General features: G+C 52.9%; 1 protein-coding gene across 2 annotated transcripts; it reads right to left on the bottom strand.

Annotated features, from left to right (window-relative positions):
• Nucleotides 1–15,382: 15,382 nt before the first annotated feature.
• Tmem132e (transmembrane protein 132E) lies at nucleotides 15,383–67,889 on the bottom strand. Of its 2 annotated transcripts, XM_048366233.1 has the most exons (10): nucleotides 67,705–67,889; nucleotides 27,047–27,504; nucleotides 26,574–26,776; nucleotides 24,213–24,359; nucleotides 23,772–23,964; nucleotides 23,231–23,374; nucleotides 20,758–20,963; nucleotides 18,304–18,592; nucleotides 17,168–17,359; nucleotides 15,383–16,485 (listed from the first exon to the last, which is right to left on the bottom strand). In XM_048366233.1, exons 1-10 carry the CDS (start codon nucleotides 67,769–67,771, stop codon nucleotides 15,430–15,432), a joined length of 2,955 nt encoding a protein of 984 aa, XP_048222190.1. In that variant the 5' UTR covers nucleotides 67,772–67,889; the 3' UTR covers nucleotides 15,383–15,429. The 2 variants fall into 2 exon arrangements, with proteins under 2 accessions (XP_048222190.1, XP_048222189.1); XM_048366232.1 differs by having other exon boundaries at nucleotides 26,574–27,504; nucleotides 67,705–67,836.
• Nucleotides 67,890–70,146: the final 2,257 nt, after the last annotated feature.

The raw sequence follows: 70,146 nt of genomic DNA, 5'->3' as shown, positions 1-70,146 counted from the left end.
ATATATACATATATTTATATTTGACTTGCTAAGGTTGCAGGTGAGTGTTCCTTCCTGTCCTGTGAAGGGGGTGTAAATGCTACAAATAATAATTTGGTAACTTGTGAGTATTTCTACAACCATTCATTGGAACAGGAAGACAGCCAGAAAATGGACACTTGGCATTACTTAGAAATGACACTTTGTTTTAAGAATCTATCACATTCAAGCTATCAGCCAGGGAGAATTTGAAAAACTAATTAATTCTTCTTCTTACCTCAGGCCTTTTGCTGCTCCACATTCTGAAGTGAGAGGCACCAGCAGCAAATCTAACAATGTGGAGTATATCGCACATGCACGTGTGTGTGTGTGTGTGTGTGTGTGCATGTGTGCATGTGTGCATGTGTCTGTGTGTAGAGTTCGAGCTTAAAAGTCTGGGGATCATGATTAATATTTTGCTCACAGTTGTTGCTCTGCTACTTAAGCCACACCTCCAGGCTGGCATTTTGCTGGTTAATCAGTCTTATCAGATTGTTCTCGGGCTGGTTTTAAACTGCTATCTCTAGGTCTCAACTTTCTGAGTAGCTAGGGTTACAGATGTGAGCCTCTGGCACTCAGATTCTGTTGTCTTTAGTTTTAAGAACATTACAGCCAGATATGTGAGGACGCCTTTCCCATGCCCTGAGCAATGTCGATCAGGGCGGCAGATACTGGATGCCAGACTATGCATGGCAATACTGAGTCTGGTAAGCTTGAGTGACAAGAGGTGTTCCTGTATTCTTTAAGGGGTGTGAGTGTGTGTGTGTATGTGTGTGTGTGTGTGTGTGTGTGTGTGTGTGTGTGTGTGTGTTTAGCAACAAGTCCTTTAAGCATTTGCTTGTTCTGGCCAGCGGCCTCTTTTTATCTGAGTGATGCTTGTCCTTTAGGCCTCCTTGAAACTGTGACCTCGCCTGCAATGAAGATTTGCTTGAACAACTATTTCTGCTACAGTCGTTCGCCTTCCAAAACATGTCCTCCAAATTCCACGCTGGGGGCTTCAGCTGTATTAGGTAATGAGATTGCTGACTCCAGAGCATGTGGGACAACGTTCTTTCACCCACGAAGCACAAGTAAGCAGGCAGTCAGGGCCAGATCAAGAGAAGGATTCTCTTCACATTTCCTTTACTCCTTACTCTTCCAAAGAAGGGCCAGACGGGAATTTCCCACAATCCTTTACTCCTGGAGGGCTACACTTGCCCTGAGCGCTCTCTCTCCTTTGGCCCCAGTGTCCTGAATGGTAGTGGTTCTAGGAGAGTCTTCCCTGGGTATTCTGATCCAGCTCAGTGAGGGTGGCCAAGGTCAGGACCATCTTGTTGGGGTGTGTTGCTGACAATGGTCAGGGTGGTGTTTTGCATGTTTCTGTATCTGTCTCCTCCCTGGAATGCATCTTCTTGCTCAGCATCTTGTGTGTATGTGTGTGTGTGTGTGTGTGTGTGTGATATATATATATATATCAGATCCACTGTTTATAGCTGCGGTCAGCTATCTTTGGCATAGGCTATGTGCCAGGCCCAGGAGAGGGGTTACAAAAACATGAATCCAAATGGACTGTACCCTCGAATAGCTAATGGCCCAGGAGACACAGGAAGGCCAGCAGCAGATCCTTTTGACGGCTGGAGCCTCAAGAACGTGTTCAGTCTAAGACTTGGAAGCAAAGGCTCCTATAATTCAGCCTGGCGAGATCCTGAAGCTTCCACAGAGAGGAGACAAATGGAGCTACTTGTGGAACGCAAGTGTGGACAAATGAGCCTGAGGCGGTGGCTGTGAACTTTAAAAATGTGGGGAGGGATTGCCTGGGAAGTTTTCATTGCAATCCGTGCCAGATAGTCCTGAGCTGAAAGCTGTGGCAGGGTTTGAGAGGGAGGAGCTCCTAGAGCAAGAGGACCAAGGTGAGAGAGAATCCAGGCTTAGCCTCGGAGTTTCTGCCTGGGTCTCCCCAGTCAGAAACAGGAGTCAGGGCCTAGGAAAAAAGCTACGGCTCCTCCTGTGAGAGGGATGAGCTGTTGCTGCATGAGACAAATTTCTTTTAATTTTGTTCTCTGGAGGGGGTGGGGGTTGGACTGCAGCAAGAGAATGGCTCTGTGAATAATGGTCTGGCTGGTTCCACTGGGCCTATCCTGGGGCAGGCTGGTTGTTAGGGGACAGGCTTGGCTTCTTCTCAGATTCAGGACTTGGAAAGGTTCTCTGAGCCCTCCCTGAAGTGGGAAGGGAAACCTGTGGGTAGGGGTTCCTCAGTGGGTCAGCTACCCCTGAACCGTGGAAATTGTTGCACAAGTCAGGACTTTTAAAGAAAGGTAAAGTGTGTGTGTGTGTGTGTGTGTGTGTGTGTGTGTGTGTGAGTTCCTTCTGGCTTTCATTAAAAGGAGCTACCATGGGGAAGAATGATAGAAAGGGATGACACTGACCAAGATGCATTGCATTCACAATCTGACCCATTGAACTTAAACCCCATTTGCACAACTACTTAGAAGCAGTAATAATAGAAATAAATAGTAACTAGACATATGATAACGAGAGGGGCAACAACCCACCTGAGTGAGACCTCCCGCGCTCTTCCACTTTGTTTGACAGAGAAGTCTCATCATGGAGGTTGAGGAGGGTGTGTGAGGGCTGGGTTGGTGACAGTCATCTTTATCTGTATCCCCTCTTGGTCTCTAAAGCCTCTGATTAAAGAGGAGCATTGATTGAGGGGAACTGGAACCCAGGATTCCTGAATGTGCCCTACATGCTCCGCCTTCCTATGAACTGTGGGGGTAGCAAAGCTGGAGTATGACATGGAAATAAAGCCAGGCACTAGGCAAGGTCCAGTGTAGGCCGCCATGTGGATGAATTCTTGTTCCCATTTCCCAAGGCTCTTAGGAGCTGAGAGGAGCCCCATATTGGTGGAGGCAGACAGATACCCCCCCTCCCCGCCGGCCCAGTGTGGACCCTTCCCTTAGGATTACACAGGCCTAATCTCCACTCCTTCTCCACCAAAGGACATCCAGAAAGGATATGGGGTGACAGGATCAGAGGAAGACCAGGAAGATGGTTGTGAAGCCTAGGGGGTAGTGGGAGAGCGAGGGAGGAAGAGAGGCAAGAGGGTGTCCAGTGGCATTCCCATGAGAACGGGATCAGGGTAGAGTGAAAGAGTGTTGGGGGGGGGCAGTCTTACCTTTGCTGGTGATGGAGCAGTCACCAGAGGGTTCACCCTGGTGCCACGAACTTTAAGCACAGAAAGAAAGATTGATTCTAAAGTTTTTCAATAAAGCCATCCTCAATCCTTGCTTTGACTTATAGTTACTCTGGGCAAGGCTAGTCTCTGCATTGTACTCGGTGTTCCTATCTGGTCAATGGGGGAGATCAGCACAGTGCAGCTCTTCTTAAGCAAATGAAATGTGAAGGTGCCTGTGGTTCATACCAGATGCCCGTGGCTCAGGCTTATAATCCTAGCTTACTCAGGAGGCTGAGTTCTGAGGAGCACAGCTCAAAGCAAGCCCAGGCAGCAAAGTCTACAAGACTCGTATCTCCAATTAACTATGACAAAGCTAGAAGTGGAGCTATAGAACATGTGGTAGAGTCCCAGTATTGAGTAGAGAAAGCTAAGCAATAGTACCCACACCCTGAATTCAAGTCCCAGTACTGGCACAACACACACACACACGTACACACACAGACACACTAAGTATAAAAGTGTACAATGATCATTGAGGACACATGGACGATAACTAGGACTTGAGAAAGATCTAAATGGGTAGAAATGGTTGTGGGAGGGGAATCTGTGGCCAGGGGAAGGATTCAGGAAACACAATCTGTAGAAGGCCATTGATTGGCACTAGGCTCTTGTATACTGGGTCCAACAGACCAAACCAATATGGACTCACTCATGCTAAATGAAGCTAAGGAACTTAGGAGCAGACTCTGGCAACAAATGGCTGCGGTTTTGGTCAATTACAGCAGCTGCGCACTAGTCAATGGTGGGTGACCGACTGTGTTACACAAGGCAAATGCCAAACTAAGTGAGCCCTGTAGCCCATTCCTGTCTTAATAGGCCCTTCTGAGTTCCATCCATGAATCCTGCCTGGCCAGGTTGCAGCCCTTGAGTGCTTTGATCCCATTCTGGTTCTGACAGCTGCTTAATTCTAGAATCATGCCTAACAGACAAGCACGATCTTCAAGCTACATCTACTGTAATGTTGATTTCTTTTTACTTTTCTTCATGGTACTGAGGCTTTTGCACTCAAAGTGCTTACGAAGCAGTGACTCTGATGCTGAACCATGCATGCCTCCAGCCCTTTCTTGCCCTCGCTATTTTTTGAGGTAGGATCTCATTTTCTGCCCAGGTGCATGCCTTGATATAACCCCACTATTTTTTTTTTCTGCTTCCTGCTCTAACTGGGATGGCAGGTGTGTGCCACCACACCCAGATTTTCCCGTTGAGGTGGAATCTCTTGGACTTTCCTGCCTCTGGCTGACCTGGAACTTTGATCCTCTTGATCTCTCAACCTACTGTGTATCTGGGATAACGAGTGTGTATCACTTCACCCAGCTATTGGTTGAGAAGGAGTCTTGGGCTGGCCTTGAACTTCCATTCTCCCAGGTAGCTAGGATTATAGGTGCAAGTCTTTGGCACCTGGGTGCCATTGTGACCTTTCACAGGCCAAAACCAACTTGGAAAGGTTTATAAATCATCTACTTACCTCTGCTGGTTTGCCCTATGATTTTTTTTAAAAAATGATGTGATGATGGGAGGAAAATCAACAATACACATTCATCAGAAATTATCCTCCAAATTCAGGATGCTGATCTTTTCCTAGGCCAGCCATCTGCAGTCTGAGAACACCATGCAGATGTGGCTCCCATCCAGCCAGCCAGGTTATGAGGGGGAACAGAAGCGCCGACAGTGTGCCCTGGTGCTGAGCCTTGATGCTTGATAGAGGAGGTGGGTTAAATGCACTTCCAATTTATAATCCTTTCCATTCATGATGGGTTTGCGAGGATGTAACCCCATAGTTCTTAGCAAAACATTTGTAACTTTCTTACCTGGAAGCGTGTGACAGAGCTGTTTGGGAGCTGGCCTCCCAGCTTGGGGCGGGGGGGTGTGGGGGATAAGAATGTTGGTGTTTCACAGCTTCCAGCTCAGTCCTGAATGCACAGGATGCAGAAACATCCTTGCAGGCAGTGTTAAGAGGAAGAAGGTTCAGTGGGGCAGAGTTGGGATGAACTATTGAACTAAAGGAAGCTGCTTTTGAGGATAAGAAAGCTCCTGAGAATGTTGGGAAGGGAGGAGGGGAAGTGACTTGTATGCTGGCATGGGTAGGATTACAGGAGTGACAGAGAGAGAGAGAGAGAGAGAGAGAGAGAGAGAGAGAGAGAGAGAGAGAGAGAGAGGAGGAGGAGGAAGAGGAGGAGGAGGAGGAGGAGGAGAAGGAGGAGGAAGAGGAGGAGGAGGAGGAGGAGGAGGAGGAGGAGGAGGAGGAGGAGGAGGAGGAAGAGGAGGAGGAGGAGGAGAGAAAGGATAGCCCAGAAAGGAGGGCATCAGAGGCAAAGATTAGGCCTTGAGAGTGTTTTGCAAACCCAACCATTTTCCTCTTGGACAACCTCACCAGAGATAAGAACAATTATGATCTGGAATTATGACTACCTGCCTTTCTAAGTTTTATTATTATTTTTTGGAGCTGGTAGTAGGGTTTGAACTCAGGACCTTATATTCTCTATTGGTTTTTTCACTCCAGGCTGGTGCTCTATCACTTTGAACCACATCTCCACTTCCAACTTTTAGGTGGCTAATTGGAATCTTGTGCATTTTCCTTCCCTGGCTGTCTTGGAACCATGATCCTCAGATCTCAGCCTTCTGAGTAGCTAGGATTGCAGGTGTGAGCCACCTGTGCCCAGTTCACATTTAGCTCTTGAGTGAAAGTCCTGTGGGTTGCAGGCAGCCAAGAAAATAAGTCTTTTGTTGCTGCTTCCTGTCTCCTACCCTATGTAGATGCACTTCGGAGCTGGGCTGGCTTGGGGCTGCTCTCTGCAAGGCTGGCCTGTTTGCTACTTCACTGCAGAGCAGATGGATGACATGGAGGCTCCATTTTTCTCCCCATAGCAGTGGGAAAATGAATCTCGCCAAGTGTTGCCGACACCATCCTACCAAGTTCCACATTCATCGCCGACTAGGGCTGCTGACAGAGCACAGGCCATCCTTCAGCCCTGTGCTGGAGCCCAGGGACACAGTGGCACACATTTAGCATCTCTCCCTTCTTCACGCCGGCCCTCTTTCATCTACTTTGGCTGCTGCTGCAAACTGGGCCTTGGAAAAAGATACTCCAGGACAAGGAGAAAAAAGTGAGCCTGTAGCCTGGGAGGAACAAAGAGAAGGCATTGCATCCAGACCCCAGATCTGCTCAGTCCACACAACCAGAAGGCAAGACAAAGGGCATGTCTCAATGGCGGGCCTTGAAGGCTCAGTGTGCTTGGGAAGGAAGCAGTAGAAAGATGGAAGAGGCAATGGTAGTCAGGAGCCCCGAGTTTGAATCCCAGCTCCGTTACCAATGACACTGTAGGATGTTGGACAAATCACTTCACTGCTTGGGTTCTTGGTTTCTTCCAGAATTTGAATAGGTTTCTTTTAGTGTTAGAGAATTGGTGATTTTAGATTAATAATGTGGGCCTGGTGCTCCCCACTTCCCTGTGGGTTATCCTCTGAGTCAGGGGTGGGTTAGGGAGCTGAGTAAAACGAGGTCCTCATGGAGACATACAGAACTTGAGCCACATAGAAGGCCAGGTGGTGGCAGATGTTGCGAAATACCTGAGGCCAGGAGGGACAGGGTGCAGAATTGTGTGTGTGGGGTGTGTGTGTGTGTGTGTATGTGTATGTGTGTTTGTGAAAGAGAGAAAGAGAGGGAGAGACAGAGATAGAGAGAAACAGAGAGGTATGTGTGTGTAAGAGAGAGACAAAGTGACAGAGAAATAGGTGTGTATGTAAGAGAGAGATAAAGAGAGAGACAGAAACAGAGAGGTGTGTGTGTATGTGTGTGTGAGAGACTGAGAGAAACAGAGGTGTGTGTGTGTGAGAGAGAGACAGAGAGAGAGAGAGACAGAGAGACAGAGAGACAGACAGACAGATGGCCATTTAGAAAGGTTAGGCCAGCAGGGAAAAGATCAGGACTTCAGGAATTGGGTTTTCTTTTTCTTTTCTTTTCTTTTTTTTTTGTCAGTCCTGGGGCTTGAAGTCTCCACCTGGGTGCTGTCCCTGAGCTCTTCAGCTCAAGGCTAGTGCTCTTCCACTTGAGTCACAGCACTACTTCCAGTTTTCTGGTGGTTAATTGTAGGTAAGAGTCTCATGAACTTTCCTGCCCAGGCTGGCTTTGAACAACAATCCTCAGATCTCAGCCCGCTGAGTAGCTAGGGTTACAGGCGTGAGCTTGTACACCGACACCTGGCAGGAACTGGATTTTCATGGATCTGACTTTAGGGGCTCAGTGCCTCTGGGAGGGGACAAGCAGAAGACGGCCCCCAGGGCCTACTGTGGAGATTTGGGGGCCTGGGACACATAGTCTGTGCATCTTCTTGGACATATAAATATACCAAGGGCCACAGCCTATCAGGAGGCTCAGCCCAAGGTGAGCGCATTAGTCCATGAAGCCCACCCATTGCTTCCTGGCCATGTCCTGCCTTGAAAAAAAATAGCCCCACTAGCAGACAGTTACTTGGCTGCCATTCTCTGCTCCTTTTTTTTTTCTCTCCCCATGGCTGCCCTGATGCAGAAACTCCTCCCTTTGGTATGTACCTGTCTGTGAATACAGCCCAGAGAAAGGCCAGAGTGGGCTCAACTCTCTGTCTCTAGGCCTGAGTCATATCTGCTCTCTGCAAATAGACATCTCTGCCTGGCTGGGTGCTGTGACCCTCAGTGTTCTTTGGGGCTGTGTGTCAAGCTGAGGAGCTAGAGGGGAGGGGGACTGTGTGCAGTGTGGCCTGGTAAACAGTTCCGAGGTCGGTCTTAGGGGAGGGTCGTCTCTAAGCATTGCTATCCCGCTACAATACCTTGAACAAGCAGACTGATTGGCTACCACCAAGATTCAGTCATGACTCCTCAGATTAGGGTAACTCCAGGGACTAGAACCCTAGGAAAGAGCTGGTCTTGATGAATACTTTAAAGGTAGGCATTCCCAATACCAGCTTAGCCTCACTCTCCTTGGTTGTTCTCATCTCTTCCTACTCCAACTTACCAAAGCATCCATCTCTTTCTTGGGAGGGGACTTCCAATATCACAGCCCCTGATAGATGACTCCATTTAAAAACGAGGTCTTAGTTCAAGTGCCAGGCCAGAAAGAAAAATGCCACTGGCATCAGATGGGGATTGAGCCCAGATATCCTCTGAAATCTCGTCTTGGGAAGTTCATCTTTCTTTGGAAGAACGAGAAAATAAGAGTTTGAATTTGCTGTGTAGGCTGGGCATTTTCTGCTAGGTGTGTGCAGTCATTCCTTTTATCCTCATAAGAACTTTATGAGATAGATAAGTGGTGCTCCCCCCCGCCAAACCCCCGCCCTGCCATTTCATGCCTGGAAAGAAGAGGCTCAGAGAAGGCCAATTCTTCCCCTGGCTAGGCTTATTGGGCCAATGTCACCCAAGTACCCTTTCCTTCCCTCTGCCCCACCCTCTTGCAGGGTTCTCTCGGTCCAAAGGATCCCTCCCCTCTCTTCTCAGAAGCCCTATTGGATACCATGCAAAGAACACCTGTTCAGAGGACCATGGGGGCCCTCTTGAAGGAGGGCTTCTGTCCCTAGACTCACCTTACCAGGCAACAGCCCCTGAAGGAATAATTTCATTAGTGTTAATAACATAGTCCCTTTAACTGCTGTTTCCACATACAGGGTTCTCCAGTCTGCTTTCAGGAACAGATAAGCATCTTTGTAATTAACTCAATGACGGCTGGCATGTAAATGGCATCTCTCTGGATGCTGGGAGACCAATTTATTTACTGTTTTAAGTATGGGGTAGGTGTGGTCTTGGCCAACTCTCTCTCGGACAAGCTCTTAGACTGGCAGGAACTCACAGGAAGGTTACTGAAAGCATGTGGGCAGCATTCCCCCACTGCAGAGACCCTCTGTGTGCATCAGCACTGGGAGAGCGGCCTGATTTAGCTACCTCCTGTACCGGGTGCAGGAGAAAAGTGAATCAAGGAATCATAGCTCTGTCTGAGTCTGCCGTCACTTCTAGGACTTGGGTCTTCCCATCCCCAATGCTGCTTGATGCTATGGGCTAGCACCTATTGCCTCTGGCTAGTGCTCCACTGGGACTGAGGCTCCAGCTGCCCATCATGTGGGGGTGTATGCATGGGTGCAGGCTTGGAGTGTATTCATACGTGTATGTGTGAGGTGTGTGCACGTGTGCCTGTGTGCAGTCTGTGGGCATGTAGGAGTGCACCAGGGGACATGGGCCTGTTTGTGCCCTTGGAGTTTGGCTGGTGGCGATAGGGGAGTGTGCACTGCCAGCAGCCGGCCTGTTTCCTGGTTCTCTGACAAAGGCTGCACTTTAATCACTTGATGAGACAGGTGCTTTCTTATGTCTTCTGGAGTGGAGTTTTCTGAGAGCGGGGTTGTCACTGGAGATTTCCTAGTGGAGCTATTCTGCCAGAATGTTCTCTCCTCCTTTTATCTCCTTTTACCTCTCACTCCTGAAATGTATAGTCACTTCCCAGCGGGCTAGCCAAAGTCTAGCCCCCACTGCCTGGATAGAGGTCCAACAGGAGATGAATCTGGACACTGAGCCTAGAGAGGATGGGGGTGTGGGAAGAGAGGGGGTAGCATATCAGAAGGGGATATCCCACAGAGAGGACCCAAGTCCTTAGGACCAGGAGTGCTTGAAAAGAAGAAAGACAGTCATTCTAGAATTTCAGTTGGTCAGGAGCAAAAGGGCCCTTCCCATACCACAGTGTGGCCTTGAGGGGCAGTATGGCCTTGCCCGAGGGGGCACCGGAGAGAGGGAAGGGGTTGAGCTGGGTGGGCAAGGAGTCCTGCGGCTGCCAGTTCCCCTTCCCCAGGCTGGGCCCACTCCTCCTCCATGCCCAGGCGGGAGCTGTGAAGGTCTCCTAGCTGTGAGGTTGGGGCCTGATCTGCAGATGGGGTGAGGACTGGGTCACTGGGACTCTGCTTGGGGCATAGAGTGGCAGGACCTCAGAGGATGTGGAGTGCAGATCCTCTCTCAGAGTGCAGGTACTGAGACCCAGCACTGGATAGTGGGATGCTTGGGAGACCGAGGCCACACCTCTGACCCCATCTAGGCTCGTCCCTGCAGGACCACCCTGCTTCCTAATCCCTAGTCTTCATTCTGATATGCAGGATACCTGGTGTGCTTTTTCTAATGCCCCCCCCCCCACGCCATCCACAGCTCTCCTCCAAGCTGCCCATTGCGTAAACTAACTGCCTGCCTCCCACATTTGCTTACTCCCTGTGTTCCGGTTGCCAAACATGGAACCCAGAACACCGGGAGTAAAACATGTATATAGATCCCTGTATGCTGGCAAGGCTTTTTCTCTGAGTATATGAGGAGGTCATTTCTTTGGGAGTGTCGTTCAGTTCCTCTGTCAGAGCGAAGGAGGCCGGGTGTGAACTGAAAGGCCTGAGTAGAACCCTGGATTCACACCAAAGGCACTTGAGGGCTCATCTAGACTCTGGATTCTAGTGGAGGATCCTGTGGGCAACACCTAGCTCATGGCCATGGGACCAGAGGGAGAGAGCCTCTGAGCCCCTGCTGCCTCCAAGTCCTTATGGAGAGGGCAGGGTGGGGCCTGGGAAGAAGGTGGAGCCCAGAACCTATGCAATGGGGCTTTGGCGTTGCTACGGATTTGGCATGTCGCATGGAGCAGATCACAGAACTTCTCTGAGCTTTTGTTTTTAACCATTTATACAACGGGAATGATGGTAGTGCCTACCTTTCTTGGGGGATGTGAAAGGTCAAAGAATGGCTATCATGTGGCCAGAGGGTAGTGGCCTCTCGGTAAATGCTCGTGGTTGTTAGATGTGCCTCCTTCCTCTGTGCTTGGCACTGGGTTGGAGCATTAATATGGCAGGGATGGGAGGTGTAGGGGTTGTCCTCAGCTTCCCAGTTTCTCTTGCTTAGTCTTAGGGGTTGAAGGATAGCCAGGGTCCTCAGTGAAAGGGCCAGGGTGGGCTCCCACCTAGCTTCCTATACCCGCATTTCAGCTGTGCAACCAGCACCCCAGCCCTGCTGGGAGGGGCTGAATGGTTGCTATATGGAACTAGAGGTCCCAGAGGGAAAGGAACATGTCCCTCCAGAAATGGTTGAGAGGCCAAGAGTCCACTATTTGTCCCAAACTCCATCCACAACCTGTGCCACAAAGGCCCTGTTCCATGCCCCCCCCCCCCCAGTCCCACCCATGTAGCCCTGGTGTCACCTATGAGCACATGGATTCCTGAGCCCGTTCCTAGTCCCCTTCCACTCCCACTTTCTGCCCCCAGTCACTGGTCAATCTCATGCATATGCAGCAGATAGACAGGGTGTGGCTTTTGCGTTCTAGCCAGGGGGTGTCTAAACTGGAGACTTTGAGCAAGTTCTTTGCCCTCTCTGTGTTTGTATTTTCATCTATAAACTAGGAATAGGGACTCCTGCCTCCTGAAAATATTTTTTTTTCTTTTCCAGGCCTGGGGCTTAAACTCAGGGCCTGGGCACTATCCCTGAGCCTCTCTGTGCTCAAGGCTCTACCACTTGAACCACAGTGCCACTTCTGGTTTTTTCTGTGTATGTGGTACTGAGGAATCGAACCCAGGGCTTCATGCATGCGAGGCAAGCACTCTATCACTAAGCCACATTCCCAGCCCATCTCCTGAGAATCTTGGTAGAACACAAGTATTGAACTCATAGTCAAGGAAGCCGGTGGATATTGCCCTGTTAGGGTGATTTCCATTTTTTCACCCCACAAGTAGGGAAATTGGGGCTTAGAACTTGTGACAGGTTGACTGAAGGTCACACAGCAAACACACTATCAGACCCCTCAGGAGCCCCTTGCCAACTTATCTAGGGAAGTTTGGTCCCTTCAGGTAAGCGTTTCCTTCTTTGGCCGATTTGTTGTATTTGTGACTTTTCTGTTTGTCCCTAGAAACAATCTCCTTATCGCCCTCCCTGTCCCCCCTCCCCCGTGCCCCTCTGCCTCTCCTCACCATCCCAGCATTCACTTAAGGGGAGCACGGTGCCTAGTGTGTGGTAGGTGCTCGGTTAATATCGGTTGGAGACAGAGATGGCAGGGCAGTAAAGGCTGGTGTGGGAAAGGGATCTGAAGTGGGGTTGGGCAGGGAATGAGTCCTGGGGTGGGGACCAGCTAAACCTTTCCTCCAGCAGCTTTTCCCACTCTCTACCCTGCCCTCCCTGCTCTGGCTAGCTGAGAAATCTCATTTTTTAGTGAGGTGATTCATGGGCTTGGCTCCCTGGTGCTCCCCGAGCAGCTCTGTCAATAACTATTCTTTACAAGGTCCCTCGATTCGTTTTTGGGGTTGAAGACAAATTTTTTTAAAAGAGGAGTTCAGTGCCATAGCCATTCCAGAGGGGCTATTAAGTTAACGTCCCGCCTTGCTCCTGCCAGGCCTGCTCGCATCGCTCGAATCCCACCAGGGTCAGGCATTGCCATTTCTTGCAATTAACTTTCTAGTTCCTTGCAGCTGGACAAAGGGTGAGAAATGGAGAGAACGGAACACAGATTATAGGACCGGGGACACAGGGCTGGCTCTATTTCAATGTTTGCTGAGTGACTTTGGGCTCACAGTGCGTCTGCTCTCTGGGCCCTGATCTCTGGTCATTGAAGCATAGATGAGCAAAAACCATTACCACAGCAGTACCTACGTCCATCCTGCAGTGGTCTGGGGCCTCAAGCCCACACAGGAAAAAAGCTCTCTCACCATCCTAGATGCCGGTGGGTATGATGAGTCCATCTTCCCTTTGGGGCTGGGAGTTCCTTGAGGACAGGCACATATGGTCTCCAGGATTCCTGGCAGAGTCCCACACCGAGTAGGAGCTTAATTTGTGGAATGAACAGCTCCACATGGCAAGTTCAACCCGTTCTGGATATTTTTTTCTCCACCCACCTCTCTGTCCTCCTCCCTGAGAAATCCCAAGGGGATACTTTGCTTATGTGTGATTTTCTATACTAATTAAGGGAATACCAAGTCCAAACACTTGGACTTCAGTTAGCAAGCATTGGTTGGTGAGTACTTGCCAATCCCTGGCATAGTGTTAGACACAAAGAGCTCACTACAGTGACCAGGGACCCTCATGTGAGCCATGTGGTTCTGCCTTGTGCAAAAACTGCTGAGTCCACCTGATCTCTAGCCAAATACATCTTGGGTGGAGGTGGCCAGTCCCTAGTCTTCCTTTGAGACCCAAGCCTTATCCAATTGTGGCCAAGTCCACTCACTGAGACCTTCCACGTAGGGAAGGCAGTCTATGCAAGGTATATGCTGACAACTGCCAGGCAACCTTCATACACAGGCTCATTTAACTCTCTGGAAGTCTGGGGATGGCATGATGGGTGGAGCTGGTGGCTTCAGAAGCCTGGCACCTTTCTGTGGTGGCCTGTAGTGATGTGCCAAGTCAGTCCACTGAAAGATGTCTGCCGGCAGCCATGTTGGCCAAGATCCTTCCTCCTCAGGCCTGCAGCCTCTGTGTTCCCCACCCTGGGTTGCTACCTTTGCTGGGGGAATGGTATCCAGGCAAGGGGAGGTTTGTGCATGTTCCCAGGCCAGCCACAGACCACGGCCATAGAGGGAATGCATCCACCATACTTGTTTGTCTAACAAGGAATGTTTGGATCTTTGCCCATTGGTCTAACAGCATAGAAAGAACTGAAGACAGCAAAGGAAACGGAAGATGCCCCAGGTGCGCATGCTTAACCCTCTGCCCTCTCCGTTTTCTCTGCCTTCTCTTTCTCTACAGGTCCCAAGGCCCTCTTTGAGCCAACCACAGCCAAGTCATGGTGGGTGGGTGGGGGAACAATTCTATGAAGGACACATTTCTGCTTCAGTGTTTCTTTTGTCCCTTGATGTGGTTATTCCCATGGCACCAAGGATGTTGAAGGGTTCTGCATGGTAGGGGGAGAAAAAGCAGGACTCCAATCTGGGCTAGCCAGCATGACCTCATGTCATGTGGGGTATGTGTGGTGTGTATGTGTGTGTGTGTGTGTGTGTGTGTGTGTGTATGTGTATGTATGTGTTTATGCCAGCCCATCCAAGGAAGAGACTGCCAGTCACCATGTAACTGTCTGATCACGGGAGCTACAGCCCCTGCCCCCAGGCTGATGGCCTCCATTTATTTATGAAAAATCTGACACAGTGGTGGGTAAAACCCAAGAAAAAAGTGACCGTGTAGCGGGGAGGGGGAAGGAGGGCGCCAGCTCCCTTCTGCCTTTGCTCACTTCACGGGGGGCCTTTGCAAGCCCTCCCTGTCCCCGAGGCTGTATTTGGGGAGGGGGGTGACAGTGGCCCCCTGCCCTGCCGTGCGGAGGGGAGGGAAGCAGTGGTGAGCAGAGCAGAGCTGGGCGGGTGGCTAAGGCGCAGTAGTGTTGACTTTGCTGGAGGCGGTAGCAGGTGGCACCCAGTCCTCCTTGGGCCTGCAGACCACAGTGCTTAGATGTTTGGCCAGAGAGGTAGGAGGACCCCCCTCCCCTTTCCCCCTGCTTGGACCCTGGCCTATGGCCAGGAGGGAGTCCCAGGGAGACCCCAGTTCACACCAGATTGGCTCCAGGCGGGTCTTGGGAGGAGTTGTGGGGGGGGGGTCACCCAGAAGCCAGCAGATAACAATGACATTCCCCTTCTTCCCCACCTCTCCGGCCCCCAAATGTTTTTGTCCGCAGCAAGATCCTTGGCAAGGCAGGAAGCTGCCACCTCCCACCCTGCAGGACAGAAATCCCTGAATAGTAGTTTGAGAAAAGTCTTTGTGCAGCCTGTGACACAAGCTCCCCCCACCACACTCAGTTCCCCTCGCATGGAGGGGTGTGCAGGGAGACAGGGGCATAGAAGGCAGGGCCCGGCACAGTGTGGACCCACCTTGCCCACTCCCAGTTTGGCCTCAGTGCCTCACTCTTGGGGCAAGGGGAGCAGGAAGCCACCTTACATGGGAGGAGGTTTGGGCAGGGAGAGCAAGGTCAGGCTGCTTTCCTCCAAGTCCTTCTCCATCTAGAATGGGCAAAGAGCAGTAACCTCCTGCCTGGGACTGGACGGGCCGGCCAGGGAGGCAGCAGCTGGCTAGGAGCAAAGCGGTGGGGGTAGGGGAAGGGGCACAAAGTAGAAAACCAGTTCAGCCACCCTGGTTAGTGTGAGCTGGGAGTGGGGAGGGGGGGCCCCAGCTAAATCCCATCCAGAGCGGGACATGTGTGTGCGTGTGTGTGTGTGTGTGTGTTGGGGGCGTCCATGCCACCCCGGTGGTCATGTCTATGCAATCTCTTTGATTCTGCGCATGTAATTGTGCAGGTCCGGAGGAGGCGTGGGCCGCGCGGTGCCCGTCACATCGGGGCAGCCCCAACTGAGGTCTTCCTCCTCCTCCTCTTCCTCCTCCCCAGCAGGTACCGAGTCATAGGCTAGATCCTCGGAGGGCAGCGTGGTAAACGTGGTGAACTTGACCCTCTTGCGCTTGGAGGTGGGTGAGCTGGCGGGGTCCTCAGCCTGGTCCCGGGCAGAGCCCCCCGAAGAGCCGTCGCCGCGCCCGTGCACCTGGCTCTGCACGCTGGTCTGCGAGCTGCCGCTGCTGTGGTGGTCGCCGTGGCAGCAGGCGGGCACCGTTTCCAACGGGTTGCCCGTGGGGGGCGAGAGCTCACCCTGGACCCGGAGGGGCTGCCCATTCCCCAGGAACACCCAGTGATGAGAGTGGTCCATGCTGGTCTGGCCCTCAGGGGGGATGCGCTTGTGCCGGTAACGCAGCACGAAGACGATGCAGTTGATGAGGAAGACCAGGATGGCCAGGCAGAAGACGCCCAGCAGCGCGTACATGCCGATCTCCAGGTCTGTCAGGCCCCGAGGCATCTGCAGGAACCCCGTGGGCAGTGGCAAGAAGTCTTCTGTGGGCGATGCCCCGGGGCTGGAGGTGCCCAGGCCAGGGGCTTCCAGGGCGGGCACCACGGTGCCTGGAGGACCAGCTCCCCGGGCCTCGTCCTCACCCCCACCAGGCCCTGGCTGGCTGGGGCCCGGGTAGTCATACGTAGGGTCCTCTTCCTCCCGCCCGAAGTGCACACGCAGCCCCACAGGGGTGGTGGCCAGCACGCTCTTGCGTTTGGTTTTCTGGCAGCTCTCGGCGATGGTGAGTTCTGCCCGGAGCAGCTCCCCTGTCCCCTCGGCCTGGGCCACCACTAACGGGAAAGCCCGGTCCTGAATCACCGTGGCCACTCGCTCATCCAGACTGCTCACTAGCAGCCCATAGTCTCGGGGGCTGTAAAGAGAGAGTGGAGCCGTGGTACCATCGCTGTAGGATATCCAGAGACTCAGGAGAGCTTCCTAGAGGAGGAGGAAGATATTCAGAGAGCAGGTATTGGAGAAGTTGAAGAGTGTTGTTATTAGTGTTATTAGGGCAGCTAGGCCTTGCACTATCCTTGAAGAATGTTGCTCTGATGAACCAACTGATGGACTGAAGGTATGTTCTGCTGCAGGTTCAACTCAAGGCTCTTCTGCTGCAGAGGCAGCTCCCTCCACCCCCATTGTCACACCTGATCTGGGGATCCCCTTGTCAGACCCTTGTTAAGGAGAATGTAAAACCCTCCCAGCTACATACAAGGAAGCAGCCCAGCAAGGAGCCCGCGGTCCTGGGAAACTGAGAATCAGGGGCAGAGGACACATGAGTTTTGATGCCTAGCCTGGCACTGAGCCCACCTCCTCACTACCCCATGCCGCCCCTAGTCACTTCTCTACATTCACCCTGCAGCCAGTGCCTGAGCTGTGTAGAGAAGGGTTTAAGAGCTTGCTGGGGTGGGCTGAGGTGATCTGCCCATTCTGAGAATCTGGGAGGGGAAGTTCAGCACCGGCACTGGGACCCTGTGCACGGCAGGGCAGGGCGATGGGGTGGCAGGTGTGCATCTTTCATGATCTCAGATCCTAACTTGGGGGCTCAGAGCACATGGCAGGGTAGAGCTCCCCGGTCCTCTGTCCATACCCCAGACTTCCTGGCTGAGCAGCTGCTTACCTGCTTGAGGAAGCTGAGGGTCTGCTGGGCTGCTGTGGTGGCCAGGATGGTGTGGCTGCTCCCAGGGCTGGGCCGTAGGGAGAGGGCCAGGCTGGCCACCACCTGGGCCTGCAGCTGTGTGATGCTCACCTTGTCCTCCGTCACCGTCAGCATCGTCTCCCCCAGCACGGCCTCCGTCAGCGGGGACACCACCTGAGGCACAGCAGGCTGGGGTAGGAGACCACCAGGAAAGCAACAGACCCTGTCTGTGGTCCCCACCAAGCCTAGAGTCCTCAGGGCCCCAGGAGGATGGGACAGCAGAGGTGTGTGTGTGTGTGTGTGTGTGTGTGTGTGTGTGTGTGTGTGTTCTTGCGAAGAATAGTTGGGGGGCTCTGCCTTAGTTCGCATGTGTGAAAATTAGGGTACAGGGGTCACAAGAGGATGAGGGGCTCATAGAACCCAGGCAGCAGTGCAGTGCAGTGCTGACCTTCAGGGAAACAATCGCCCTCATACAATGCCTCAGTGTCAGGGAGACAGAAGGGAGTGGTGGCGACTATGGCAGATGGGAGACCTGATGCCAATGTAAAAGGGGGGGCTCCCCCCATATCAGACCCAACTGATCATTGCCAGGTGGGAATTGTGGCCCAGTGTTGCTAGATTTTTCTTCCTCTTCTTGTAAAATTCAGAAATCTAGCTTATTTTTTTAAAGGAGAATTTTCAAATGTGAAATGTTGGATTGATTATTTCTTAAGTAAAAAAAAAATGTTTTCTGCAGGCAGATACAGCTTTCAGGTCACTTGCATACAATCCCTACCTAGACACCCAGTAGTCAGGAAGAAAGGTCAAAGTGGGGCTCCTAGCCCTGCCTCCCCAAAGTTGCTTGCCTGCAGACCCTCTCTACACCTGCTCTTGGAGAGGGGTCTGCTTGAGTGTCCTCACCGAGTAGGGAAGGGTTGGTAAAGGTGGAGAAGGCTTGGAGTGACAGCCTTTTCATGAGGAAGCCACAAAAATCTTGACCTTAAAAGCTGCAGGAAGTGTGCATGCAGAAGGGCCAGTGGGGGACATCTCCCAGGACAGCCTGAGGCCCGGGACACACCTGGCTTCTCCACCCACAGGTGACCCCGCCTCCTGTGTATTTGGATGGAGCCCTTTCCTACCTTAAAGGGGGTGGTGCCTGGCTCCAGGCCGGCCAGGGTGCTGCTGTCCACCAGGTGTGCCACTCGTGGGTCACCCACCCGCATGAAATCACTGACCAGGTCTGTGACCTCCACCAGCCAGTCTGGGCCCAGCATGGTGACCACCTGGTCGGTGCCCTCAGAGGACGTGGTATGGAACTGGGTGAACACCTGCAGCGTGGCGTGCTGGTACTGCAGGGTGCAGCCGCGGCTCGCGCTCTGCCGTCGTTCCTCCTCCTCCTCGTCCTCATCCTCGCTCTCTCGGGCCCACCTGGGGACGGGATGTGCAGAGCTCAGAGCCAGCCAGGGAGAGAGGACTCTGACTTGCACAAGTCATGGCCCTCTTGGTTTTTCCTGCTGGTTCCTCTCTGTCTCTCCTCATAGTGGAAGTTCTACAAGTAGCACACCTCCTCCCTGGCCCTCGGTTTAGAGATAGGAGACCCAGAGTGAGGCTCTCTCTTCTTGGACTCATGCCTGAAGATGCCTAGCATCTAACCCTCACAGTGACCACCGCCCCTTCTTCAGCTCTGTGCTTAAAGCCTGTGCTGTGCTAGGGCTCTGGATGGGAGCACAGGGTACCTCTGCTGTAGACATCCGCAAGTTAGGCTGATGGTGTCTGAAACTGAGTGGAAAGCAGACTTGTAAGCCATGAACTTGGGTATTTAACTGAGGAGATTTCCAAGCAAAGTGTGGGAGGCACAGCCTGGTTTTCTCTCACTGCTTGTAGTACAACACGAGAGGAGACAGAACCAAGAACTAAAAGATGAACCGTTGAAGCAAAAGGGAACTTGGATTTGAAAGATTCTGGGAACTCTGCAGCCTATGCAGACTTGAGAAGAAGCGAACACCAGGAAATCCACTGGCAGGAAGGCATGCCTGGGATTTCTTTGAGCTAGTGCTTTGAAAAGATCAACCAGAATATCCATTTGCACCAAGGGCTTTTAAAATCCATGCTAATTATTTTCTTTCTTTCTTTGGTCCAAGATTGGAACTCAAACTCTGGTACCTGATGCTTTTTGCTCTCTGGCTGGTGACATACATTCAATCCCTTTGCTAACGAATTCAATCCTTACCATAATCCTACAGGCTATTAGCTTAGCTCACAGGAGGAAAATGAAGTCCAGAGAGGTTATATAAACAGCTAGTAAGGCCACACTGGTAGTCAATACCAGAGTCAGGATTTAAACCAGGCTCTGTGGCTGCAAGGGTGCATTGCCTCCTGCCTCTCAAAGCACCACAGTAACCAGTTGGCAGCTGTGAGGATTGCAGAACCACAGCCTTTGCCCCCAACCTGGCACAGTCAGAATCTGCATTCTGTCAGAATCCCAGGTCATTTGTAGGCTCAGTCAAGTTTGAGAGGCTCTGTCAGTCTCTGTGGTTTTCCCATGGCCACCTGGGGCTGCTCTTTCCCTAGTCCTGCCTCCAGCTGTCTGCCACACTCTTACTCTTCTCCTCCATGCTGACAATGCTCAGGTGTGGGATCCTGAATCCCAGGAAGGGAGCCTGGGAATGCCGGTGGGACCAGGCTGGGGCTCACCTGCTCCAGTTTTGGCTACCTGAGTGCTGTCTCATCTTGTGTTATCAGCCAGTCCCTTTCCACCCATCCTTTAAGACTCAGCTCAAGAATCACCTCTTGGACCAAGTCTGTGAAACCAAAAACTGCTTGTCAAATAGTATTCCCCACAGGTTTGGGGCAGTGACCCAAAAGTATGTAACTAAAACCAAACAATTACTCAACATATAAAGGTCAAAAATTGACCTCTCAGGGGAATACAATAGCTCAAAAGCTATGTATGTACGTTCATATAAGACTACTGTCGATCTATGGTCTAATATCGACATTATGTTTAAAGCCCTAGGCGAACTTTCTTGGGCGTGGCCACGTGGCTACTGTATATGCTCTTGATACATTGTATATTGTATATATGTCTACCTGACCTAGAGAAGGGATAGAAAAACAGGGAGTAAGATATCACAAGAAATGTACACCCTGCCCTACTATGTAACTCTACCCTTTTTGCACAACACCTTGTCAAAAAATTTGTGTTCAATTAATAAATAAATTTAAAAAAAAAGAATCACCTCTTGCAGGAAGCCCACTTTGACTTCTCCTGATGGAAGAGGGTTCTCATCTTCCTTCAGGCCCCTTCATTCCCCACCTGCTGGGCCTTCCACGTACCACTATGCCCTAGGGCATGTGCCCTAAGGAACCAGCTGTCTGGCTGGACAGAGAGCTTGGCTCACTAGGACAGTGGCCACACTTGCCCTGAAGCTCAAACACCTGTCAGTGCCTGGCACACTGTAGCAACTGCATTCAAGTCTGTTGACTGCATAACAGATCCACAGACTGTCTACCGAGGGCCTCAGATTAGAGTCTTCTGAGGCTGTGTCTGCCCCTCCTGTGTCCCAAGGGCACGCTGTGTGGGAGGGCTGTACCTGCGGTCGGGGAGGATGGGCACTCTCCAGCCCTTCACTTGGCTAAGGTGTGCATCCGAGAGCTCAATGTGTAGGGGCAGCTTGGGGACCCAGACCGTCATCTCCAGAGGAGCACTGAGGACGTCATAGCGAAAGGTGACTCTGGCGTTCATGGATCCTCGGGACTCCTTTCCACTCACAAATACGTAGTCGCAGCTGCTGGACACCTGGAGGAAGGGAGGAGCTAGTGGCTTGTGTGGCCCTTCCAGTCCTCCTTCACTGCCTGGTGCAGAGGACTTAGATCTGACCAGCAGCAGGGCCCAGAGAGCTGCTGGAGAAGGAAGCACCAGCCACAGGAAGGAGGCCAGGTAAATGAGGCCTCTCATTCCACCAGCCTCTGTCCCTGTTTCTACTGTTTCTCCAGTTTCTGGGAGAGGCTCTTGGTCTCTGTCAAACAGCCAATGTGCTATCTATCTATCTATCTATCTATCTATCTATCTATCTATCTATCTATCTATCTATCTATCTACCTACCTATCTATCCATCTATCTATCTAGTCATCAGTCGTAGGGCTTGAACTAAGGGTTTGGGCACTGTCTCTGAGTTCTTTTGTGCTCAAGGCTAGTGCTCTACTACTTTGAGCCACAGCACCACTTGCAGTTTTCTGGTGATTGATTGGAGATATGAGTCTCATGGACTTTCCTGCCCCTGCTGGCTTCCAACTTCAATCCTCAGATCTCAGCCTTCTGAGTAGCTAGGATTACAGGTGTGAGCCACTGGCGCCTGGCTGTTTTTTTTTTTTTTTCCTTTTTAAAATTAAGTCTGTCCTGTCAAAAACCACATGAAGGAGGCTCCAGGGAAGATGCTGCTTGGGGAGTCCCCTGACTGAGGCTCTGAGCTGCATAGAGTCCCCCACCTATGGGGGTGCTCAACTGGGCAGTGAGGAGTCAGGGTAGGAAGGACTGGGAGAGAGGCTGGAGAGAGGGCAGCTGGTTCATTTCAGGCTGTTGCTGGCAGGAGGGGAGGAGAGGGAACAGGAGAGGACAAGGCAGGAAGGAGGCGCCCAAGCACAGCCTGTTGGATGGTTGCCACCATGGTGTGCTGCTGTGACAAATGCTACCAGCCCACCTTCCTAGAGGCTCCTGGGCATGTGCCAGTGGAGACCAGTGCCCACCCAGTCCCAGGGAGTGGCTGCCGATGCTTCAGAACAGAGGCAGCTGGCCGAGTGTGTGAAAGGTGAGCATACACAGACCTGGTACGTTGGAGTGGAACCCTGGGTGCACATATCCATATCCAGGTGCTCCTCCAGCTGGAATGTGCCCCTGGGGCCCCACCCTGACTATGGAGGAAGATCTAGAATGCAGCCACTGGGGAGGGGGGTGATGACTCCACATGTCTCTGCAGGTGTGGGATGGGTGCTGGGGTGATGGCTCTCCATGCCAATGAGCCCCCAGAGCAGAGGAAAGTGGGGACCTAAGCCCTGCCAGAAATGAGTTCCTTCCCACCTGGAAGGCAGAGAATTCTGCGGGCTTGCTGTCTCCACCAGGAGCTGGACTGTGCTTCTCTGGGTGACAGAGAAGGCACTAGACGCAGGGGCATCTAGTGGTGTCCCAGCCTGCCATGGGGCAAGGCAACCCCATTGATAAAGGCGGTATAGGGGTAGCTAGAGCTCTGCCCTGGCTCCTCGGGTGACATTCTGCATGGATAAGGGGTGGATGGGGGGGCAGCCAGAGTGAGTGCCCAGGTGAGCATTGTAGGACCCACGTAGCCCACTCTCATTGTTCGCCAAGCTGAGTGGTCACAGGATCAGGAAGCAGACCCTGCTGTCCCGTTGTGTGGTTTCTCTCCTGCTGAAGGCCGGCCCACCCTATGGGCACCAGGACTGGACACACTGTCGTATCACTATCTCCTCCTCCACCACCTCTTGCCCCATTTCACCTCTGACTCCTGCCCAAGGAACAAGTCTGGAGAAAGCGGGGTTACAGCTGTGAGGGGCCCTAAGAAGCTAGAGGAGTTGAGGTGTGTGAGACAGGAATGCACTGCCAGTAGTTACTCTTGGTCTAACTCATTATTCCCAGGGCTCAGGGCAAGCCTTTGAGAAGCCTGCACCCCACATCTGGCTTTCTCCTCCCTCCTTTCCCTCCCGCCCCCCAGTGTCTGTCACACACTGGGCCTCCTAAAACAACTTTCCCGGTTGAGTTCAGGTTGTTCAGGTTGCTGTTTTCCTCCTACCTGCCACATTTCTACCGGAAGCACCTCGCCCCTGCTGGAGCAGTACCAGAGCATGAGAGGAAATTCTGGGGTGATCTACAGCTGTGGGGCTGAACACAGTGAGGTGGGACTGAATCAACCCAGGCTGGGGGTGGGGCGGGCTGCCTGCCTGCCCAGAGCACAGTAGGGCACATGCAGTCTTCAAGGTTGAGGAAGCTAAGCTGCATGGACCTAGAAGGCCTTCTCCTCCTCCCCCCAGGCCCTGCCCTCCAGAAAGCCCACCTTGATGATGTCTTCATTGTCAGACTCGCACTCCACCAGGGCAGAGACATCGAGGACAAGGCCAGTCACCTCGATGGCAATGACCTTGACAGGGATGGCCACGGTGCGGCCGGTCAGGATGGCCGTGTTGATGATTTCTGTGTCCTGCAGGGAGGGGGGGAGGAGGGAGAGGCTGCTCTGGCTTCAGTCCCCTTCTCTCCTGGGACATGTCAGTCAGCCAAGACCCTGGCTCCTGCCTGCTGCTGTTGCTCAGATACTCATGGAGCCTTTTGCTGCTGCTCAGGTGCTCTGCCAGAACACACTTCAGCCCCAGGCCCCGGATGTCAGGACCCTCAGAGGAATGTCAATATGTCCTCCAGGCCATTGAAGGGACCCTGGGCTGCCTGCTTCTGTGGGTGCACAGGTGCCCCTTCCCACACAGTGCGCTGCTGGTGCCAGAGGCATATGCCAGTCTATCCGTGTGCATGCCCAGGCCACATGCAGCCCCTTCCCACCTGTGCATACTCGCATCCAGGGGCCTGGGTGCTGCCCACTCACTCACCATGGCCAGGGGCAGGATGGCTTGCACATCCCTCTGGATGACCGTCAGCTCAGTGACTGCCCTCTCCAAGTCAGGCAGGGAGCCATGGCCTCGGTAGTCGATGTGCCACATGATCCGCCGCTTGACTGACTGGCTGGTGAAGTTTTCCATCTCAAAGTCCAGCTGCAGGATCTCCAGGGGACCCTGGCCCTCCCTGCAGGGCAGAACAGAGAGAGGAACAGATGAAGGGGGCTAGGAGGGGCTCAGGGGCCCCTTGTGACCTCAGTGAAGGCTCTGCCCTTCCTTGGCAATTGTCTCTTTAACTCATTCCCCCTATAGGATCCCAGCCCAGGCCTTCAGATCTCCATCAATGGAGTCTCAGCCCTGTATACCCTGACCTCCTTCATAGGGTGTCCTCAAGCCCTACAGGTACCCCTGTTCTGCAGGGGAGGCGGGTCTCACCAGGGTGGCAGGGGTGTGCCCTGGGCCCAGGCTACATCCACAGTGGCCGTTGAGTGCTTTGCCCCGGTCAGCAGCTCCGAGGTCACATGCCACTGACCACTCCGAGACTTGGTGCCCAGAAGGGTCACGCCCTTCTTGGCCTTCACCCTGGAACAAAGGAGAGGAAGAAGAAAGGTCAGGCTGGAACCCAAAGTTGGCCTGCCTGGCCAGTAGCACTAAACTGGAGCTCAGAGAGGGGAAGAGGGGAACTCTACGATGAGGGAGTCTGGGGTCCCCAAGCCAAAACTTCTGAGGTTCTGTGGGAATTTCCATCAACTCTGCCATGTTCTTTTCCCCAGGTTTGCCTAGGCTTGGCTGGAGTGCTCGAGTGACAAGATGTCTGCACATGTTTCAGATAGACCTTCCTCAGGGAGCCCATGAGTACACGCCCATGAGGACTTGTGCATTCCTTTCTTCATGAATGAGATAAAATGTCCTGGGTTCTGCTGGGGAAAGAAAGAGCAACCAGTCTCCATCTTTTTTTTTGTTTTGTTTGTTTTTTGGTGTGGGGGTCGAACTCAGGGCCTGGGTGCTGCTCAGAGCTGGGGCTCTTTTTGGTAATTAACTGGAGATCAGAGTCTCACAAGCTTTTCTGTCCAGGTTGGCTTCGAATCATGATCCTCAGATCTCAGCCTCCGGAGTAGCTAGAATTACAGGACTGAGCCTGCCTAATCTCTATTGGAATCGTGACATTAGTGTGTGTGTGTGTGTGTGTGTGTGTGTGTGTGTGTGTGTGTGACTAAGGATTGAAACCAGGGTCTCAAACACACAAGACAATGTTCTACCACTTGAGCCACAACCCTAATTCTGTGTGTGTGTGTGTGTGTGTGTGTGTGTGTGTGTGTGTGGTGTGTGTGTTGGCACTAAGACTTGAATGCAGGGCTTCACATTTAATTTGGCTTTTTTGCTCCAGGCAAGCACTGAGCCACACCTCCTCTTCTGGCTTTCTGCTGGCTAATTGAAGAAAAAGAGTCTTATGAGTTTTTTTTTTTTTTTGACAGGACTAGATTTGAACTGCAGCCCTCAAATCTCAGCATCCTGAAAGTCTAGGATTATAGGTGTGAACCATCAGTGTCTGGCTTTGCTTGTATTCTGTTTCTAAGACAGTGTCTCACCAACTTTGCCCATGCTGGCCTTGAACTTGTGGTTCTCTTGCTTTCTCCTCCTCCTGCTGAATGATAGGATTACAGGTGTGAGCCACCCTGCCTAGCTAATTGAGATAGTTCTTCAGATAACTAGTAAGGGGATCTCAGCATCTTTACCATTTCTTTTTTTTTTTTTTTTGCCATAGTTTCAAATCACTGCATAGCCCAGTTGCCATCTCCCAGACATTCTGAACACAGGAGAGGAGATACCCACACACACTTCCGTTCTGCTCTAATTCACACTGACTAAAGCAGGATGATGATTACCTCCTAAACTCCATACTCTCCACTCCTATTAGTGCTGCCTGAGATCTCCGGTGACTGATATCATTCCTACTCCTATTCAGTCATCAGCGGTGGAACACCAGGCCTGACCCTTTCGGGGAATATGGGAAGTGCCCAGGCAAATGCTCAAGAGAGGGGGCAAGGCTTGATTCGAAGGTGGCGGCCAGTAGTGTGCTGGTGATTCCGGTCTCATGAGCATACTGCTTATGTGGGCTGGCTTTCTGGTGAGGCCTTTTCTAGATCTTCAAAATCATAGAACTGTGGAATATTATGCATCACCACAATACATACACTTCAGGGCACTTTTGGGTATTTAAGGATTTGGGGATGTACTTAAAGGAGTTTTTGAAATCACAAACTGTGTCCTTCTGAAGGTACAGAAACAGCTAGGATTCCTGAAAAACTGTTCTCAACTCCAGGATGGGGGACGGGGTTGGGGGGATTGGAGTGGGGGAGGCATCTTCTCAACAGGCAGAGATTCTCTTTCTCTTTTGGCCACCAGCCCCAGGGGCTGTTTTCTGACTTAAGTCTCCTCCCTGGCCTCTGTCTCCTTGGCTGGTACAACAGGAGTGCAGCTACCTATTTACATCTAAGATCCCTCCTGGTCCAGACCCTATCATTCTGGCCCTCCCTGATTGTGGAAGGTGACATTCGACTCTGTTTCTACACTGGGAAGAGGCAGGCATTGTGGTTGCCATTAGACAGGGAAGAACGTCGAATGAATGCAGCGTTTCTTGAGGTTGCTCAAATGATACCTGGGAAAACTGGGATGACGATGCTGGCTGGACCGGGATCCAGGCTCGGACCGAGGCTGGGACCCCTGCAAGCGGTCAGGGGTGCATTTGACTAGAGAGGCGAAGCCAGCCCCGCCCTTCTGCCCGCCCCCACTTACCTGAGTGTGAAGTGCTCCACGCTGGGGCTGGCGGGCGCCGAGGAGTTGGGTGCCAGGTAGAGGAGGATGCTGAGCACCTCCCCGGGTTTGAGTGGCCGATCCGGCAGGCGGATCATCAGGTTGCTATCCAGCCGGTGCTCCTGCACAGTCCTCCGGGGCGGCGGGCGGAACAGGCTGATGCTGCCGATGCGCAGGAGTGGGTGCTGCGTGGGGCTCTCAGCGCGCGCCCCGGCCCCGGATCCTGGGCCCCTCCGTGCGCTCCCGCAGCCGCCTGCCGCATCTGGGGCGTGCAGGGTGTAGTAGAGATCGGCCTGCTGGCTCTCCGTCGCTGTCTCTGGTTCCAGGCCATCAGGGGATTTGCGGCGGGCGCTGGCAGGCACAGCCGGGGCTGGGGGCCCGAACCAAGCCAGGGGCAGCTCGGCGCGCACGAGGCAGGTGGCCAAGCCCCCGCGGAGGCGACAGGAGCTCTTGACCTCGCGCGCGTCCCGGAAGGCGTGCAGGCGGACACAGGGCAGCCGCTCGGTGACCCCGAAGTCATCCCAGTCCCGGCCGGCCACGTAGAAGAGCACCTGTGCCACGGGCGCCGAGGAGGGCACGCGGGCGCGCACGATGAAGGCACGCACCTTCCAGTTGACCGTCAGGCGCTCGGGGATGTCCAGGGTGCTGGATGGTTGCAGCAGCTCCCGTGCCACTGCCTGGCTGGTGCTGAAGGGCCCCAGGGACACGTTGAGGACGGGCAGCTCCTTGGTCTGGAACACCACGAAGGGCTCTGAGCGCTGCAGGGAACCGTTGGCCACCGCAGGCGATGGGGGGCGAGTCTCCCGCAGGAAGAAGGCCAGCCTCGTGTGGGACAGGCGGTAGCTGACAGGTAGTATGGGGCTAGCCTGCGATCCTGGGGGGCTGGGACTGGCCGGGTGGGAGCGGCCCGATGCTGGGGACAGACAAAGCAAAGAGAGAGAGGCTCAAGTGCCAAGAGAGACAGCGTTGGGGTGCCCCACCCTCCAGATCCAGACTGGTCCTCCATCATTGTTGGGTACCCTGCCTGGTGCCACTTCTGTGGAATTATTAGTTCCTTGCTCATTCTTGCTTCATTTCTTCACCTGCAACCGAAGGGTAAAGGGAGACCCATCGCCAAGCTTCAGGGAGGTTATTACATTCCCTGGGATGCCTCAAGATCCACAAAAAGAGGCTAAAAAAAGGTTTCTGCCTTAGAATGGCTCTGGAAACTTTCCAAAAATCTGTGCTCAATGGGCAGATCTTGGGCTCTCATATCAGGATGGTTCCATTCTCCCCTCTATCCATCCCCAAACCCTGTGTGATATGTGCATGGTGCTTGGCCAGCATTGGCTTATTTCATCCTAAAATCAATCCTTAAAGTAGGAATTATAATCTCCAGTCACTTGCTCAATTATAGTCTCCTGCCGGTCAATAGCTTATTGTTGTTGTTGTTGTTATTGTGTATGTATCAGTTCTGGAGCTTGAACTTAGGGCCTCACACTCCTGCTTGGCTTTTTTGTTTAAGGTGGGCACCCTGCTGCTTGAGCCACCTCTCTACTTCTTGGGCTTCTACTCCAGGGCTTCTTGGGGGGGGGGTGGGAGGAGGGAAAACGCTATTCTTACATCTTACCAATAAGGAAGCTAAAGTATAAGGCACTTGTGACTTCCCCATATCACACAGGCAAAGGATCAGCAACAGATTCAAACCAGGGCCTTCGCCCTTTACAGCACCAGATTTTCAGAAGGTGCAGTGGGTGCCTCTCCCTTTTCCCTTTTACCTCACATGATGCCAGCAGGAATTCTGTCCCTGGTCTCCCAATGCTTAATGTGGGTCTCTCCCTGGCAGTCCAGGAAGCTCCCAATTCTAATAACCCCACCTCTTCACTCACTGCTATGTCCTGAGATGTCCTCTGTCCTTTGTCCTCAGCTCTGGTCTCAATGCTGTCAAGATGATCGATAATGCTGCCTAACGGGGCTCTCCTTCCTCCATCTCCCTCTCCTTGCTGGCTTTCCTCCACACCCCACAGCAGCCACAGCGTCCTTTGCTTGGGCACAGACAGAAAGGACCAGAAAGGACCCAAGAAGAAGGCCGGGAGGTTGTGATCCTTTTCAGGATCTTCTTACGAGCTCTCCAAATCTGGCCCTTCAACTTGAAAATCAGGGCAATAGTGACAGTCTCCCAGGATGCCATTTGTCATTTGTTTTCATGCTTGAGAATCGCATAAGCAAATGCTATAAATTCTGTGACACAATGCAAACACAGGCAGGTGTTATTGAAGAATTTCTCCTCCCTGCTGACAGAATGAAATCCACATCTACTTCACTCCTGAATGCAGCATTCAGGGTCAAGTGCATATGGCCCTGGGGTTCCTTTTGCCTCTGGGCTCTTCCTGAGCCACCACTGGCCAAGTAACTGGACAGCTGGTCCTTGTTCCAGGCTTTATCTCTCTCCCTTGCTCATGTGATACCTCTGCATCCAATTCTCTCTCCATCCAAATCTGAACCTTGCTGTAAGGCCCAGCTCCAACACCGCCTTCTCCAGGAAGCACTCTAGGATGTCTCAACACCTGGAAATATCCTCAGAATGCTGTCCTTGGACACAGGGTTCCACCTCCTGCCTTGTGTGAGTGAGAGTTAGTTGTCTATGGCCTTGCGCCGCATCAGGCCTCAAGAAGTCAAAGGCAAGCTATTGTGGATGACTGTTGACCCTTCCATCCCAAAGAGGAGAGCTCAACAGAACTAGGTGCTCTGCACAGATCATGCATATTTATCATTTTCATGATGCCAGTCCAGCATTGGCAGTTTCCCAACCATCCACACCCAATTTCTCACAAAAGCAGTGAAGTACGAAACCCTGCTCCCTCCTATTTAAAATTTGCAGGGAAACGACCTCATTCAAAATGAAGCATGGGCTGGGGTTGGCTGAAGCACTTGCTACGCATGCGTGAGGCCATGGGTTCTACCCCCAGCATTGCAACAAAATAAAGCCAACCGAACAAATAAAAATAAAACCAAGACCACTGACTGGGGGCCTAGCAAGGCATTGAGGTCAGTTATGGGAGCACTTGTTTTCCCCTGTGCAGCCTGGGTCCCTGGTTCTCTGGGATACCCATGCTTTTTGCCATGAGACAGACAGCTTCTCTGTTTTCAGGAGGCTGAATGTCCCAACCTGTCCTCCCTGCTGGAGCAGCCTGCAAGGGGCCCTGGTGCCTTCTGGGATAGAGGAGGCTGGCAGAGTCACAGATGAGGTTCGGAAGAGACGTGGAGAAACCCTCTGACTGGTGCCTAGAATCCTCACCCCTGTTTATCCCTCGAAATTTCAAAAATGTGTCTCTGTAGCTTGGGAGACTGGCCCTCAGGCATGCATGTGGGAACCAGGTCCTAAGTCGGGCACAGCAGCTGGTCATTTGCAATGCATACAGCAGGAAGCAGGCAAAGAAGATTGAGCTTTGGGCTCAATGTCATGACCTTTCCCTGCCACAGACTCTCAAGTCTGGGCAAGTTGCTTCTCATTTTGAGTCTCAGTGTCCACCTCTCAAACTCCAGTGACATCAGCTCCATCCACTCCCCAGAGGCCGTGACTATGGCAAAAAGAAGACTAAGAGCAGCCCCCAGGAACATGAGCACATGTGGTGAGATGTACAGGGGGTGGGGGGCTCTCAGATCTGAGGGCTGCAGATCCTTAGGCTTGGAGAAGGGCGGCATCCCACTTAGTCCCATTTGCTCCCTCTTACTACCCCAATTATATGGCCAACCATCTGGACCCCTTAGAGACACAGTGAGGGCAGTGGTCACCAGATGGGTACCAATGGCAATGATGGGAAGAGACTGAGAAACATGGTTGCCTGTTCTCTCTGCCTCCTAGAGTGAGGAGCTTGTCTGGCAAAACCAAGATCCTGGCTTATCCAAGCTGTCCTGGGTGCCTCCATCTACTTCTGCCTCGGGCCTGGAGTGTGCTGTTCCCTACCCGGTAACTCTGTTCCCTTGAAAATGTGTCTCAGAATGTGTCTGAGAATGTGTTCAGAGACCTGTGTCCTGGGCATCCCATCCCAAATGGCATGCCCCTCTTCCTTTCTCTATCTATCCTTTTTCTCCACTGATTTTCTTCAGAGCTCTGCCTATGTCTTCTGGTCTTCCGCAGGCCACGTGGCTCTGCTCCCTGCTCTAACTCCACAGCTTTGAGCGCAGCCTGACTTATGGTGGGCCCTCAACCAATGTTCACTGAAAGGATGGGATTCTCTGGATGAGCTGTCAACCCCACCTAGGGATGCTGGGGGTGAGGAGGTCTGGTCTATGAGGCAGTAGACTGGTGGTTTCGGTGGGTCCGGGTAGGAGGCCTCTCATGTCCTCTGCCATCAAGTTTCTGAATAGGGAAGTATGTGCTTTAAGAAATCAGCTGACATTCAGAAAGAGAGCAGGGCCTAAGCTCTCTGACTCAAGCCTATAATCCTAGCTACCAGGGCAGTAGAGAGCTACAGATGGAGGTTTGAGGCCAGCTCAGGGATAGACATTCAAGACAACTCAATCTCAATCAATGCCTGGGCACAGTGGCACATACCTGTCATCCCAGCAACACAGGAAACACAAATAAGAAGATCACAGTTCAGACCAGCGAGGGCATAAAGTGTGAAAAGAATCAATTCACAAAGGGACCGGATGTCTGGCTCTAGGGATAAAGCACCTATCTAGCCAGCAGAGTAAAAGGGAGTCAGAAAGATGTTAAGTGTGTTATTATGTCACTTGGCTGCCTCCTGTCACCATGGTGAATCACTCTATCCTTCTGGGGCCCCAAGGTCCCTTCTGTGGCAGAGCCAGGGGAAGTGCTCATCTTCATCTCAACTTGCTTAGTTTGCAGTACAAAGGAAGTTGTTTGCAGTGTCTGGGCCTCTCTAGGAGATAGGGAGGTGAGGCAGCCTTGGAAGCATTGCCCTATGGCTGGAGAGTGGCAGGTAGGCTTGGAAGGTCACTTAGCAGGCAGGGCAGGTTTCCCCGGAGACCCTGAGTGTGTGTGTCTGTGTGTGTGAGTGTGTGTGACATGCGTGTGTGCATTAACACGCATCTGTGCCTCAGCACAGAGCTTTAACCTGGGGACATTATGGAGTAAAACCTGAAGAGGAGAAGCTGCTGGAAGATTTCTGGAAGAAAGACAGTGGACAGTCCACATGGGGCAGGGGGGGGGGGGTGTCAAGCCAGGTGTGTGTGTGTGTGTGTGTGTGTGTGTGTGTGTGTGTGTATAGTAAGAGAGAGACAGTGAGAGAGATACAGACAGACAGACAGAGAAGAGAGACAGAGGGATGGAGGGAGACAGAGAGGAAGAGGGAGAGGGAGAAAGGGAGGGAGGAGAAGTGCCTCAGAGTGAGACAGGTTGGAAGCGGCAGCTTGGACCTCCTTGCATAGCCTCCAGGCTGATTGGGATCGCACACACATGTGCACACCTGTGCACACACACACTATCCTGGTGGACCCTATGCCTCAGCACCATTGCTCATTGCAGTTCCTTGGACCTTGGACCTGCCCTCTCCTCCTCCGCACTCCTGTTTCAGCATGCACAGAGTGGGCTGGTCCTGCTTTCCGGTGGGCTCGGTTCTGCTTTGGAATACATTTGGGAGAAGGCTTGAGATGGTTGTTAGGAGCTCAATTGTGTCCCCCTAGCTCACATACCTAGGATCTCAGGTTTACAGGTAAGATCTCTACAGAAGTAGTGGAGAACTGAAATGTGACCATACGGCATGACAGGTATCTTTGCACGAAGGCCAGAGGGACAGATACACACAAGGGGAAGATGACGTGGGACAGAGGGAGGAGACAGGCTCTTGGCACAGAGCTCCCTGCTAACACCTCCACCCCAGGCTTCCAGCTTCCAGAATGGCGAGAAAACACATATCAGTTGCCTATGCCACCCGCCTGTGGTATCGTGCTAAAACAGACCTAGCGACCAAACATAGGGGGACCAGCTACTTCTACCTCTCCCAGCCTCGGTTTCCCCAGGAAGAGGCAGAGGCAGCAGGTGGGGAGAGGAAAACAGTCTGGGATTGGGATCATCTGGCTCTGCCCTTGGGAAACTGATGTCCACCGAGGTGTCCATGCCAATGGCCTTCACCTTGCCAGATGGACACCTAGTGAGTGACCCTTCTCCCATAGGCTGAGCTGGTTCCCTCCATTCCACCACTGAAAGAGACAAGGGAAAGAAATAGAGCTTTAAAGGCCCAACAGAAGGGGCAACCCACCCAACCAGGACCGGGTGTGCATGGGTCCCTACATACTCCCATACCCATTGAGAGGGGCTACCCTGAACCTCCTTTCATGGTGTCCCCCTGACAGATAGCCCTTCTCCTACTTGCCACTGCTGCTTTTCCCATGCCAGCTGTGGCTCTGAAGACTCAGCTGCCTGGCCCTGGGGCCAGTGAGACACAGACCACCAAGGACTGTCATTCGTCCTGTCTGTAGCTGTTCCCCTGGGGCCAGAGATGCCGGCTCCCATCGCTCTTAGCCAGAGAGAGACTCTCTCAAGCTACCTCTGCCACCAGAGTCATGAGCTTATGTTTTCACACTCCCCCCCCGCCCCGCCCCACCCCAGTAGAGCCTCACTATGTAGGCCAGTCTGGCCTCCAGCCTCCAGATGGCCTTCTTGTCTCTGTCTCCCGAGTGTGAGTTTTACACTTCTGTCTTACCAGCTGGGCTGAGAGAAAGACCAGCTTGGCACAGTACAAGGTGTGATATGGACCAGGTGCTTACAATGGCTGTTATGCAGCCAGGGGACCAGCCTGGGGTCAGCGGACCTCTTCTCTCATCCCCACCTGGCGCAGGATGTCTGGGAATACACTTGATTCCTTCCTCGTCCCTCCCCTCCCCACCATGACCTTATCCCCAGGGGCAGAGGCCAGATCTCTACACCTCAGCCTTATTGAACATATAAGTGAATCTTTGTAAAGCCTTGGGAGAGTTGGGGGGGTGGGGAGGGCTTGTGGCCATCTCCTGGTTTCTAATTAGGATCAAATGCCTCCCACTTCTACCTCTAATTGTCCCCAAATTAAAACTAATCACTTGCAAATAAGAAAAAAGAAAAAAAAAGACTAACATCATTAGCTTCAGGGAATATAAGGCTGAGAGGCTCAGCGGGCATGTCGGCAGGGCGAAGGATATGGGGTTGCACTAGAGAGGGCTTGGCCCATGCAACTGTGTGTGTGTGTGTGTGTGTGCCTGTACGCACACATGTATAACACATGTATAGGGAATGCACAGGTAATGTCTGGAGATCCTCTCAGAAAAAGAAATCCCAACAGTTAACAGAACCTAGGGACCCATCCAGGCTGTAATGATGAGAATTCACAGAGGAGAGTCATGGTAAGGTAATCCTTGTGTTCATCAAGAGCTCAGGTGTTGTTATCATCACAAAGGTTTAGAAAACAGTGCTAAGTAGCAAAGGGTGTTGAAGGCATTGAAGATTTGTGACTGGCATAATGTAAGTGTAGCTATGAGCACAGTTAATACTGACAAGTATGCTGAGCCTAAAATAGTGCCTGGGTTGCAGAGTTAACAAACAAGTCCTTTTTTTTTTTTTTTTTTGGTCAGATCTATGAATGAATGAGTAAATACATGGGCACACAAATATGTGTGTGTGTGTGTATGTATGTATGTGTGGATGAATGATAGGCAGGTAGATGTGTGGATGAGTAGATTGATAGATGGGTGGATGAATGGATGGATTGATGGGTAGAGAGATAGATGGATGGATGGGTGGGTGGATAGATGGATGAACGAATGGGTGGATGGATAGATTGATGGGTGTATGGATGGATGAATGGGTGGATGGTGGGTGGATGGGTGGATGGATGAATGGATGGATTGACAGATGGGTGGATGAATGAATTGATACATGAATGGGTGGATGGATGGATAGATGGATGAATGGATGGGTGGATGGGTAGATGAATGAATGGATAGATGGGTAGGTAGATGGATGATGGAATGGGTGATTGAATGAGAGGAAGAAAGACTCATGGTTTTTGATGGTATTAAGGATCCTAGAGGTCAGGGATGGCTATCCTCAGTGACCTCTACCCCAGCCTTGACCCAAGGCATAGGGCAGAGGAGGGACTGGCTCTAGAGAAATACCCCTGGCCCAGAAGAGCACAGTGGAGGAAGTAGAGCCCCAGACTGCACAGAAGAGAGTTCTGACCTGGGGTTGCTTTGGTCCCAGGCCTGCTCTCTGTACCCTATTCTCCCACAAGTGAAGGGGGACTTAATGACCTATGGAGCTGATTATGCCTGGAAAGCTGAGCACAGCTGTGGGGAAACCAAGTCATAAAGAAGAAGGTACCTAGTGTTCCACAGTGCTTAAAGAAATAGGAAATCCTTTTGCCTGACTGGTAGAAGATGAACTTTTCAAGGAAGCAATTTTAAAATATATTTAACAACCTCCAAACCATTCAAGCTCCTTTAAGGTAGCAAATCTTCCTTTTCCTCCCCCATCAGGAATCTCACAAGAGAAATGGGCTCAAAGGCTTATGTAGGAAGGTATAACACGATGTGATACTCATGATTGAAAAACAAGAAAAGAACCAGAAATGTTCAAAAGTGGGGTTAAATAGATGAAAAATGCTCAAGTATGGATAAAGGCACCCATTATAGATTATATTTTCAAAAAAAAATTATCTACTGTGATGGGAAAACACTCACAAAGTAGCTGGAATGGAAGGGAAGTTCCCACAGTAGCTCTGCGGTATGATACCTGTTCATATCACGAGAGAAAGATCCTGGGAGGAAATTCGTCAAAATGCTAATGGCGGTTATCTCTGGGAGGTGGGAATTATAGGTGATTGTTATTTTTTTACTTTATGCTTTTATGCATTTCCAGTTGTCTGCAATGAACACGTATGGCTTGTAAAATTAGAAGGGGAACAATAAATGCCTTTTAAAATGAAGGGAAGTATTTGAAGCTGTTCCAAGAATAAAAATAAAGGAAACCAAAGAAGAGAAAGTAAGTGTGGGGAGGGAGGCAGAGAGTGGAGGAGAGAAAGGAAGATAGAACCTGTGTGGCCCTGGAATCACATTCAAATCCTAGAACTGATATTTCCCAGAGGTGTGATCTTAGGCACATTGCTAAACCTCTCCGAGCCTTCATCTCCCTACCTGTCCAATGGGTGTCATAGGAATCATAGAACCTATTTCGTGAAACTACCATGAATACATAAGCAAATTGGTTGGCATCGTGCCAATGAACTCCTTCATTCATTCACTCATTCAACACATTGGTCACTCTGTTTCAAGAAGATGAATGTGCTGACTTGTTTTCTCCAGCACTTGGTACACAGTTTGGCTCATGGAAGGTCCTCGGTTAACATCTGTTAAGTTTAACAGGACAAATAAGAGGTGACAGGGGCATGAAGCAAGGCCCCAGGGCTCTGGAGGAGGCATGGAAGCTAGAAGAAGTGCCAGCTATTGGGGCTTATAGGACCTGGTCCAGGAGACTCTGCCACTGACATGCTGGGTGACCTAGGCAGGGGCCCCTCTGCTCTCTAGGCCTCACCGTTCTTACCTGGGGGAAGATCAATGGTCTCTCCAGGCATGTTACAGGTGACATAGGGGAGCAGAGGAGGAGTCTGATTGGAGGCCAGCTGGATTAAATAAATGCAAATATACAAGAATGGAGAAACACAGCTGCACGAGAACCAGGCAGGGCCTCTCTGTGGTGTGGAAGAGTTTAGAGCTTCTAGAAAAGATGTTCAGCTCAGAGAGCAATCAAGGTGCACAACAGCTACCCATCCCCCCAGCTCTGCTCAGCACTCCAGGGCCTCGTGTGGAGGAGATGCTCCAGGATTTTTCTACGCTGATGCCATGAAGATGCCATCCACATGGGGTAGTCCACAGGCGCACATCCTCACTTGGTTGGAATTGCAGAATTGGATGAAGGAAAAAGGTGCCCAGCAGAGGTGGAGGAATGGCTGCTTCCCTTGAGGTCTGGGTGGAGAAAGACCTCTACCCAGCCCAGCCCCAGTCAAGCCACGCCACTGTCCTCCAGCTTCTGGGCTTCTTTCCAAGGCACCTTAAAACCCCTGCCATGCAGCTTCAGACCGCATCTGAAGAAGCATCTGAAGACCGTGTCTTGAGGACCAGCATAGCACTCCTCCAAGGCAGGAACCTCCTCTTTCTTTGATGCCTGCATCGCCAACACAAGGGCCCAGAGCACCTGCAGTCAGTGACTCCCAATGAGCCTGCTCCTGCCTAGGGTTGAGTGGAAGAGTAGGGAAGCCCCCAGCAGCCCGCAGATGGCTATGGCTGACTCCTGGCAGCTCCAGGCTGTAAATCCTGGAGAGGCATTTCCCAACACTGCCCTTACCCCACCCTTATCCAAGCCAGCAGTAAGTCATCTGGGATGAGAGGCCTGCATGATGGTGGCGCCCTCCTCCTCCTCCTTCCCTCCCACCTTCCCCCCCCCCCCCCCCCCCCCCCCCCCCCCCCGCCAAGAGCTAAATCCTCCCAGGAGACCTCCAGCCCTGTGTAATCCAACAGTTAGCTTTCCTGCCATCTGCCTGGGAACTCCCCTACTTCTCAGCCAAGGGGGTGGTCAGGGTTTTACACATCGATTTTACAGGAGGACAAGGGTCATGAAATCAGGCTGGGATTGGCCATTTATCAGCAGTGTGCTCATGGGCTGATGGCTTAGCTTCTCCTTCCACCTTGGTTCCCTCAGCTGTGAAATGGGATGAGAATAGTACTGTGCCTTGTTCCTAGTGCTGCTTTGGGGAGGAAAGGTCTGTGTTTTAAGGTCCCCTGCGGAATGCACCTGTGCTGGGCAAACACCACTGATGCTCCTGAAATACTGTTTGAAGTTTGGTTGTGTTCTTGATCACTAACTGGACCCACACGTGGCCTCCTGAGTCAGGGCCCAGAGATCCTCCAAGACCTGGTGAATGGCTCTCCTCCCCTTTCTTGGGCAGAACCCCAAACACCAATCCTCAAGTCCTCTCAGGGGAAACTGACCTGCTTCCCACCAAGGGCAGGGACCCCAGTGTTTTCTTTATCCCTGACACCCAGAACAGACTATTGTATGTGGTCTGTGGTAAGGAGAGGGTTGTAGAATGGATGGATGGGTGGGTGCACTAATGCATGTTTGGAGTAGGAGGCTATGCCTGCACATTCATGCACACACGCATACATGCACGCATGCACCCCCTGTCATACCTCTGTCTGTGTTATCTGTCTTTAACCACTCCTTTTGTATCCTCAGCCTCCAACCCTCCATCTGAAGAGAGGCCATGAGTCAGCTGACTCTGGGAGAATAAGGAAGGGCAAAGGAGTGGTCTAGACAGGGGAGTGAAGGGCTAAGCCGGGGCAGAGTGAGAGAATGAACTGAGTGCACTCATTGAGGGGCCAAGGCCTGTCACATGAAAGCCCGGAGACTGGGCCACCCACTGAGTCCAATGTAGCTGCGGTAGGGATAGCTCTTTGCCTGCGAGATCCAGCGGCATAGTCTTGCTTCTGGGGAAACTGAGGCTCAGGGAACAAAGATTTGTACAACGGAAGTTGTTTCTCAGCTGCCCACTCCTCCCAGGCACATTTGGCTTGGTGGCCTCTGGAGCTCCTTAGGGGTCAGGAAGCAATTCCAAGGGGGAGAACTGTGGACATGCCTGTGTTCTGGGAGATGGCCCTTTGTTTGCTCTTTAGCCTCTGTTCCCATGGGACCATAACCGACAGCTCCCTGGGGACATGGGGGGGGGGGCAGATAGAGACCTGAAGTGGGATGGGCCTTGTGGGGGCAGGGTCTACAAGATGAGTGACTCAAGCTAGTGTCCCTGGGCTATAGGGTTCCCAGTAGGAGGGCCGGGGCAGGGTGGGTCACCGGAGGCCCAGTACCGGGGAGATGTCCTGACTGGGGGTGGGGGGCGAGGGAGATAGCAACTGCAGGGACAGAAGCCTTGTGCCTGGTAGAGCAATGGCCTGGAGTCTCCCTAGCACCCCTTCTCTGAGCCCGTTCTGTGAGTCTGGAGGCTAGGGCTGCTGGCTCGTGACCTCAGGGTTGTGGCCAGGGCCTTGGGCAGGCCTGTCCAAACAAGAAGGCTTTGTATTTTCAGTCCTGCAGACCCCATCCTCCCTTCTCCCCACCCTCCTTGCAAACAGCTCTTTTATTTCTGGAAATCTGGAGCCGCCCCCCCCATCTCTTCCCCTGCCCCCAGCAGCAACCTTCAGGGGTTAACCCTTGTCCTTGTCCTCCATCTGTCCAGTCCAGATGGGCTTCCACATGAGGTTCCTTTTGGTGCTGAAGCTTGAAGGCTGGTGGCTGGGACAGAGAAGAAATCGGTGGGGCAGGAAGACTAGGGGCTCCTTGGTCTGAAGATCCAGAGTTGGCCAGGAGCTGACCCCTGGCTCTTCAGTGTCCCCATCACCTATGGCCCCTGCTCAAGCCAGGCCCCAAGGATCAGAGGCTTCCTATGCAACTGGCAGGATGGGGAATCTCTCTCCTCCCAAGGGAGGCTATGGCTTCTTGGATTCCAGGAAGGGGAGGCTGAAGGCATGGAGTGGTGGAGGGGTAGAGGGAGAAGAGAGAGGCAGAGAAAGAACACAGGAAATGGGTGTAGAGAGGGAGGAGAGGCAGGAGAGCCCCTCTGTGGGGGAGGGGTGGCAGGGGGAGAGGAGGGTGGGAGGAGGGAATGGGGCAGGAGGAGGCTGGGGAGGGAGGTGGGGACCTGTTTGCCTGGTCAGGGAGCTGAGCCAGGCGGTGGGGGAAGGGCGGGGCGGGGGCGAGGGAGGGAGGCCAAGAGTTACACTAAATGACTAATGTGCATTATCCTAATTATAGCCAAGCAAGCTGAGCCTCCCCACTGGTGCAGCCGCCTGCATCTCCTAATAAACAATTAGCCACAAACAACAGAGAGAGAGAGAGAGAGAGAGAGAGAGAGAGAGAGAGAGGAGGGGGGGGAAGCAGAGAGGAAACAGAGGCAGAGAGACAGAAAGAGACAAGAGAGAGAAATTCCAGCATTGACAGGATAAGTGGGGGTGCGGTTGGAGCTGGGCCCAGGGTAGAGGTCTCTTGGTTGTGGGATAGAGCACACTGTTGGGGCCTCCTTGTGTAGGGTGGGTCCTGAAGGGTACAGGGAACACTCAGAAGCAGTCTTGGGGTGCCAGGCAGTGGATTCAGTGTGGCATTGCCCTCATAATAACCCAGAGGAAGTGGCCTCCTTTGTTATGGCAAAGGAAGGAATGGAAACTCAGAGAGACTAAGAGACTTGCTTGAGCACACACAGCAGAGGGTGGACCTCATCAGCCATCCTGACTTCCCTGGGCCCTGTGCCTAGGTCATGGGAGCACTGGGGCCTGGCATGTTGGAAGCAGCCCATCCACACATGCCCTGAGCTGTGCTCCTCACCCTGAACTGGAGGGGAGCATGGTTACAAACATGGAAAATGTGGTTTTTCCCTGGTCCACAGCTTTGTGGAGGACCTCAGCTGTTTTGAGGGTAGCTGTGCTCTGTTCTTCACTGGTACTGCAGCCTAAGGATGCTCCCAGGTCCCTGAGTCTTGGTGCAGAGGGGAGAGGGGAGGGGATCTAGCATTCCAGCTTTAAATGGAGGCTCTGCCAGAGGCTCTAGGCTGGGCACAGCAGGGAGCCACAACAGAGCAATCCTGGCGGGTCAGGTCTATAATGGGGGAGGAAGTGTTCTCTTTCTCACCCTTGAGTGTCCCCTGACTCATGAGATGCTGACTGGTTTGCCATATTTCAGTTATAAGCCTCTCCATCTCCCTGGTGATCCCACAAACCCCTGAGCTCTGGGGCTGGATTTCAGGGAGCCTCTAGAACCAGGTGCTTAGCCAGGAAAGCCCAGGTGCATGCTGGGAGTGGGGCTTAGGCCTGGCCCCCTACAAGGAGGAACCAGGGCCTTGCTCCCTGCAAATGGAGGCTTGGCTTGAGATGACTTCCGGGAGAACAAGGACCAGCTTTCCCTGGGTTGTCTGGGACTCTTGCCCATCCTCAGAAGGAGTCCGCCTCTCCCTTCCCCTCAGTCCCATAAAGTGGTGCCTGCAGTGTGCCCCTGAGTGCTTCCCAGAAAGGGTAAGAGGAGGAAGGTCCCTGAGAACCGAGCCTGCCTGCGGACAGTGAGAACCAGAACCGGACTCAACTTCTCCATCAACAAAATGGGACCAGCGAAGCCTGTCTGGGCACAGCTGTGCAAAGAACAGGGAGCCATGAGCAGTGTTTTGCACACGTGATGCCCCCCCCCCCCATATCTCAGCACCCTAGGGTCCCTTCCTGGCTGGCTTGCCTCTGCTCTACCAACCTCCCCACAGCAAGGCCCAAGTGTGGAGACAGGCTCTCCTTACACCCTATCTGTGAGCTGACAGCTGTCTAATTTTCACTCTGTCATACGCCTTTGCATTGCTGTTCCCTCTGTGCACTGGACTATTCCTCACACAATGAACCCCTTGTCACTTGTCCTTTGACTTCTCCCCAGTGTCACTTCCTCTAGGAGGCCTTCCTTGACTCCCCCTGAGAGGAAGGGCAGGTGCTAGACAGCAGAACTGCTCAGCCCCTTCACTGTGTACTTTCTGCATGCTCTGCTTTCTCTTAGATGGAGATCTTGCTGAGGGCAGCAACCCTGACTTCCAGCATGCAGCACTAGCGCCTTGTACACAACACTGGCTTGAGAATGAAGGATGCGCAAAACACATTGCACAAATAAATATTTATCCAGACCTGCCTTGCAAAGACCCTGCTGGGAGCTGCCGCAGAGACGAAGATGAAGATCGTTTCCGCCCTTAAGGAATTTTCCGGCTAATGGGAGCCCAGGCATGTACATAAATAACCGTGCTACAAGGTGGGCAGTGCTGCAGGCTTGTGCAGAAGTGTGGCTCCCGGGGCTCTCTGACAGCCGGCTGGCAGGGCATTCAGAGGGAGGAGGAGTTTGAGGGCAGGTCATGACCTCTGGGCAGAAGTTCAGCAAGGGGCTGGGTGGGGTGGGAAGCTGGGCGGGGTCTGATGGTCTCAGGTGGAAAGCGGGGTCAGTGGCTTGTGGTGGGCATGCAGTACTGTGACTAGATGGTCAGCATAGCACCCAGAGGGTCCAGGGGCTTTAGGGGCTCCTTCTCTGCAGGAGCCCTGGGGCTCTGTGAAGGTACTCTGGTCCCAGGGCCACTTTTGCTGCTCTCCTGCGTTGTTACACAGCAATTCCAAAATGGGTCCTGTATCTTGCACAGTTTGCTCATGATGCTAGGGCAATGGGGAGCCACTAAGGTTCTTGAGCAGGGAAAGGAGAGTGGCATCATGGCTGCATGTCCTGCCCTCCCTCCCTCCATTTGTCCCTCCTCCCCACATCCACTCAGCAGGGTCAAAGGGTGGGGGGAGGAGACAATGGAGCTGCCCAGTACTGTAGCTAAATTATTATTATGATTTTTACTGGTCCTGGGGCTTGAATTCCAGGCCTGGGCACTGTCCCTGAGCCTCTTGGTGCTCAAGGCTAGCACTCTACCACTTGAGCCACAGTGCTACTTCCAGCTTTTTCTGAGTAGTTTATTCGAGAGGAATCTCACAGGGACTTTTCTGCCTGGCCTGGCTTCCAACTGTGATCCTCAGATCTCAGCCTCCTGAGTAGCTAGGACTATAGGCGTGAGCCACCGGCACGTGGTTTTGTAGGTAAATTCTTAGGCTTATTACTGTGAGGCAGCCTGACCTAGCCAAGAAGACAGAGACTTCAATGGAGTCTTCTTCAAGTGTGTATGGGGGTTCTCTCACTTGTGGCCCTCTCACACATGCACCCCTCTTCCTTCCACCCCTGTCCCCCATCCTCATCCTCCATCCTCATCCCATTCCACTCCCATCTGTCTTTTACTCCTTCCCATTCCTGCCTCTTCTCAAAGCTTCTCTTGAGCTCCAGGGGGCACATGCAGAATGGAATACAGGCCCTCCTAGACTCAGCCCCAACTCCTCTCTATACCCATAGACTGGCCTGGTTCAAAGGTTCTTCTCTCATGCTGAGGAGTCAGAGATGAGAATGATCTGGGAGCTGAGCCCATCTCAGGAGACGAGAGCTGGAGCTGATTCACCCTGTCCGCGGTGAGGGCTGATGTCATTACTGCCCCTAGACTCCTGACCCCAAATGTCAGGTGGAGTGCTCAGCTTGACATTTTTGAGGCTGTCTCTAGCCCTCCATGTCTAGCAGAGACCACACGAAAGCCGATGACATCCTCCTCCATGTTGAGTCCACCTGCTCCCCTGTCTGTGCTGAAGAGAGGATTCTGATGTGCCCTGAAATGCCCACAGCTGTCAAGTCCAACTCAGGGCAAGGTCTGGGTTGAGGATGTAGCTCAATGGTAGAATACTCATCTACCCAGACCTCTCATATAAACAAACAAACTAATAGAAGGTCAGGAGTGCACGTGTGCTAAATACTAATTCCACTTCCGAAGCATGTCAACAACAGCAATATTCAGACAACCACCATTCATTGTGTCCTCTGCCTTCACTGTGCTCTGTACCTGCCATGGTCCCACCAGAGAATATGCCCATGGAACCTTACTTTTTTTCTTGTTTTTTTTTTTTCCTTTCTTCCTCTCTACTACTTTCTCCTTCCTTCCTTCCTTCCTTCCTTCCTTCCTTCCTTCCTTCCTTCCTTCCTTCCTTCCTTCCTTCCTTCCTTCCTTCCTTCTTTCCTTCCTTTGGCTTGAATTTAGGGCCTTTCTTTCTTTCTGGGGTTTGAACTTAGAGTCTCATGCTCTCTCATGAGTGAACAGTCTTGGTTAGTGTTCTACCAGTTGAGTCATGTCTCCAGCCCAGCTTTTTGCTCATTAATTGGAGATGGAGGCTGGGGAACTTTTCTGAGATACTCTGAACACTCTCTGTCTCTGTCTCTCTGTGCGTGTCTGTTTCTCTGTGTGTCTCTGTCTCTGTCTCTCTATCTCTCATAGGAGGATCACAGGTAGGAGCCACTAAAGTCCTGCTGTTCTCAAGTTTAGACAGGATGAAGCACCTCAGCCATTCAAGATCCAAGATCACAGATCTGGAACACAGACCTAGGTCTAGCACCAAAGCACCTGCAAGAGTCCTGAGGAAGAGCAATGCTGTGGTTTCATAAAAATCATGTATTTGGTCTTTGTCCTCTGTTTCCCTCTGTTCCTAGCACAGAGCTTCTGAAAACTCTCAGAATTGCTCTATATTAGGGGTGAGAGGAACACCCTTTGATATGCATAACGAGTCCCTTTCAACCACCCCAGAATTTATGCTAATGAGCTGACTTGTAGAGGATGTTGTGGTTGCCAGGGGAACCAAGCATGTGATGAGAGAGTTGGATTTTCCAGCCCCACCCCCTGACCTCTGGGTGGAGCCAGGGATTGAAGATAGAGTTGCTCACCAATGACCAATGATTGGATCACTTCTGTCTATGTGGAAATGCCTCAACTGCAGCGCTGGAGAGCTTCTGGCTAGTGGAACACAGGGTGGTGATGGAGACAGAGGCTCCTGAGTGTGGGGCCCCTCCAGATCTTACCCTAGACACTTCACTGGGCCACCCCACTTGGATCTTTTCCAGTAGACTGGCAAGAGCAGGCAGTGTTGCCCAAGTTCTTTGAGCCCTGATACAAATCGTTGCATCTGAGGAAAGGCTCATAGTAGTGAAGATGGACAGAAGTGTGAGAGCTCTGGCCATCTCATCATTGCAATCGGCATCTCATGCAGAGGACAGTCTTGTGGATTATACCTGTACCCTGTGACAGCAATCTCTATGGCCTCAGCGCTAGACATACAGTCTAGACATACGATGTTGAATTTACAGTTGGCATCTGCAGATAATGGGAAAGTCACTTGGTGTAGAAAAAAAAATTACAAAACCCCACGCATCCTGTGTCAGTGTGTGGGTCCCCCCGACCCCAGCTGACATGCCATCAGACTTCTCTAGATACACATTGAATGAGATCAGTGAATGGAATTTGGGGGGAGGCAGGCCTAGAACTAAAACAGCATGAGTCATTTCTTAGCTCCCTGGCTATGAAAGGGCTGCCTAGTCCAGTAGTGAGCTCCTTGTCCATAGAAGGATCCCAGACCCTTGCTTCTGTATGACAGAAGGCTAGCTTGGATGGTATCCACCTTTGAGACTCTGAGAGTCTGCTCTACAAGGGAGCAAGTGAGGAAGATGGAACTCGAGCTGGAGGAACTCAAAACAGCTCATTGGGAGAGTCATGGCTCAGGAGCCACTATGGTCTGGATTTGGAGCGTTACCCCAAAGACCCAGGCATGTATCAAAAGCTTGGTCCCCAAAGTGGCCCTGGGGGTGGTGGAGCCTTTATAAGGTGGGGCCTAGTGGAAATTCTTCAGGTCATTGGGGGTGTGGCTTTGAAGGGGATTGTAGGACCTCCAGCTCCTTCATCTTTCTCTCTGTACTTTCTGGCCAGGAAGGTGGGGGGAGTGCAGTTTTGCTCTGTGGCTGCTTTGGCTGTAATGTGCTCTTCATCAGGGACTGGAACTTCCAAGGCTATTTATTGGTAGAAATCTACCTCTATTTTCTGCATGAATGATGAACATGATGATATCAGCCTCTTGTTACAGTGATGCATAGCTGTCGGTTGGGTAGGCTTTTGCCCACAGCCTCACATGGTCCAGTCCCTCCTTCTCCCAGCTGAGGCTGGGCTAGGCACCTCTTTCCTAGGGATGGGGTTTCCCAGCAGTCCCCATGGAGGAAAGGGGAAGTTGAGTGGTAGAGAAAAATCTAGAACACTCAGCCAGCTGGTTCTTTTCCTCCAGCCCTGGCAGTGTGACTTGGGTGTGTCTCTCCTGGTCCCAGGGCATGAGTTTCTGTGCCTATATTGGTTCGGGCTCTTTCCAGTTCTGGCCTCTGGACTTCTATATTCTTGGGTGGTAGACTGAAATTGTCTGAACTCTTTTTTTTTTTTTTTAAGGTGGTACAGTGACCGAACTCAGAGCCTTGTGCTTGTTAGACAGGTACTCTACCACCTCAGCCACATTCCTAGTCCCTTTTCCCCACCCTACCCCCTGTTGGTTTTTTTTTTATGTGCACCAGTCCTGGGGCTTGAACTCAGGGCCTGGGTGTGCTGTCCCTGAGCTTTTGTGCTCAAGGCTGAGGTTCTCTACCTCTTGAGCCACAGCTCCACTTCTAGCTTGCCTTGATGATTAATTGAGGATAAGACTCTCATGGACTTTTCCTGCCTGGGCTGGCTTTGAACCTCAATCCTCAGATTTCAGCCTCTGGAGTAGTTAGGATTACAAGTGTGAGCCACTGGTGCTTGACTCCTTTTACACCCCCCACCCCCCTTTTTTTCATTTTTAGTTTGTTTTTCAGATAGGGTCTCATGCTTTTGCCTGGGTCCACCTCACATTGTGATCCTCCTACCTCTGCCACCTGAGTAGCTGGGATTAAAGGCATATGTTACCATACCTAGTTTGGCTCAAAAATTCTCAGGCCCTAAAATAGCAGGCCCTAGGCTGATGATGGCCTATGTGAGGAGAGCCTGACCTGGGGCTTGCTCTGCCTGTAGACTCGTGTTAGCTAATGAGACTCTAGCCCACAGGACACACCTAGACAATGCAGATGTGCTTGCACCACTGGATCTGTTCACCAGGACAAGAAAGCAACCCAATTGGGGCCTGGTGCAAAGAGGAAAGGAGAAAGATGGACAGATCAGGATGGATCCAGCCAGTGGAGCTCAGCCTGGCATAGCCATGCCTTGAATACCTGGCTAGCTCACAAGAAGCAAATTCTATGCAGTCTATGCATAGCATTGGGAGGTGGGTTGCCACAGCATTTAGCTGGTTGACAAATCTTTCCTCACAGGCCTGGAAAGCTCCATCACCTTCAGCCCTTCCTCTGCACATAGGCCGGGCTGTGGCTTGTGCAAGCCACGGGACAGAGCCCAGTCTGTCTGAATGACAAGGGGGAACAGCGGGACAGGGGTGGGCTATGTGATTCTCCAGGTGGAGGCCTTGGTTGGTGAGGAAGGTCCCCATCTACCTGGTGCTCCCCACAGAGGCCAGGGTGCAGAGTGCTCCTTCCCCCCCTCCCCCCGATTACAAATAGGTATACCTTGGCTGGGACCAGCCTTGAAGTGCAGTGTGGTTCTGTAGCCTGGCCAGCCTCACTTATCACAAGGTTCATGGTCCAAGAGACCCAATTGCCCGTGTGACAGCTGGGTGCCAGGGACTCAAGTCTGCTCACTTAGGACTTCATGGCTGATTATGTGAGGAAACACCAGCAGCTCCTCAGGCAGCGGGGGAGGGGCACAGCCTCCCCGCCCCCTCGCCCTGGTCACAACCCGCACATCTGTGGGCTCCTCCTGGACCACCAGTAACCTGAGCAGCTAGGGCAGCTGGGCTCAGTGTCAATGATGCCAGCTTAGCTTCTGGACCCTGAGAGATCCCCACCCCCACCCCCCATCTCCAAGCTCAAGTCCTGTCTTCTCAATGGTGTGACCTTGAGCAAGTTGCTGAACCTTGCTGAGCCTCAGCCACATGACCTTCGAAGCACAGACAAAGTTCTACCCACCTGAGGGGATCACTGTGAGGCTGTGAGGCTGAGGTGCTGGCGCCTGGCACACTTGGAGCGAGCACTCAGTAATAAATGCTGCCAGTGACTATTAATAATACATCATTCTCGATAGACTTGGGCCTATCTCTTCCTCCAAGTGCATTCATTTATTTATGGCTTATTTGGTCCTTAAAGGGTTTGCTGTGTGCCAGGCTGCAGTTGGTCTCTAAGGGGCGGGGGACGGGGGGAGCGGTGCTGCAAGCAGCTAACAGAGCTTCTGAAAGTGTGCAGAGCAGGAATGTCACTCTCACTTGGGAAGCTGTGAAGACCCCTAGTAGGCAGAGGGCAGTGTATCAGGAAGCAAGGCACAGTGGCACACGCCTGTCATCCCACGACTTGGGAGGCTGAGACAAGGAGGAGTGAGGTTTGAGGCTAGTTTGAATGAAAAGTTAGTGAGATTCTATCTCACAATCTCAAGAACAAACCAGGTAGGGTGGTTCCTGTCTATCATCTCTGTTACTTGAGAGGTAGAGGTAGGAATTGCCTTTGGCAAAACTGAGCTCTTTCCTGAAGGATGGCTAAGGCACAAAGGGTGGGAGGCATGGTTCGAGGGATAGTGCACTTGTATAACAAGTACAAGACTGTGAGTTCAAACTCAAGTACTACACACACACACACACACACACACACACACACACACACACCTGTCAGGAAGAGCACATGTGTATGTGTATATGAATGTGTGTGTATGAGAGAGAGTGTGTGTGTATTGTGTATATTTAGAGAAGAGATTGACAAAAAGATAATGATACAAGACAGCAGGTGAGGCCAGATCACAGAAAGGGGGTCCCCCCTTTCCCTGGGGACCCTGGCAGCAGGGCCCTGGGGAATCTGTAGAAGCCAGTCAGCACCTGGCACCCATAGCAGCAGAGGCGCACCAGCTGGAGTGTTGGGCTCGGACCCTTCTGTAGTTCCCTCTAGAGGAGCCCTAATGGTCTGGAAAACAGGAAACCCTGGGTGTGGGTGGGGGGACAGCCTTGGGCTGATGGCAATGTAGGGCCCTGAGGACAATGAAAGAGTCACAGGTCCCCAAAGGTCCCTGAACCTGGGGCTTCCTGAGGAGAGAGGGAGAAAAGGAATCTTGAAGCCAGTGGCTGCCTGTCCTGGCTTTCAGTCCACTGGGCCCCAGAGGGGCCAGAGCCATTATCTAGAAGGGACTTCAGTCAACAAAGACAAATTGGCTTAATTGACCCAAATTAGCAGCTGGGAGAGAAGGCCCAACAGCCCAGCTGCTGGTGCATTTAATCACTGTCACCTTGTGTGGTCAGGGACAGTCCCCTCCCCCAAGGCCATCAGGGTCATCTCCCCTGTGAATGGCTGGCCTCTCTGGTGTCTTCCATCAGCCGGAAGCAGGGCTGGGACATTGGGGACAAAGACAGCCTCTGGCCAGGGCTCTGGAGAGTTGATAGTTTGGCTGCAGTAAGAGACAGCTTGACCTGGGACCTCAAGCCCCTCATTCTGGGGTCAAAGGTGGCCCCTGGGAAAGGGAGGGTCTCTTTGGGGGCCCTGAGTGGGTGGGTGCTCTACTCACAGGACCTTTGTGGAGATGATGATGCCTCCTGGGCTTTACTCTGTCTGTAGTAATTCTCAGTGTTTACATTCCAAGGCTAGCCCACCCTTTCAGTAACTGTCCAGGAAATTGAGTATATATTCGATGTGACACAATGGTAGTTCTAGGAGCGATCTCCTGAGCTCTGGGGTCCCAACTAGGAAATGAAGTGTGTGTGTGTGTGTGTGTGTGTGTGTGTGTGTGAGAGAGAGAGAGAGAGAGAGAGAGAAAGAGAGAGAGAGAGAGGCTGGGGGGAGAGAAAGAGATTGAGAGACAGAGAGGGAGAGGGAGAGAAAGAGAGAGCGAGAGGGAGAGAGAGGCAGTGAAGGAGATAACGAATGAAAATATTTCTCTATTTTTTTTTTTTTTTGCTGGTCCTGGAGCTTGAACTCAGGGTCTGGGCACTGTCCCTGAGCCTCTTTGTGCTTAAGGCTAGCACTCTAATACTTGAGCCACAGTGCCATTTCTGGCTTTTTTTTTTTTCTGAGCAGTTTACTGGAGATAACAGTCTCATGGACTTTCCTGCCCGTGCTGTCTTTGTACCATGATCCTCAGATCTCAGCCTCCTGTGTAGCTAGGATTATAGGTGTGAGTCACTGGCACTCAGCTCAGAATCATTTAAAAACCCTATCTCCAGTGCATATTCTATTCCCTGCGCCTCTGCGCTGTACAAAGTAGGTTCCCAGGTGCCCAGCTGTTAGAACACAGATGGTCAGGTGCCCTCTTTCTTTTCTGCCTCCCAATACACTGAGAAGTTGTGCCCTGGCATTGGGTTTCGTTCCGAGTTTCCTATTAACTGAGTACAAATTTGCAATCTCTAGGTTGGAACTTGGATCCCACTGCTTCAAAACTACTCCTCAGTGTGTGGCTAAGATTGAAAACCTCCTGCCTGGCTGTTCTGTTTTTCTTCCCCTGCACCTCAATCCAAAGGACCACAATTCACAACTTGTGTGGACCCCTCTGCACCCTCATTCCATGACACCATGGCAGCAGCATGTGCCCTTCACTTGCGTGTGCACACACAGACACACACAGAGGCCACTCTGCAATGACACAGGTAACTGCTGACTGGGGGTCAGTGGGGACTGAGCCATATCCAAGGGGGCCCGTGGGACTGTGTGTGTGTGTGTGTGTGTGTGTGTGTGTGTGTGTGTGTGTGTCCTTATGCAGGTTTCTAGGATGCTCCCTAATGCACACCATTTGTCATCCATGCTCTGATTCTCTGCACCCCACTTGCTATGAAGAAATCTCCATCTCTTCAGACAAGAGTCACTCTGCACAGCTGGGAGAACCCACTCCCTCGTCCATCTGCTTTTGCCTGAGGCTCCTGGTGTTCGGGTTGGTTCCCCCACTCTCTTCCCTCCTTGGTACCTGCAGCTGTACCTTGACTTATTTCAAAAGTATGTCACTCATTCCCACTTGCCTGGACTGGTACCTGTGAGCTCTGGGGCTGGTGAACTTGGCCCAGGATGCAGAAAAACGGATGTGTGTGGCACAGAGGTGTCGATTGCAGGACCTGGCCCAGATCTCCTGACACCTAGAATGGGGATGGAGAGCTCTGCTGACTATCCCCACCCCTACCCCTCCCCTCCCCTGGAAGAGGGATGAGAAGAAACAGCCCCCAAGCCCTGACTGCCAGGCCAGGGCCCTCCCTGCCTGAGTCCACGGCTCCTGTTACTTGCTGTATGCAGGCCTACATCCCAAGGCTGGTGGAAGGTGATCTCACATTTGTAACAATTATTCACTTAATTGGGTTCCAATTAAATCAGAGAGGGAGCAGAGGCCTGTGTCTATGTTTGTTCTCCTGCTTGCTCCTCGGCACATATGAGTGAGCGCACGCAGGATGGAGGATGATAAACGGCTTGGTCTCATCCGGCATGATCTGTCTCCTGTCGGATGGTGCTGGCCCCGGGCGCCTGCCTGCCTGCCTTCCTGCCACCTCCCGAGTTTCTCATGCCCATGGCTCTAATGTGGGACTGGATCCAACACCAGGGGCCTAGATAGGCATCTTCACCTCCTCTGGGAAACAGAGTGGGGTCACATGGAATAGGGGCAGAAGGGTGTGAGACCCATTCATCAGCAATAACAGCCAGATCCCTGGTAGCACAGCGGCCTCAAGGAGGGAGGAAGTGTACCCCACACCTGCGGGCTGGCTCCTCAAGGCCACCATGGAGGAAGGAGGACTAATGAGATCTCTGGGAGGCCTCTCCACACCCCTCACCCCCTGCAGCCAGCAGTCTGCAAAAATCACAGATTCCTTCCATATCTTGTCATATACCAAACAGGGAAACTGAGGTCTGGGAGGGGAAAAGGACTTGCTCAAAGCCACATGGCCACTTCAGGGTTGAACTGCAAGAAAGGTCCCCTCGTCTCTGCCCCTACAGCCAGGTGTTGGTACAGCTGTATGGCAAGGAGGAGGGGGGATTCTGAGGGGAGCAGCCTTATGTCTCCACAGGGTTCCCTAGGAGGTATTCCCTCCCTCAGGGGGCCCCTCCCTACTCCACACTGATTGAGGCTGTGGTGTCGATGGTCACCCATGGTGGAGGCCTGAGGCTGGATTCACAGCCTTGGGGCGTAGCTTCAGTGCTGGTCCTTCATAGGCCCCACCCAGCCCAAGGGCAGTCAGGACCAAGGGACAAAGCTGCAGAAGGATATAGATGTATCCCTTTAGGGTGCAGTGCAGAGTAGGTATTCAGGAAAGCTTTGTGGGGTGAATGAATGATGAATGAGTGAATGGGTGAATGAATGATTATGTAGGGTCCCAGATGAGAAGAAACAAAGCTCTGTAAGGAAACAGGATGCAGAACTCTAGCTCTCAACCCTGCCTACTCCCCCCCACCACCCCAGGCCAGCCCGAAGGACACAGCATCACTGGGGAAAAGCCCCATAGTCTGATGGGAAAGGTTCCGTTTCTCTGGAGCAGTTCCTAGGCTGATGAGGGAGGTGCACCCTCCCATCAGCCATGGGGGGGGGGAGGTGCTGATGCTGCAGAGCTCCCTGACTGAAGAAGGTCATGGTCCTGCCCAAGGGAGGAGGTGAGGCTCAGGCTCAGAGGGGCAGAGCCTGCAGGCCTTGAAGGGAAGGAGCTGGGTGCCTGGCCAGGCAGGAGAGACATCATCGACATTCTGGTCAGGCAGCCGGTGGCTGAGTTATTATTATTTCTTTTTCTTTTCTTTTTTTTTTTTTGAGCTACTTAGAGCAATTTACAGAAATCATTTAGGGGCCGTTTAGGGAGAAGAGAAAAGATGAAGACTTTTAGAGGCAGGGCCTGGGGATGGCTTTATGCAAATCAGCTTTGTAGGGACACAGAGAGGAGAGTGTGGGTTGTGCACAAGGTGGGGGGGCTGCAGGGTTCTGCACCCCCACACCTGGGGCTGGGAGCGAGTGGGGGGGCGGATGGACACCAAAGATAGAGGAGCAACAGGGACAGAGCACTGAGATAGGAGGAAGAATGCCACCCTGTGCCTCGGATTCCCGTTTTGTGTCTGTGCATAAGGGAGGCTGAGTGGAATGGGCACAGTGTAGCCTCTGACGTCAGGGGCTGGAGGAGGGTGGAGCTTGGGATCCAGCCACTCAGAGTTGGGAGGGGGCGGATCAGGACCTGGGGAAGGGGACCTATGGTCTCCAGAGATGGAGTCTCACCCCACCACTTCCTGTCTCTGTGCTCACTTCCCCTCGCTCTGTCTCTGTTTCTCCATCCACACAATGGGACTCATGATGACCCCATTTCAAGATGGAGCTGGCATGGAGTTGAGTGTGTGCAGCTAGTGCTGAACTAGCTACCAAGGGATCCCTGCTCCTTGGTCATGGGGGGCCAGGGGGAGGGGGAGGCCAGGGGTCAGCATTTGACCGTTAAATGCACACACCCCAGACAAGAGAGAACGCTCTCTTCCAAGGATGGATAAGGATGTGAGGGGCCTTCAATGGGCTTGGATCTAAACCCCATATCTGGGAAGGATGAGTCCTGTGTGTGTGTCCGTGTATGCACATGTGTGTGCACATACATGTGTGATACACATGAATGTACCACATGGGAGGAAGGGTGGAGGTTATAGAGAGGGGGGTGGAGAGGAAAATGAGCACTTGGGTCTTGCATTTAGTTAGTGACACTTTCCCCATAGTTGGTGCCTCATGTTTGGGTGATGCTTGCCTGGACATGCACTCTGGCTACTGCATGTAAACATCTCACCTGCCGACACTCAGCCCTCCCCTCTGCACACGTGGGATGGCAGCAGCAGCCGGGGACATCTATACCCATGATCAGCCAGCTTCCTCCATGGGTGCTTGGGTATGCTGTGCCTCCCTCCCCCCCAACAACAACCTATTCAAAACCAGGGACCAGTATGAAAGTCAGGAGGACAGGGAGCTTGCTCTTGGCTTGGTAGCTCCTGACTGTGGTGAGCAGAGTCCCCGGGGCCCTGTGGTGTCAGGGATGGGGTAGGTGACAGAGCAGTCACATTCCAAAAGCACCCACTGAGTAAAACAGTAGCTACTGTTCACCGGGCAAGTACCATTCATTACCCAACCACAGCGCTGAACCGGTTCACGCCACAAAGACCAAGAACTTGGCAGTCCATGGTATAAATTGTGCAAACAGCCACGGAGAAGGCAAGCGATTTCCCCAAGACCACATAGCTAGGATTTGACAGACCAGCGTGTAAATGAGTGAATAAAGAAACTTTCCACCTTTGGTTCTTGCCACCCATTTGTGATGGACTAAAACCCTTCCTAGTGGCTCCCTGGGTGGGAAGAGAGAATATGGAAAGAGGATAGAGGGGCCCCTGGAACCCATCCCTTCCTCACAAATAAGGGCTGAACAAGTTTCCACGCCAGGCCCTGGTCCAGATGCTGGGGTACAGCGTTGAGAAAAAGAGATTATGGTCCTTGCTAGAAGGGGCACCTGTTCCTCTGGGGAGGTTCACCTCTGTGATACGTAGTGTATAGGAAGGCAGAGCAGAGGATAGCCAGGGAGGGAAAATCCAGTGAGAAGTATTTTGGAGATATCTGGAAGAGATACCCAGGACAGGTGGAGGGAGAGCTAGGCCAGGATCCTAAGGCATTGTGCATGGCAAACTAGGGACAGCAAGGAAGCCAGAGTGACCAGGCTGGGCAGTCCTGAGAGAGTGTCAGGAGAAAGGACAGAAATGATGACATTGGTAGTCTCTGCAAGGATGTCAGCTTTCTCTCCCAATTCGGTGGAAGATTCTAAGCCAGAGGGGTGGGGGTCCCAAGCTGACCTGCGCTTCCCCCCTTGTCCTGGTGGGTTGGGGGAGGGAGGGGTGGGTCTCTGGAGGTAATAAGAAGGAGATGCCCCTCCCATCCCTGACCACCGTAGCTGCTGCTTGAGGGAGGCTGTGGTCACCGTTATGATTCTTGCCAACTGGGAAGGGCAGGCAGGCCCTGAGCAGGTGGCGGACTTCTGAGAAGGTTCTGCAGGAAGGATGGTGGGCTTGGCCATGGGGAACCAGCAGGCCAACTCCAGAGCCCAGCAGGGCATCCATGTAAGGCGCAGAGCCATTGAACTGAGGCCTATCTCAGCTGAGAGGCAGTGGGGCTAGGAGAGACATGTGAGGATGTAACAGAAAAGAGGAACAAGTCACGTTCATAGTGTGTTGTGTGGACTCTTTCCATGTTGACAACTTTTTGGATCTTTTGGTTCAAATACCATTAAATATTAAGAATTGATCATATTAAATATTAATATTCTGGTAAAGCCCATCGATTTCATTTTTGTGCTTCCTCAATCAGAGGAAAATTTACATCAGACATGTGGCTCCGGTTAGATTTCTGTGGGGCAGTGCTGATGTGACTTGGTAACACAGAGTTGTGTTTTCTTTTTGCTTCTGCCAGTCCTGGGGACTTGGAACTCTGGGCCTGGGCACTGTCCCTGGGCTCCTTTTCTTTTGCTCAAGGCTAGTGCTTTACCACTTGAGCCATCGCCCCATTTCCGGCTTTTTTTCTGTGATTAATTGGAGGTAAGGGTCTCAGTGAGTTCTCTGCCTGGACTGGCTTCACATCGTGATCCTCAGATCTCAGCCTCCTGAAGTCAAGCTCAGATTAAAGGTGTGAGCCACCAACAGTGTCAGCTACAACCCAGACTTCTAAGACAGGGACACTGAACCCCATTAAGAGGAAAGGCTGCACAATTGGTCAGGGGTGGGGTGGGGGGAAGGGACACCCAAGAAGGGGAGGAGCAAACCGCAGAGGAAGGGGAAGACTGAGACCTGGGTGAAGGGGGCTGACAGCTGGGTGGGTCAGACATGTTGGAAAGTAATCCTCAAATCAATCAGAGGTCATAGTGACTCTACTTAGCTTCATGAGGCCAGGAGGGGGCCATGACCTCAGCTGCACACCCTCCCTATGGAATGAGGAGATTCTGCATCTCATTGTTGGTGGCCTGGAGTCACCCACCAGGAGTAGGAGGAGAAGGCTCTGGAATCAGAGTTCTCAGGGAGTGAAGCCTGTGCTGTCTCTGAATATCTTCAGGCTTCAGGATAAGGCTGACCTGATCTCTCTCTAAAACTCCCTGGTCATGACATGGGGTGCCTGCCCTGGGTGGTGTGTGGGCCTCTCTGATGCTTCCTTTGGAGGTTCTCAGGGCAAAAGGGGGAGTTTTAGTAGGTTGTGGCTTTGCCAGCCAGAAGCCAACCCTGCCAGAGCAGCAGAGGCCAGCTGCCAGGCAGGGCCCAGCAACAAGGCGAGGCCTCCGCTGGGGTAGGCCATAGAGACTTTGTGAACAGAGAGTGATGTCTGCAGTTGTCTTCTTGGAAAGGAAAGGAGGGGAGAGGGGAGAGGGGCTAGCAGCTGGTCACTGCTGCTTTTAAAACAACAACAACAACAACAACAATACAGCAGCATGTTGCTAGGAGGCATCAAAGCAAAACAAAACCAAACCCCAAATCCCAAACTAAACAAAATGAAAGAAAAAAAAAAAACCCAAGGACCCAAAACACAGTTTTCCAGGAAGCCCTTGGCAGGGTCTTGACATCTTCTCAGCAGGTGGCAAGGCCCATCTCCAAGCAAGAGAGGAAGAAAACCACCCAGTGACTCATGTTGGGAATCGTAGCTACTCAGGTGGGGGCAATCAAAGTTTGAAGCCAGCCAAGGAGGAAACATCTGAGAGACTCCTCCTCTAATCCAGCAAAAAGCCACGCTGGAGATATGACTCAAGTGGTAAAGCACCAGCCAAACAAGCAAACCAAGCAGGTGCAAGGCCCCCGAATTCAAACATTGACTAGGCCAGGAAAGGCCTATGGCAGGTGCTGGCATTTGTACGAAGTGCCTGCACAGTTCCCCCCCAGGACTCTGCAGCATGCTGAGCTGGGAAAGGATGCTATCACCCCACACTGCAGGTGAGAAAACCGAGGCTCAGGGAAGTGACTTCCCCTCCAAATCCCCACTCCTGGTTCACTTAGCTTCACTGTGGCAGGTGAGGATTTGAACCTGCTAGTGCCATCCAAAACCTACCACCAAGCCAGGCTCTGGTGGCTCACACCTGAAATCCTAGCTACTCTGGAGACTGAGATCTGAGGATTGTGGTTTGAACCCAGCCCAGGCAAGAATGTCTGTGGAGACTCTCATCTCCAAAGAACCCCCTAGAAAACTGCAAGTGGAACTGTGGCTCAAAGTGGTAGAGTACTAGCCTTGAGCAAGAAAGCTCAGGGGCAGCACAAAAGCCCTGCGTTCAAGCCCCACGACTGACAAAAAATAAAGAAATAAAACCCACTGCCATTCCCTTTCTAGGGTCCCCCAAACTGAGAGGACCCGAGGATAGGCTTATCTTTTCTGTCCATGGTTGATAGTTGGGTGTTGGGATGATGGACAGCTGGGCACACATCATAAAGAACACAGGAGATACTGTCTCCGGACTCTCCTGTTGGACCACTTTCTCCATAAATACTTGCACCTGCAGAATGGGTGTCACTGGCTATGAGTAACAGCAGGGCTTGCCCCTCCGGCTCTCCATACCTTGGCTGCTAAAGCTAGAGGCACACTGAGCCTCTAGCCTGCAGGCTCCTACCTCCCCACAGGCCATCCAATCTTAGAGAGCTGGACAACAAGGAGCAGAGGAGCCATCAGGATGTTGGGAAGTGGAGGAGCTGGTTGCTCACATTCACATCCATCCCTCTGGTTCTCAAAGGGGCCTCTCTGCCATCTGTTGGTTCCAAGGCTGGTGCCTGTGGTCATTTCCCATACCAAGACCCCACTTCCCAATTAGCCGCTCTCCACAGCTCCCTTTCACTCTGTAGCAGCCTGCAAACTGTCTCCTGGCCTAGGGATTCTGGAGACTCCTCCTCTATCCTGTCATCCCCTCTCTCTGCGACTCTCTACCGCTCTCTAGAACTTATGTTCTAGAAGTTGTGGAACGGAGGGTCCCCAGTTCTAACAGACCATCTGCATAAAGAATTTAAAAGACACATAACAGAACTGGGTGCTGACGGCTCATGCCTGTAATCCCAGCTATTCAGGAGGCTGAGATCTAAGATCCCCATGCAGGAAAATCCATGAGACGCTTTTCTCCAATTAACCACTAACTAGTCAGAAGTGGAGCTATGGTTCAAGTGGTAAGTGTGCTAGCCTTGGGCTAGGATGTAGCTCAGTGGCTAAGCACTTGCCTAGCAAGTGCAATGTCCTGGGTTCGACCCCCAGTACCAAAAAAGAAAAAGAAAAAGAATAAAAAGAGTGCTAGCCTTGAGTGAAAAAGGTAAAGGACAGTATCAGGCCCTGAGTTCAAGCCCCAATACTAGCCCACCCCTCTAATAAATAAATGCATAGATAATAAATTAAAAAAATAAAATTTAAAAACATTACTAATGATGAACTTGACAGTTTGTTTCAAATCCTGTATTCTTTACCTTGACTGTTCCTCACCGGGACTCTGGCTGCTGAAGGCCAGCATCCATTTCCTCTCCCCCTGGGTTTCTGTCTTCCTCGGTGTGTATCATACACAGGCAAGGTGCTGACTGATTTGTCTTCAGAGACAGAATTCTAGAACCTGGTCAAGGGTTCTTGAAGTGACACCTTCTCTGAGAAGCCTCCCTTGATGTCTCGCACAGTAATGGAATCTCTCCTTCTCCTGCCATAGCACCCCGGGCCTCTTTTACAGTGTCTGTGACTGTGTTTGATCACAATCTCTGTGGACGCAGCAGCTCCTTTCCCATCTCAGAAACTCCTCCTGGGACAGAACATCCCATTTCCTTCATCGTTATACTTGATACAGCACTCGGCACTGCTGATAACATTAATAGCAAAATATTAACAACTGCTATCCATGCACTTTCATATGGTACCAGGTGTGATTCTAAATATTTGACATGCAATAACTCATTGAGTCATCACAACAACCCTGTAAGTGCAGTACTCAGATAGTCACTTGTAAATGAAATAGAGAAGCACAGTGTGGTTAAGTAACTCGCCTCAATTCACACAGGAAACAACGAAGCCAGACTGTCTGGTCCCAGGCCTGAGAGCAAGGAGGAGGAAAGCAATGAGCCCTGAGACTACGTCCAAACACAACAGAGCTCACACTGGCTCCAGGCTACGATTCTACCAGGGCTCAATATAGCAGATGTTCAATGATATTAACCTACTCAGTGGCTATTAAAGCAATAGAGCCCATGCCAGTGACTCACTTCTGTAATCCCAGCTACTTGGGAGGCTGAGATCTGAAGAGTGAGGTTTGAAGCCAGCCAGGGCAGGAAAGCCTATAAGACTCTTATCTCTAATTAGCCACCAAAAAGCTAGATGTGGAGCTGTGTCTTAAGTGGTAGAGCATTGGCCTTGAGCAGGAAAGTTCAGGGACAGGGCTCAGGCTCCAAGTTCAAGCCCTAGTACAGGTGCATGCTCACACACATGTGAACATGCATATACACACTGTACACATGCATGCACACATACACACAAATAAGGTAACAGCGCAGTGGCTGCTCAGACACAGGCGTGCAGCTAGTGGGGGGTTGGAGCTGAGGGAGGGTGTCCCAGGCAGAGCTAGCAGCTCCCTGCTGGGAACCCAGCACTCTCTCAGTTTGGCCAGCCCTCCTGCTACCTCTCAACCCACCACTTCCCCCAGCTCCAGCTTCCAGTCCCTAGCAGGCTCAGACCTCTCATGCATGGGCTGGCTGCCGGCAGTTTTTCTCCTGTGGAGAATAGCACAGAAAATTGAGATCATTTCTCTGCTGTGTTGGCAGCTGAGAAAATAGCATTTTCCCCCCTCTCTATTTCCAATCCAAGATTTCCTTCCTATTGGACAATACCCCCCACACGCCTGTGTGTCCCCTGGAAAGACAGGGCAGGGGGGTGAGATGGTCTCCTGCTTGACTGAGAGTCGTGGACTGCAGTGGTCTTTCGGTGGCAAGTAGCTGGTGGTGGGAGAAGAGACCACCAACCAGGAGACCCGTACACATACAGCAATCTGTACGGAGGTCAGAGCAGCAGGTGACCCAGAGCCCGAGTCTGTACACAGCACTCTGGGAGTTAGGGGAAACAGGGTTGTGCAGTCTCTCAATACAAAGAAGGGCCCTACCTCCTGACTGCCATTCCTCCCAAAGCAGAGTCCTGTTAAATCTGGCCAAACGAGCAAGCGCAAGCGCATGCAAACCCTACAAGCCCCTGGGAGCTGATTCTTTGTGAGGATAGGTAATTATGTTAGAAGATCAGAATCTGTGAGAGAAGTCAAAATTTGCTGTTTCAAATGTCCTGTGGAGATTGGAATGGCTGGCATTTGGCCTCCATCTGGACAGCTATGACAAAGCTTACTCAGCCTGAGGGCTACTGTCACCCCAGGCCCAGTGTGTAGACTCCAACACTGCCCATCACCCTTCCCGCTGCCCCATCCCTTTGTCTCCCTTCCTGTTCTCTGAATAGTAAGCCCACATTGCCGCTCCTCGGTTGGTCCTTCATTCCCCCCGCCCTCTGCCCAAGATCTGTCCTGGGATAGGTGTAGGGATATTCTTTTCACTTGGCTTACTTCCTCCGTCTCCTTCAACTCCACGCTCAAAGCATTGGTTCATATCCATGCCCCACATCCATCCACAAATACCTCTCAAAATTTTCCAATTCCTCTAATCCCTTCCTTCCTTCCTCCCTCCTTTCCTTTGTTCGATCGTTCATTCGTTCCTTCCCCCTCCCCACCTTCCCTTTCTTCCTTTCCATCACTGACACTTGAGTTCAGGGCCTGGCACTTTCCTTCAGCTTTTTTCTCAAGGCTGGTGCTCTATCACTTGAGCCAGTTCCAGCTTTTTGATGGTTAATTGTAGATAAGAGACTCGGGTTTATCTGCTTAGGCTAGCTTCAAACCTTGACTCTCAGATCTCAGCCTACTGAGTAGCTAGGATTACAGATGTGAGTCACTGGCACCTGGGTGGGAATTTAAATCTCTAATAAGTTGCCATGTGACAGATACTGAGGCTGCCCATCTGGAGATCACAGAGAAACTGTGGTCCTTCCTTCTTCCCTCTCTCTCTCTCTCTCTTTTCCTCTTTCTCTCCTTTCTTTCTCTTTCATCTTTCTTTCATGTGGTTTTGGTATTACTACTGAGATTTGAACTCAGGGACCCATACTTGCTAGGCTGGTATCCTACCACTTGAACCACTCCTTCAAGCCTTGCCTTTGGCTGGTTATTTCTGGAAATGGAATCTAGCAAACTTTTCTTTCTTAAGGTTGGCCTTAAGCCACAATCTTCTAGATCTCAGCCTCTTGAGAAGCTGTCATTACAGGTGTGAGCACCTGCACCCTGCCTGCCTGCCCCCACCCTACTTCTACTTCTAATATATATCACTTATTATTATCCTCCACCCACCACCCCTCACACAACATGGATGCTATAGGCTTCTGGAGTTCAGGTGTTTATTTTTGTTACATCCTAATGCCTGGAAGCATGGCTGGTAGGTAGCAGTAAGTAAGTAGTAGTGGGCAGTAACCCAAGGCTTGTTGAGTGAAGGGGAGGACGTCTTTGTGGGCACTGGTATGCACCATGGCTCATGCTTCATTTCCTTAGACCTGTCATCAAATGTCCTCTGTATGCTGGGTACCTCTGAGAGATGGGAGGGGGGGCAGTCACAGGCTATCTCAATCCACTTGGGAGGCCAAGAAGCATCGCACACTTAAAAACAGGATAAATCTGCACAAGGGGTCAGTGGGTCCCTGTTCATTTGAGAACACGAGTGGCCTTCTAGAGGAAAATGGTGGACAGGCACATGCTGGTTGGAAGGCTGTGTAGGTGATGGATGGGTGGAAGAGGGCTCTGGTCAGAGGGAACAGCAAGGCCAATGTTCTGACACGAAAAAGAACATCTCATTCCAGAGACCAGAGGAAGCTAGGAGAGGAAGAGGAAGTGGGGTAAACCTGACGCTTCCCCCCCACCTGCCCCCATGCCTGGCTTAGGGGTGTGGCCTCTTTGTCTCTCTGTCCCTGTTTGTAGGAATCTCTGTGTGCAGCATCAGAAAGCCTGGCTTCAGAGCTGGTGTGGCCAGGGCCCTGTGGAGCCTCACTTTACCTCCTGTGAAGTGGGACCTTCAGTGCTGTCTTTATGGAGCCATGGCTGTGAAAAATAAATAAAACCCCAGATCTGAAGTGCCGAGAACAATTTGGACCCTCCAGGGTGGCAAGGTGTGAGTGAGTGAGCCCGAGTGGGTGTGCAGAAGCATGCGTGTGCCTGCACTCTACCTCCCACGGATACCTTGCTCCTTCTGTGACGAACCAGCTGCGTCATCTGAACCAAACCACCAAAAATACACTGAATCTGGGCCACAGCCAGGCTCCCCACAGCCCTGGGGGTGGAGAAGGCCCAGGAAGGAGTTCCTGCAACTCTGGGCTAAGGTTGTCACCTCTCAATGGCAGACTCTCACCATTCAAGGGGCCCTGGCTACCTGTGAGGGCCAGGGCTGAGCCTCCCTCTTCAGATTGGGGGGTGGTTTTCAGGGATGGGGCAACTCAGCATCACCTTTCCTAATTGAGCAGAGACCCTTTCCTTTCATCTCCCTCCCTCCTTGTCTTTCTCCCTCCTTCCCTTCCTCTCTCCCTCCTTCTCTCCCTTCCCCCCTCCCTTTCTCCCTTCCACCCTTCTTTCCTTCCAAAAAGCAGAGTGGCTGGGTTCTATTTAAATACTAGCAGACTGTAGGGTGGGTCCTAGGTGGGGGTTTGAGGTGAAGGGGGGGTTTCTTAGCTGCCTGTTCTCTCTGGGGGCCATGGGCCTGCCCTGTTGGGTCAGATGGTGCTCAGGTCCTGGGGTTCTGGGATGGAGATGCTCCAGAGAACCAGTACTATTTTAAAAGACAACCCTCCATCGTGAGGGGACCCGAGCACATCGCTTTCAGACCTGAAGACCACCAGGAGATAAGCCCAGAGTAACAGATAAAAGGACATATTCTATTAGCAAGCCCACATCCTTCCCACTGACTCAGTGTGAACCAAATAGGGAAAACCATACCAAAGATAAGAGTAAACCAGTTGTCCATTCTTTTGGGCCAAAAAGGTGCAGGTGAGGGTGCAAGAGGAAGAACTTCAAATTATATATATATATATATATATATATATATATATATATATATGAATATGAAGAACTTCCTAAAGGCGGATAATTACCTACATAATTTAGGCAAAAAAAAGGAGAGAGATTTTCTTCAATTATCTTTTCTACATTTTTTTTCTACACTGAATTATTCATTTTTTTGCATTCATTCATTTGTGCAACAAGCATTGAATTATCTAGGTAATTGCTTCCATTTTCTACTTCATCCTGCTGGGCTGTCTGTCCACTAGCCAGCAGGGCCTGGGGTAGAGAGGTGTGTGGGGAGGGATGGGAGTGGGGGGGCATGGAGAGAGGATAAAGTGACTTCTAGACTGTCTGTGGGTGCTAGGCCACTCTCATGTTTAGCCTGTCCCTCTTTCACCTTACTAGCCTCACTGGTCTTGGTTCCCCTTTATCTGGGCAGCCTGTGTGTCCTCTGGAGATTTGGGTGTGGCCAGGCATGGCTGCTTTGTGCCTATACCCTTGTCCTTGAGCACTGCTGGAGTAGGCTTAGCCAGCTGACTGGATAAAGGAGGCTTTTCTTTGCATTATAAAAGACAGAGGAGGAAAATAGCAGAAGACATCTATTTTCTTAAAACACACACACACACACACACACACACACACACACACAACTGGTTCATTAATTTCTTATTAAAATTCTGTGTGGAGCCTGGGGAAGGAAGGAGTGAGAAGACCCTGGAGAAGGGAGGGGTGGCGAATCGCATTTACTTGTTAGCATCTGCCGAGGTGCCTGGAAAGATGAGGGTGAAGGAAGGGCTTCTTAGCCAGATGCTGGCGGACCATGCCGGTAATCCTAGCTACTCCAGAAATTGAGATCTGAGGAACTCAGTTCAAAGCCAACCCCCAGCGAAGGAAAGTTCAAGAGATGCTTATCTCCTGGGAACCAGCAAAAAGGCCAGAAGTGGAGCTGTGGCTTAAGTGGTAGAGGGTCAGCCTTTAGTGAAAAAGCTAAAAGACAGCACCCAGGCCTTGAGTTCAAGTCGCAGTACTAGCATTAAAAAAAAAAAAAAAGCTCACCAATATCACTAATCAAGAGTTGGCTGGGGCCTTGAGAATATCAGCCCCCTCACTTTCGGCAGTAAAGGGAAACAAGACTGATGGAGAAAGGGGCTTTCTTGGTCTATGCAGCAAATAAGGGAGAGCAGGGTTTGCACTGGGGCATCCTGCAACCTCAGGACTGTGATTCCAGATTGCTTTGAATATGAAGACTGGGGTGCTGGAGCTCAAGGCAGCAAACAGGGGAAGAGCCCCGGGAGCCCTCTATGCTTCTTTCACTGTGCTTTCTCAGCTGTATCTGTGCTGGCCACCAGGAGCCAGCTTGGGACCAGAACCACCTCTCTGGAAGAGGCTGCAGAGGGGATGACCCAGGCAGTGGCACCTGCAGAGAAGCCTGGGGCAAGCTGCCAATCCATTCAGGCTCTGGGGCTGAATCTGACTCCAGATTTAACTTGCAGAGTGACCTTGGCCAGTCCCTGCCCCTGCATGCCCATTTGCACATCCATGCCAGGGAGGGGATCTAGTGAGTTTGTGGTCACTTTAGGTGTTTGCATATGGTTGACTACGGGTAGGGCAGCAGTGAGACTCCCCCCAGGCAGCTGAGCCAAGCCTTGGGCGTTGGGTGGTGGTACGCTCAGCATCCAGGTTGCCCCCTGTCTCACAGGTCTATGATTTCCAGACAAGCCCAGTCCTGACACTCACAATGCCTTCTCTTCCTCCCAGCCCAGCACCCAGCCTTCCTCGGAATGGATTCCAATAAAGCTCATTTTCTGCCACCAAGTTTATAACACATCCCCACCTACTGGTCTTAAACATTAACAAAGCTGTGTGGTGGCATATGGCTCTCCATGGCCACAAGGAAGCCGGGTCTGAGTGAATGGAAGCCAGGCCAGCACACGCTTTCCTCTCTGCAATGGAGCATCCTGAGGTCCCTGCTTGCCCTGTCCTCCTGAATCCCCCCTCCCCCAAGGACCCCAGCCTGGCTTCTTACAATGTACAGGAGACCAGGGATCATATGTATTCAAGATCACACATGCAGGGTGACATGGGACAGCATCATGGCACCCCACTGGAGACCCATGCTTCCTGTGTGTGTTGCCTGAGGGGCATGCTTTGGGCCTGCTCCTTCCTTTCTTTCCCTTCCTGCCCTCTCTGCCTGGCTCCTCTCTCTCTCTCTCTCTCTCTCTCTCTCTCTCTCTCTCTCTCTCTCTCTCTCTCTCTCTCTCCTGTCTCTTGTTCCAGAGCTCCCATCTGGTCCCTTCCCCATGTTGAACATGGGAAAATGAGGTGGGCACATGCAAGACATGATCCCTGCCCTAAAGCAACAGTGTGGATGCCAGGATGGTTGCCAGGTAAACACACCTAGCATACCGTTCATGCATGTGTACTCTGGCCTGTGAGCAGGGGAGGCATGGTAGTTGGCGGTGCCAAGGAAACATACACACGAGTTAGATTCCTTCCTTCTGTTGGTGTTGCTTGTGTGAAGCAAGGGGAATCCAGGGAGACTCCCTGGTGGAAATACTGTTTGAGCTAGACTCTGAAAGCTAAGTAAGGATTTCAGTACAGGATGCTGCTGACAGAGAGGCTGAGGGAGACGTGCAAAAGCCAGTGGGTAGGAAAGTGAGGAGAGGATTGTCTTATAGGGCACACAGGATGGAAAGAGAGCAGGATCATGGACAGGAAGATACAGATTGGGACTCTCACCAAAGAAAGTACATCCTTGATTCTATAGGCAATGGTGAGCCAGTGCTGGCCACTGAGGAAGGGAACATAATCAGCTCTCCAACAGATGTAATCACCACTCTGCCTCCTACCCCACCTCACTCCTATTTAAAATGAAAATGGGGGAGATCTTCCCACAGAGATCGACATAAGAAAATAACCTTCACAGACATTTCTGTGGAGGAAGTCTTAGGACCAGAAACTGTGGTAATGGGGCAGCCAGCCAGACACATCACTCCACCCATGCTATGGGTCGCCCTGGCCCTGCAAGGAAGTGGGAACCAGCTCACACGTGATCTCTGCCCAGGAGTCCTGGCAGCAAGTGAGAGCAGGGAGGTGGGCCAGAGACCACACTGCTGAGGGGAGCTGGAGGGAGGCAGCCCAAGGTCACTTTGCCCGATGGCGCCATAGGCGCACAGAAACCCAGGCTGCTTGGCCTCCAGTCTGGCTATGTGGTCAGAACCCTGTGGGCTCACTGAACTGCCAAATATCAATCCTGCAGCCGCCTGCCCCAGACCTCAGCATCTTAGAACAGCCTAGAAAAATCCAATCATGAGCTAGCCAGGAGTGAGATGAAGTCTGGGCCCATTTCCTGATCAAGGAAAGAAAATATGGGTGAGATGGGTGCCGGGCAGCTCTGGAAGTGAAAGCCCAGAGGACATTTTATTTATATTTATTTATTTACTTGACAGAGCTGTTTTCCTGGCTTTATCCATCTGGGAGATCCACAAGCTTTAAGCATCTGCTGACGCTTGGGAAGACTGAAGCTGGGGAAGGAAAAAATGTCAGAGCTCAAGGTAGTCAGGAGGGAGAATGGGTGGCAGCAGAACCTCCCAGCTCACCTCTTCCGTGTCTTCTTTCTTCCTGCAGCCAGGCCCTGAGCCTCATGTGAGCCAACACTGCCCAGCACTGGCTGTATAGACTGGCAGAACATGAAAACCCACAGTTCCAGGACTACTGGGGCATGGAAAGGCCTGGAGACTACAGGAAAGAAGTCAACAGCTACTCCCAGGAACGACACAGGCAGGAGGCCCAGGGAGCTCACCTAGGGCTGGGATGGCATGTGAGAAAAGGTAAAAGATCTCCAATACCAAGCTAGGGAATTAAGGAGGTGGATTATGGGGTCCTAGAGACAGCTGCCTGGAGACTATGCCTGGGGCTGGGGCTAGAACTCTCCAGAAAGCAAAAATGCAAGAACCACACCTAGATCCAAGGCCTGAGCTTCTGAGACTCTTCCCACTGGGCATTCAAGTTTCCTGCTCCATCAGAGCCAGGTCACAAAGCCACAGTTCCAGAGTGCAGACAGAAGATGGACAGACAGACAGACACCATTTCCTCACTGCCTTTCACTCTTACTTGCACATAGATAAGGTTTCTGGCTTCTGTTGCACCCCTACATTGCTCCTCTATACTACCCCCTGTGGGAACCCTTGCCCTACCCACTGCTGGATAAAGACTGGAGGCTGGCTATTTATGGTGAACCTAACAGAAAACTACCCCCCACCCCCAGCCATGGCCAGCGAGGAAGAGTCAATCCACCCACAGAGGGTGGTCAGTTTGCTTCCCAACCCCTCACAGCCCTTGGACCCCACAAATCGGATTCCTAGAGTCCATTCTCTTTCTTCTTCTTCCACCTTGAGAACTGCTCCCTAGAGACAGAAGCTGCGCATCACACACTGAAGGTCCTCCACCAACGCGTAGAACACAGGGTCTCCCTCCATGAGACCCCACACTCCATCCTGTCCCAAGCTTGCCCCCCTCAGTGTGGGGGCATCGAAGCTCCCCAACTCACTCCTGGCTGGTTGGGGAAATACACATTGGAAGGGGGATCGGGGCTTCTCCTTTCCCTCGTTCCCCCTTCCCAGCTTTCCCTCCCGGCTTGCTTGCTGGGTCAGCGCCCCTCATCTCCTGGAGCTTTTCCAGCCTGCGGGAGGCCTGCTGCAGCTCTCTCCTCTCTGGTCTGAGTTCTCACTCTGACGAAAGGGGGGGGGGTGGTGTCGTTCCGAGACCCTCTGTAACCCCCCTTTCATATCCCCGCTGTCCCACAGTCAAAGCGCGCCTAGCTCGGCCCCTCCTTCCCCCACCCAGGTACCGCGGAGCCCCGGGCGAGCCTGGGGAGCAGACGCAACAGATTGCAGACCGCCCGAGCTGGGAGCCCGGAGCCCGCACGCTCCCTCCGCGCGCCCGCCCGCCCGGCGCCTGCGGCCCAGACCCCCGCCTCCGGGGCTCGGCAGGGCCGGCCATTGAGATGCAGCTCGCTGCTGGACCTCAGCCGGCGGGCCTCCGCCGCTGCCCGCCCCGGGTCAGGCCACTTTCCTTCCCGAGGATGGCTGCAGGAAGCCAGGCAGCGAGCCCGCGGCGGCGGTGCGCGGGCCTGCGCGCCACGGGCTAGGGAAGGCGCGATCCAGTGGATCACGACCGCCCCCTCCCCCGCCGGGTGGGCTGCGGGGGGAGCCCGCCCGAGGGGAAGCAGGGGACACGATCTAGCGGGTCTCTAGGAGCCCTGTAAGGTTTCCGTGGGCGGACACGCCCCCAAGATGCTCGGATCCTTCTCATCCCACCCTTCTCGGGCACCCGGCTTGGTCCCCTCCGCAGGCTCGAACCTCGGGCTCCCCACTGGAGGGCTTGGCAGCCGGCATTCATAGGAGGTGCAGCCCGAAACGCTGGTCTGGGAGCCGTGTCGTGTGTGTGTGTGTGTGTGTGTGTGTGTGTGTGTGTGTGTGATGGGGGTGCTCTTCTCCTAGTCCTCCCTGTGCCCCCTCCAGTGGCGCCCGCCGCATCTTCACCCCCGAGTCTGCGCCGCGACACTTACCGTGGGCGAGCAGCGCCGAGAGGCAGAGCAGGGCGGCGCCGCCGCGGCCCGACATCCCCGGGGCCATGGCCGAGGCGGGGGGCGGGAAGCGTCCGAGGGGGGCGACAGTCCACGACGACGTGGCCCCTGGCGGGGCTCGGTCACATCCAACTCACTGTGTGGCCCGGCTGTCTCTGTGGAGGCTTTTGTGGTTGGTGGTGGTTGGTGATGGTGGGGGGCCCTGGGAGCGCGATCGGGTGGGTGGGGGACACTTGGCGGGGAGGGGGCGTCCCAGACACCGCCCGGAGAACACCCCGGGAAGCTGGCCGGGGACGCGGCTTGGGGCGGGAGGAGCCTCCACTCCCTCGGCTGGTGCCCCCTGCAGGATCTGCAAGGCGAGGGGTGTGTTGGGAGCGACGGCGGCTGGGAGTGGGGGCGCCGGCACGTGCGGTCCCGGAGCCCCCGGGGAGCCCGCGGGCGTCCCGGGTGCGGGGGGTGCCGCTTAGAATCGGGTGTCGGCTCTCCGGGCCTCGCGGCCCCGCTGGAGTCCGCGCGCGTGCGACGGTGCGGATTCCCAGCGCCCGCCCGGGTGGCTTCGCTTTCGGCGGGCACCCCGCATGGAGAGCACGGCTTCCCTTCGTCCCAGTGTCCGGCAGCGACCCCAGAATAAAAATAAAAATGAAAATATATCCCAGATCAGGCGCCCGAGGAATGATTTCTCTTTCCCAAAGAAAGAGAGAGAAAAAGAGAGAGGAGAGTGAAGGGGGGGGAAAAATCCAGGCAACTTTAATCCATCCAGAGAAGGAAAAGTTTCCATGCAGTGCTGAGACGAGGCGACATGGGTCGCCACCAGCCCAGGCGACGCCCAGATGGAACGGCCGAGGCGGGTGGCCCGCGGTCGGTCCCCTCCCGGAGCTCGCTCCAGGACTCCAGCGCGCTCCCTCCAGTCTCGACCCGGGCGGGCCCCGCGCTAGCACAGGCCAGCTCCGCGCCGCCTGGCCGGGCAGCGGTTCCGCAGCTGGGGCGATGGAGGTACGGCCGGAGCCGGCTGCCCCATGGAGATGAGGTTTGGAGAAACGAAGAAGCGACGGGGGTGGAGTGGGGTGGGGGGAGCAAGCTAAGCTTCCCGGACTCGAGTCCTCCCTGCCGGTAGCGTCTACTCCAGCCTCCAGCCCATCAACGCCGTAGGATGGGAAAGGGGGGCTCGGCTTAGCCCGCGGCAGCTCCCGGCCACCCTTCTCTTGCTCTCAGGTCCCGGGTGTCAGCAGAGGGGGTGCGCTGCCCCGCTTGGCTCCTCGTCTTCCCTGGGGGGTGGGGTTGAGGTTGGTTACACAAACCTTGAACTTTCCTGGGGTTCACGGTCTCCGATGCCTCCTTCTCCCCGCTGCCCCCGCCCGGCCCCCCGGACACGCGCTCTGCCGCTGTCTCCGGGCGGTGGCGGGACTTCGACGCTCGGCTCTCCCGGAGTCAGTTCGGATGAGCGGATCGCCGCGCCAGTCTGGGCTGCGGGTGTCCAAACGTGGGCGCGGAGCCAGGGGGCCAGGGCACCCCGGCACCTGCGCAGCCCCTGGCCGGGGACGAGGCAGCGGATGCCTTGGGGGCCGAGCAGAGAGGAGGTGCGGGCGGCGGGGGGGACCGGCTCCCCATGGATAGATGTGTGTGTGTGTGTGTGTGTGTGTGTGTGTGTGTGTGTGTGTGTGTATAAGGAGTAGGGGGGGGGGAATCAAGGAGCAAAGAGGAGGCGTGGGGGCGCCACAGTTGCACGGAGCCTTGGCCGCCGCCGCCTCTTCCTCGGCGCTGCTCCGCCGTAAATGACTGGCGAGGGAGAGGAGGGCGAGGGAGAGGAGAGCGAGGAGCTCGCTCGCGCCCTCCCTCCCGGGTCCGGGGATCCAGCGCCCACCCGGGCAGCGGCGGGCGCCGAGCTGGGCGCGCTCGCTCCCCTCCCCGCCCGACTCCCCGCGGTCACGTGGCCCTGGAGCGCGCGGCCCACGGCTCGCGCGCCACGGAGACCCCCCCACCCCTCCGCTCCCCACTCCCCTGCTCCCCGCCCCCCTCCACCCGTCTGTCCACGTGTCCGTTCCGCATTCCCAGCCTGGGGGCGCGCGCGGCTCCTCCGTGAGAGCCGGGCGGGGGCTGGCCCGGCGATTCCGCGCTCCGGGTGTGCGTTTTATTTTTTTCCTCTCCAATGCAGGCCGGCGCTGGGGACCTGAGTGGGGCCGGCGGGCCACGGGCGCCGCGGTCCCGCAGCCAAGGATGCCAGCTCCCCGCCAAGCGCCGGAGGTGGTTGTTTTTCAGTCGATCGACCAGAGGCGCGGGTAGGGGGCCTCCTAACCCCTTCCAGAGCCTGCATGGGTTTGTCCAGGCGACCCAGTGGGAGCCAGCCTAGCGGCTTGTGGCCGCGCCCAGCTCCGCCCGGGCGGCGCGGGATTTTCCCCCGGCTCTGCTTGGCGCGGGGAGGCGCGG

This window comes from Perognathus longimembris, chromosome 17 (assembly GCF_023159225.1).
Source record: "Perognathus longimembris pacificus isolate PPM17 chromosome 17, ASM2315922v1, whole genome shotgun sequence".
NCBI lineage: Eukaryota > Metazoa > Chordata > Mammalia > Rodentia > Heteromyidae > Perognathus > Perognathus longimembris.
This window is presented reverse-complemented; position numbering and strand designations above follow the sequence as displayed.

What these genes read in the sequence shown, in the direction of transcription:
- Tmem132e (XM_048366232.1), bottom strand. Translation starts at nt 67,771, where the DNA reads ATGGCCCCGGGGATGTCGGGCCGCGGCGGCGCCGCCCTGCTCTGCCTC. An exon ending in CTCGGCGCTGCTCGCCCACG is followed by an intron (nt 27,505 to 67,704) that starts GTAAGTGTCGCG and finishes GTCTGTCCCCAG; the next exon opens with CATCGGGCCGCTCCCACCCG. An exon ending in GTGGAGCACTTCACACTCAG is followed by an intron (nt 24,360 to 26,573) that starts GTAAGTGGGGGC and finishes CCTTTGTTCCAG; the next exon opens with GGTGAAGGCCAAGAAGGGCG.